This window comes from Juglans microcarpa x Juglans regia, chromosome 4D (assembly GCF_004785595.1).
Source record: "Juglans microcarpa x Juglans regia isolate MS1-56 chromosome 4D, Jm3101_v1.0, whole genome shotgun sequence".
NCBI lineage: Eukaryota > Viridiplantae > Streptophyta > Magnoliopsida > Fagales > Juglandaceae > Juglans > Juglans microcarpa x Juglans regia.
Window position 1 is genome coordinate 8,689,232 of NC_054600.1, and position 60,948 is coordinate 8,750,179.

At 35.7% G+C, this 60,948-nt stretch overlaps 4 protein-coding genes across 4 annotated transcripts in view; 2 read left to right on the top strand and 2 right to left on the bottom strand.

The window, feature by feature from the left end:
* Positions 1-740, top strand: part of LOC121260602 (thaumatin-like protein 1) — a 2,728-nt gene extending 1,988 nt beyond the window's left edge. Inside the window, exon 3 of the mRNA XM_041162543.1 lies at positions 251-740. Coding sequence (XP_041018477.1) covers positions 251-503 — 253 coding nt within the window. The 3' untranslated portion in view covers positions 504-740. The remainder of the gene's footprint in view (positions 1-250) is intronic.
* Positions 741-15,363: 14,623 nt separating this feature from the next.
* Positions 15,364-28,790, bottom strand: LOC121260698 (calmodulin-lysine N-methyltransferase). The gene is made up of 8 exons (XM_041162679.1): positions 28,711-28,790; positions 28,530-28,667; positions 28,246-28,456; positions 25,068-25,147; positions 18,419-18,479; positions 18,127-18,242; positions 17,079-17,211; positions 15,364-15,840 (listed from the first exon to the last, which is right to left on the bottom strand). The coding sequence occupies exons 1-8, from the start codon at positions 28,751-28,753 to the stop codon at positions 15,561-15,563; spliced, it is 1,062 nt and encodes a 353-aa protein (XP_041018613.1). The 5' UTR covers positions 28,754-28,790; the 3' UTR covers positions 15,364-15,560.
* Positions 28,791-42,437: 13,647 nt separating this feature from the next.
* Positions 42,438-44,665, bottom strand: LOC121260060. The gene is made up of 3 exons (XM_041161918.1): positions 44,530-44,665; positions 42,884-43,024; positions 42,438-42,751 (listed from the first exon to the last, which is right to left on the bottom strand). Exons 1-3 carry the CDS (start codon positions 44,661-44,663, stop codon positions 42,526-42,528), a joined length of 501 nt encoding a protein of 166 aa, XP_041017852.1. The 5' UTR covers positions 44,664-44,665; the 3' UTR covers positions 42,438-42,525.
* Positions 44,666-56,371: 11,706 nt separating this feature from the next.
* LOC121260059 (receptor homology region, transmembrane domain- and RING domain-containing protein 1) lies at positions 56,372-60,595 on the top strand. Its single transcript, XM_041161917.1, has 6 exons — positions 56,372-56,567; positions 56,945-57,175; positions 57,558-57,953; positions 58,518-58,615; positions 60,166-60,231; positions 60,408-60,595. Exons 1-5 carry the CDS (start codon positions 56,450-56,452, stop codon positions 60,181-60,183), a joined length of 861 nt encoding a protein of 286 aa, XP_041017851.1. The 5' UTR covers positions 56,372-56,449; the 3' UTR covers positions 60,184-60,231; positions 60,408-60,595.
* Positions 60,596-60,948: the final 353 nt, after the last annotated feature.

A 60,948-nucleotide genomic window follows, 5' to 3' on the forward strand; every position in this document is an offset into this window, starting at 1 on the left:
TTATATCCAATAATTGATTAGGACGAAAAAATTCCCATTTTTATTTTAACAAAATGAAAATAGTTACTGGTTTGCAACTGCACTATGATGGTTTTATTTTTTATTTTTTTATTTTTATTTTTTGAGTTTTTCTTATCTAGTATATAGATGGTATCTGTTATAATTTGTAATAGTTGGGGCATTGATTCATTTTGTTGATCTTGGAGTATTCTTGTAGTTGATATGTGATTTGAAATTTATTTTTGTGTAGGTTAAAATCTTCAAGAGATTCTCCTAAGACTACAGGAACAACGACAACAGATGAAGGGTCGGGATCAGAGTCAGAACCAGGTTCAGAACCGGAATCTAATTCAGAGTCAGCTGCAATTCAACAGGCTGAACTAGCCACTTCATGGCTAGCCAATTTGGCCGTAGGGGACTCAACCAGAACCCACCCTTCTTTAGCTTTTACATCCACATTGATTTTGGCAACCTCTTTAATTCTCTCATTCTTAAGCTTATAAATAAGAGTACTCTACCATCACCATTTGCTTGCTTTGTTCAACTCTCATCGTAATATGGCTAAAGTCTTCTTGACACACAAAGCAACAACACCAACGACCAAGATTATGGTGATTTCGGGTGTTAATTAATTAGCCTAGGGAAAGTTGAGGAAGTAAAGATTGTAAACCAGCCGCTTGCTTTCCAAATCCTTCAATGTTTAATGGTAAAATATCAATATGTATAGCAAAATAATTTCCATCATTTGTTCATTGTTGAGTTATATGGTTTTTGTGATTTCTAAAGGCAGATACAAGATTCGAGTGGCAAAAGAAATTACTCTTTAGGCCATTCTTTTTAAGAAAATGCTACTTAATCATTTTAATATTATCGTTTAAAGCTACTGCTCGAGTATTTTAATTTTTTTATTTTTAATTTTTACTTAATGATTAAAGAAATAATTATTAAAAAAATTGTATATATTTTCCCGGGATTACCTTCTTTCAATTTGAGTGGAAAGTAATTGCCTTTGAGGTGAACGTGTCAATGAAGGTCTTGAGAAAGAAAAAAAGAAAAGAAAAGAAAAGAAAAAGCCTTCACTTTGGGGGTATCCCAAGCTTGATATATTGTATGCCTTTCGCTTTAAGTTCTATGTATAGAACAAGTGGCAAATAATTAGTCACGTTTAGTAATATCTTCTAAGGAAATATGTGATCCTATGTATAAAAGAAAGCTGTTTATGGTTTTTTTATTAATTAAAAAAAAATAGTATGTGGGTTTTCATTGTTTCGTAAAAACTACCTAAAGTTTTTTCATCCATGGCTTTTTAGAAACTAATAAGTAATTTTTCTGCCTATTTGTCTCATTTATTTTTGTAAATAAGATAAAATAAATTAAAATAAAAATTAAAAGTTGAATAAAATATTATTAAATTATATTTTTTAATATTATTTTTATTTTAAAATTTAAAAAAAATTAAATTATTTATTTTATTTTGTATGAGAATTTAAAAATATTATAATAATTAAATGAAATGAAATAATATGAGTTGAGAGTAATTGTAAAAATAAACGAGTGATGTACCAAGTTGCAAAGAATATACATGTCAACTAATAAAAAATTAACACGTGTACGTTTCACTTCCACCCAAGTCATATTATTAAAATAAAATAAAAGCAAAAAAATTAAAAATATGATAAAAAAAAAAAGAGAAAAATATAGATATATATTACAAAAAAGTCGAAAATAATAAAATAAAATAAAATAAAATAAAATACTACCAGGTGCCCCTCGCGGGTCACTTCACACGTCTCACCTATTGGCATTTTTTCTTTTTAACTTTTGGAATTATATATTACATATAGATTGAAATTTCTAGGAATTTTTTGGATTAATATTTTTAAATTTTTGCAATAGGGTTTTTATTATTTGCTTGTTAATTATTATTATTATTTAAAGATTTCTTCTTAATTCATTTTCCCAAAATTTGACTTTATTTTTTTATTTTTTATTTTTGGATTGGTTTCTTAGAAATGTCCCGTTTTATTTTTACTTTTTTTAGATTTGTTTTTAATTTTGAATAATGATATACTTACAAAAAATTTACAACTCATTTTCAATCAATCAATGCAATCACAACACTTTATTAAAAATAAATCTCAATATTATAAATTACCCTTCATTATATGTAGAGTTACAAAATAGTTATAAAATAGTTGTGAAGTAGATCATTTTTCTTTGTTTTTTTTTTTTCTCATATTTTAAAAAATTGTGCTTTTTTAAAATTTTCTTTAAAAAATTATCATATTCTTTTATTACGTTTTAATAGAATGATTGACTGGAAAATCAGGCAGATATCAAGTGGCAATTAGAAATTTTAGAAATTTCTTCTGTTAAATACCAAATTGATTTTAAGATTTTATTTTATTATTTTATCATTAAAAAAAAACCCCTAAAAGATCTCAAATATCTTATCCATTGAGATTTAATTCAGTTAAAAATCATTGTGAGCTTGAGAGAAGCCGATTTAAAGAAGTCATGATTGAGCACTTGTTAATTAAGTAATGGTTCTTTCAAACCATTATCAAAATGTAATTATGAAAGGTAATGATGCTACCGTCCCACTCCCAATAACTTCTTAACTATCATATCAATATTTTTTTTTCCCTAATAACTAGTCAGGAAAAGATGACGTCTTTCCCACCTAAGAGCATCGGCAATCCATTGCCTAAATTTTAGCTAAAACTTTTAGGTATAGCATTAACTTTAGACTTGGTAAATTCATATTAAATTAATTATTTTAAAATTAAAATAATAATATAATATTATATATTTTAATAATTATTTTATAAAAAATTATAATATTTTATAAATACACTTTATATATTAACTAATAATTTAATTTTTATTTAAAATTATTATTTTCCTATTACCTGAGCCATAATTTATCCCTTTACTACTTGAGCTAATTTATTCATCACCTGTTGAGAATTTCTTTATAACGACATTGGCTAGTTGTAAGTTGGTTGCCAATTTGACCATAACAACGTGACTACAAATATATCATACAAAACATAAAGTTGATTGCAAATTTCTTACCTTTAATCACAAGGAAAAGCATTCCAGCTTAATTACCATTGGTTTATTACTCACAAATAAAATTACATTTCAGAATTATAAAATAATTTTTTTATAATACTGTTTTGTCCTTCTTTTCATTTTTTATTATTATTTATTAGTTAAGTTGTGAAGAGATTGTACACGAGTTGGTGGGCTATCATTATTCTAATCACAATACATCTGAAGGAGAGAAGCACACGCAGGAGAAGGGAGATCAAATAGGAATAAAAATATCTTTTGGTTGGTAATCAGTAACTCACCAAACTTGACTTGACTTTTCTATTTACTGTAGCTCACAATTTGAGTTAAAGTGGATTGACTAGTTCAATGCAACTAATTTTAAAAAAATTTAGTCAAAATTTAGACTTAACTAACATTTGATGAGTCCAATACTAATACTCTAATTAAATGGTAGTCACTAGTCTTTTATCGTCCTTGGCAAACTTTGCTACCATGGTTGGAAACCATGGAAACTGTTTAGTGTTGTATTCCATTCCTCGAACTCACCTAATGAAGAGACTAGCTTCTTCGTCTTTATGATAATTAATAATTATAAATATGTAGTCTTCAAAGTCTCTCTTTCCATCCTTTTCCATTCCCAATATCCATTTCTATTTTTTTTTTATACATTATATCAAAGAATACCCAATATTGGTATCTCTCATAGAATCGTTTGTCTTCATGCTCCATCTTTTTGCTAGCAGGTGTATTCCTTCAGTTTGCTATTTACATTGTCAGGTTTGTGAGCAGAGAAAACTTTAGATAAAGAGTTCGCTCGACAGTCGTGCAATAGGTCGCTCAAGTGAAGCTCAAGCAAAGAATTCGCTCGAATCTTGCGCGACCGGTCACTAAAGCAAAGCATAGGCAGGCAGAGAGTTCGCTCGAGTCTTACTCAATATTAGACAGAGAGTTTGTTTGTAACATGCTTAACACTCTGCTTGAGCGAATAAACCAAAATTTATTTTTTTTGGGTTTCCTCCACTTGCTATATATACGCATGTAATATATGTTTTGAATGGGATTGAATAGTGTGAAACAGAGAGAAAAAGAGTGAAGCAACCCTTGTGTGTGAGGAAGAGACATTTTATTACTCCACAATATTCCTACTTTTCTATTTATAAAATCCTCTACAACTTCCGAACCACGTAAATCTTGTATTGTATGATTGTTTATTTTCCTCGTTGCCTGTTACTTGAATGTAGCGTCATTGGTAAGAACTGGGGTGTTAATTTCAAAAACTGGTATCAAGAGCTAAGGTTCTGGTCTGAAGGGAGAACAATGGCATGCGATGAAGTGAAGTCTAGAATCTAGAAGTTTGATGGCACAGATTTTGAGTATTGGAGGATGCATATCGAGGATTATCTCTATGGGAAGAGACTCCACCTTCATTTGTTGGGAAAAAAGCTGGACAAAATGGAGGATGCTAATTAGAACATGGTAGATCGACAGGTCTTGGGTGTTATTTGGTTGACATTATTGAGATCAATTGCACATAATGTTATCAAGAAAAAGTCCACAACAAATCTTATGGCAGCTTTGTCAAGTATGTATGTAAAGCTGTCAGCGAATAATAATGTGCATCTTATAAAAATGTTGTCCAACCTAAAGATGGTAGAAGGTACATCGATTGCCTAACAGTTAAATGATTCCAACACTATCACAAATCAATTATAGGTCGAGGTTGAGTTTGATAATGAGATGTGGGGACTGATCCTATTAGCGTCATTGGCAAATAGTTGAGAGGCCATGAGAATTGCTATAGTAATTCTGCCGGAAAGATGAAATTAAAATATGACGACATCTGAGACCTGATTCTTGCTGAGGAGGTGTGCAGAAGAGATTTTGGCACAACCTCAGGTTCGGGTTCTGCTCTAAACATTGACACTTAGGGTAAGGGATATGACAGGTCAAAGTCCAAGAACAGGAGCAAGAGCAAGTCAGATCTGGGCAACATATCACTTATTGGAATTGTGGAAAGAGAGGCTACATCAAAAGAGACTGTCAAAATTCGAAGAAAACTAAGGATGACACTATGAAAGTAGTCACTAAAGAAATACAAGATGCTCTATTTCTTACAATACACAGTTCGGTTGACAATTGGGCGTTAGATTCAAGGACTTTGTTCCATACCACTTCACACTGAGAGATCATGCAAAACTATTTTACTGGTGATTTTGGTAAGGTGCATATGGCAGATGGAAATTGGATGTAGCTGGAGTAGGAGATGCTCCCATCATATACCCAAACAAGAATGTGTGGACTTTGTAGAAAGCCAGACATACTCCCAAGTTGAAGAAATACCTGATCTCTTTGGAACATTTTGACGATAGTGGTCATTTGGTAGTCTTTTCGGGAGGTACGAAGAAGGTCACGAAGGGTGTGATGGTCTTGGCTCGTAGTCAAATAATAGATACTTTGTATTTGACATCCGAATCCAATGACGTGCAGGGAAATACACAGTTGCAATAAAGCAGGCTTGGTCTCATGAATCAAAAGGATGAGGAAGCAAAAAAGAGTCAATTTTGCAATTCCTTATGAATATGTAAGTTTGGGAAAGGTTTTTGAGACCACAGTAAAGAGTAGAGATGTAAAAGACAAGGATAGAACGTCTGGTGATCCAAGGTCGTCTACACCTACAGATGATGCTCAAAGGGCTGCTAGGACAACCAGACCTCCGTAGTGGTATTCACTTAACTTGAACTATATCCTGTTGATTGAAGGTGGTGAACCACAGAGCTATAGTAAAATCTTGCGAGATGGAAGATCAAGCAAATGAGAGTTAGCTGGGAAGAAGCTAACTGGACTTCCAAGGAGGAAGTAGACACTACATAAAAGGTGGGTACGTCGGTTGAAGATTGAACAGAATGGCAGCAGAAGGAGGGATCAGTCACCCAAGTCAAAGAACAGGTTCTCTAATGTGTGCCAAAGTCAGTAAAAGACTAGGTATTCCAAATGCAGTGGGAGTTGTGAGTTGCCCTGCAGATGTATTGGCTGAAGGAACCACACGTGAGGAACTGAAGTCGTGAACGAGTTTAGTTCATCTTCTAGCTTGAAGACAAGAATTGTGAGCTACAGATTGTGAAGGGCTTGTACTAGAGACAGTAATTGACAGCTATGGTTGAACTAGTCTCCAAGTGGGAGATTGTTAGGTTTGTAAGTTTGGTTTGTGAGCTAAAAAAATGCTAGATAGAGAGTTCGCTTGACAATCGTGCAATTGGTCGCTCAAGCGAAGCTTAGACAGAAAGTTTGCAAGAGGCTCGCGCGACAAGTCACTCAAGTGAAGCACAAGTAGAGAGTTCCCTCGAGAGGCCACTCGAGTGAACATCAAATAGAAAGTTTGCTTGAAACGTGCTAACACTCCACTTGAACGAATAACCCAAAATCTATTTTTTTAAGGTTTCTGCCTATATAGATTCATGTTATATATGTTTTGAGTGGGACTAAGTAGCGTGAAACAGAGAGAAAAAGAGAGAGGCAACCCTTTTGTGTGAGGGAGAGAAAAAGTAAGGGAGAGACATTGTATTGCTCCAAAGTGTTCCTATTTTTCTTTAAATAAAATCATTTACAGCTCTGTGGGTGTAAGCACGTTGCTAAACCACATAAATCTTATGTCATGTGAGTGTTTATTTTTCTCGTTATTTATTACTTGTATGTAGCATCATTAACAAGAACTTGGGGTGTTAATTTCATAACATACACAGCACACCACATCCAATTTAACAGTCTTTTAGCACTTGAAAGGTACGGTTTTTTAGACCCCAATTACGTTCATTTCTTAATATGGTTTTTCTCATATTAAACGACCAATCGACTGTAAAAGTTGTCATTGACATTTTGGCATCAGAGCCACCGACTTCCTAGTGTCTCTGGCAGTATTTTTTTTCGTTCATGATAAGTCTCATATTTAATGTGTTCTTTTCCGTTCATCACGCGTCCTTCAAATGCTTCTTAACAAATCGTTGCCCTCCCTTTCATCATCAATCTCATACATTGGTTTGCCCACTCTGATTTTCTTGTGTCTCCCACAATATTTCTTTTCATTCGTGATAAGTCTCATATTAAACATATTTCATCACACGTTCTCTAGAAGCTTCCTACACACTTAACAGATCATTGCCCTCCCTTTCATCATCAAATCACATATATTGATTTGCCTACGTTGATTTTCTAGTGTCTCCCGCAACGCTTTTTTTTTTTCTTGTTATAATAAGTCTCATATTAAATGTGTTATATAGTGTTCTTTTCCGTTCACCAATAGTTGGGGGAGTTGCGTGGTGGGGCGCTAGTAGATAGTAGATCGGGTCTAACCATAGCAAGAAGAGAACAAAAGCTAAAGAATGACCTGCAAAAAAAAATTATAGACCCGATGGGGGAGAAAGAGGAACAAAGAGGAAGGGAAAACAACACAAGAAGACGAGTCTCCTCCCTACTCTCTGTTGAGGAAATGTAGGGGAGGGAGAGAGAGAGAGAGAGAGAGAGAGAGAGAGAGATGGGGTGAGGCATGTGGGAAGGTCTCAATTAGGAAGAAGACTTGAAGGTATGTGAAAAATGTTGTTGTGAGTATGAGGCCAATCGATATAAAGACTAGTCATTTTCATACCTAAGCAATTATATATTTATTGTATCTACATACTGTAACACCCCGTATTTCAGTGTATTTTTACTGAAGGATTATTTTTGATTGTTCAAAAATTTATCCTCTTATTTTAAAATTGGTTGGATTTTTAGTAAGTTTATTTCTATGATTTTAATTTGGTGAAAATTATTTTTATGTGCTTTCCAAATATTTATTTATTGTTATGCATTTAAATTGCTTTTAATATTTAAATTAATTACCGTGAGATTTAATTATTTCAAGTTGACTTTACCATTACGTTTAAATTATTTTATTTAACTTGTGGTTTTAAAATCATCTCCGTTGGATCATTTTTGTGACCCAAGTTATGAGGATTGGACCTCATTTCTTTTCCCTCCATTTTTCTTTCCTTCCTTTTTCTTTTCTTTCTTTTCTTTTTCTTCTTTATTTTCTCTCCTCTCCCGCGCGATCTCTCTCTCTCCTCTCCTCCGCCCGTTTCCATCGTCCCCTCCCAGCGCCGCCGTCCGCCGGCGGTGGTCGACACCGCCCAGCCGACCAGCTCCCCTCCCTCCGGCGACCTCACCTCCCAAATCTCAGCCCCTACCTCGCCGCCGGTAGCCCACATGCCCCCCACGAAGCCGCGGGCCACCTTCACGCCAGCGCCGCCGTGAGCCGGCGGTGGCCCTCACCGCCCAACCCGCTAGCTTCCCCAGCCGCCGGCGACCTCACCCCACCAACCTCACCTCCATCCGTGCCGCCGTTAACCACCAGTAGCTCTTCGAAGCCGCGGCACTCTTTCCGCCGTTGCGCCGCCGTCGCACCGCCATTGGCCACCATCTTCCTACCACTTCATCCCCGACCTCTTGGCAACCCATTGGACCCAACCCCACCTCCGATCCGTCACCGGTGAAGCTCCACCAACTACATTTCCGATCTGGGCATTTTGGTCTTCTACCGCCCATTTCGCCGCCACCCACGGCAAACCACCGCCACCATTGGCTTCACCGACCTCTCTAGGCCCTACCCTACCATTTTTGGGTCTTCGTTTGTTCTCGTTGAAAAGTGGGTATCTGTGACCCATGGCCACAGTGTATTTTACACTGTGGTGTTGCTCAGAAACCACCACTTGCAACTTCGAGATCCTCCGGAAATTATTATATTGCACTGTAAGTATTTTCCTTAAAGAACTTTCGTGATTTAAATATATTTTTGCACTAACACATATTATCTGTGAATTGGTTTGTTTTGCCGGACTGAGTCCGAGGAGTTTCGGGGGTCGGATGGATTGTGGACGGAGTTGTGTGTTTGTTTGCATTATGAATTGTGGTTGTTGGTTGTTGGTTATGACTTGTTCACGTACATCGCATATTGCATGCATGATCATGTTTGTAAAGAAAACTGGGTTTTCGCATGATTGCATACATGTTCATGTGTTTATTGGAATTGGATTTTCATGTGAGTAAAAGGAAAAGAGACTGTAGGGATGGTGGTAAGCAGGGATGGTGGTTGTGTCCCGCCTGTGATTCCCGCCTACAGTGCTCTGTTAAGTATTCATTGTGTGTAAAGGAACTGTAGGGATGGTGGTAAGCAGGGATGGTGGTAGAGTCCCGCCTGTGATTCCCGCCTACGGTGCACGCGATAGAGATGGTGGTAAGCAGGGATGGTGGTTGTGTCCCGCCTGTGATTCCCGCCTACGGTGCACGCGGTAGGGATGGTGGTAAGCAGGGACGGTGGTAGAGTCCCGCCTGCGATTCCCGCCTACAGTGTCCGATAAATGGATTGTTTGTGTGAATCATTTTATGAGAAAATGTTTTACGGTTATTTTGGGCCAAAATGGGATTTTTGGCGTGTGTTGGAAATAATCATTTTTCTGGGAAAAAATGATATTTTATGGCTAAATGTATTTTGCTATATTGTTGGTTGCATTAATGTATTTTTATCCCGAGGGTTGTTTGGTTATACTTACCTGTGGTACCATTTTATGGTATCGCAGATTTTGATGCAGATGAGGATGACGAGCCTTAGCTTGGCTCCGTTGGAGGAGTGATCTGGGATTGCTCCTGTTTAGTGAGTTATATGTTTTTATCAATTTATGTATTTACCTTTTGTATTATATTTGGGATGACTGTATATTTATTTTTTAAAGATAAATTGTGTTAAATATTTTTATTTAAATTCTGGTACTTATTTGACTATCCGCTGCGTTATTTTATTTGTACAATATTGCATGTACACACACTGGCACTTCGTTGGGATGTGTGACCGTGTTGTCACCATCCTGACGTCACGATTCCCTTGTTTTTTTTGTACGTGGGAGTCGGGGCGTCATACATACATTTATGCGTGAGTATATGTCTTATGTTTTTAACACCTTTACATTTTCATGCCAAATTTACGGGGGAAAAAAAAAAGTTATTTATCATTTTTTAATTATTCTTTAATCATTTAAGGTGATATAAAATAATAATAATAATAATAAATCATAAATAATATTATCCATTCATAAATAATGAAAGGAAGTGGATTATATTTCACATATATGCTCCAAAGATTGGTCGTTTTCATACCCGATTGATTGCATTGCATGATAAACCAATTATGAACCATATCATGCGACAAAAATATCAGTTTTCACCAATAGACAGCCTTGAGCATTATCCTCGCCAATTACCTTTAGATTCATTTTATTTTTTTCCTTTAACAAATATTTTATAAATAAAAGATTATGGGATGCATGAGTAGGGTGGTCGACAAAGCCTACAAATACCCTAATTATCAGTACAACACAAGAAATACAATTTAAAAGAAAAATGCAAACTAATAAACCCATCTTTAATAATCAAACAAATAATTAATCAAGGAACGAGCAATCTGGACAACAGATGGTAATTTTCTTTAAGGTTGATACCCGCATGTTGCAGTGCGGGGTGGGGGTACCCTCCCCCGCACCCCGCCCCGCACCATGCGGGGGTTGGGGTTTTTCCCCTGCCACGGTGCCGAGGGGCAAGGGAAAAAACTCCATCCACCCCACCCCCCTCCTAGGTCAACACATTGTGTTTAAAGATTGGCCTAGGAGGTTAAGGCAATCCAATAACTTGAATACAATTTGAAGTCTTTAATAAATTATATATATTTATATACAATATATTTATTTTTATATATAAATAAATAAAAATTATATATGTTGAGCGGAGGCGGGGAGCGGGGCGGGGCCCCACTGGGGTCATCCCGCCCCTACTAGTCCCTCTCCATGCTGGGCGGGGCTGGGCCCCGCTGTCCACCCCTAATTTTCTTTCAATAGAAAAAGCATGTACGTACGGCAGTACAAGGAGCACACGATCGTGTTACAAGAAAATTATTTATTGGTAACCAGTTATTTCTTTCAAAAATTACTATTTTATATTAAAATGAGTCTATTTTTATCGTGAATAATCATTTTTATCGTAAATAATCAGTCACAAATATTTATTTTTCTTGTGGTACATTAATAATAAGTACAGGATAAAATGAATATTCAATTTAGATGCGAATATAACATATTTATTTTATTTATTATTCGAACGGTACACTTGTCCTTAGATTTAATTTACTGTTTAAAAAACTTCAATATATAATAACTAGTGCTCGCCCAGAGTGAATATTGTTCCGAGCGAGCGGTGATCGATCGGCCCAGCATTTTTGCTTACTCCGAACAATAAACGAAGGAAAAAAGAGCATGGCGAGCTAGGGTGTTAAAAAAAATAATAATAAAATAAAATAAAATAAAATAAAATAAAATAAAATTATACTTGTAGTTGTGAGTGTACAAGTATCACGTAATCACTTTGAAAAAAATGAATAAATAATAGACCCACATAAAAAATAATAATAAAAAAAATATTTTTTTTAATAATAAATTTCATTCTTTTTCAAAACGATTGCACAGTGCTTGCACACTCCATAACTATATGTAGTATTACTAAAAAAAATCGAAAAATCGGTCAAACTGAATCAAACTAAATTGAATTGGTGGGTTTGGTCCAGTCCTAAACCGGTTCGCTACCTTGTTTTCATATTTTGGAAATCGGTTTGAACCAAATCGGACCAGTGTATATATATATATATATTAATTTTTTTATAATATATATAATTTTTTACATTAGATTTTATATATATTATGTATATGCTCAATTGCTAATTGATATAACATGACATTTTAATTTTATTATTTAAGTCTATTAATCTTATAATATAAAATTAATATAATATTTTATATAAGTTAGACACTATTTATACTATACTAGTATAATTTTACATTAATTATATTATTTAAATCTTATTATTCAAATCTATTAATATTAATAATAAGTTAGACACTACTTATACTATACCAATATAATTAGATACCAATGAATTAGTCACTTTTAATAATAAATATTAAGTTCTAACGATTAAGTTTAGTGCTGAAAAAATTATAATTCTAAGATTAGTTCTAACTATTTCTTGGAATTTTAAAATTATTTTTCTCTTTCTAAAATTATTTTTTTACTGTGTCCATCTTTCATGTTGTATGCCATGCTGGCATTTTTGTCACATTTTAAACGGGAACTTGGGAAAGGTGCTATTTAGGTTGCATTTGGTTCTCAAACTCAATTAAATTTAATCTAATTTTAAGCTGAGTCTAATATCTAAACACTCAACTTTCAAATTATTGAATTCATCCCAACTCAAAATCTTCTTACATGTGAAACTCACAACCTTTTTCAATTTAAAATATCTTTATACTTAGGACCCACAATCTTTTTTAATTTCCCATGAAAAGTAATAAACTCAAACTCATCTTAACATCCAAACATATTTTAAACTCAATTTAGATAGATCTCATATAACTCCATCCACTACTCAACTCATTACTATTTAGAACTCAACTTAGCTTAACTCAGCTCAACATCTAAACTCAGTCTTAAAGTATAAAACTGTTCATAATCACCTCTTAAAAGATATGAAAGCTCTCTCTCTCTCTACCAAAACTGCCCATTAGAAGGCCAGGGGAGGAGCATCCAATCTCTTCCCATCCTATCCAAGCTACCATACATGCCTTCAATCAATTTTGTGATAAAACATAATTTCCTAAATAATAATAATAAGAACAGCAACAACAAGAGAAAATTCAACTCAATCATCATGCCCTTGAGTCGGTGAACTCTCACATAGCTTAAAAGGAGTGGTGAGGTCATGTGACAATGTTTAAATGGATGCTGAAGTTTGGAAGCACCCAAAACACAATGTCTAGTTGAAGTCCTAGCGAAAAGCTAGCTGAAAAGAAAAGGGCATGCGATTGTCAAAGAGTTCTAGCATGCATGTTCTAATGTAGGAGAGAATTCAAGACATCATTGTTGTTAGAGAAGGAGATAAAGCTAAAAAAATAAAAAATAAAAATTGGTTACGATCCAAACTGTCGCCCTAATGCCTACGATTATGAGAGATTTGATTCTTCACCAATTTGTGTGGGGACTAGCGAACCACACAACACAAGCAATCCAACACATCAAAGATAGAAACAAAACTACTTTTCTTTGTTTAAGATAAGACCCAGACATGACTGCACTCCACTTTCAGTGGTGCTTTGCAATTCCAACTTTTTCAAAAGAATTTTAGAAATCTGTAGGGAAAATAAGAGAATATGTACAGAATGTGTATGACCTACAGATTTCCATCTAACAGTCTCAAATGAAAAAGATGAATCTGAACGAAAACTCAGCTGATTGCATTCAAAAGGAGAAAAAAAGGGTTACATTTAGGGCTTTTTTTTTTTTTTTTTTTAATTTGGTTTTCTTTAGGACATCTAGAGTGACTACCAAAACGAAATCTTGGCCTCACCATCTCAGGGAACACCCTACCATCATGCTCTGTGTGATATATAGGAAGCCAATAATCATCTATGCTGTTGCTTTGCATTTGATTTTGAGGCAACACAGCAACATAAAGGTCCGGAAAGTGCTTTTTTCATGGTAAAAATTGCTAAAAAAAAAAAAAAAAAACTAGAGTCCTTTGCACCGGTGGGAGTAGAGGTGTAACCGGTCCAGTTCCGTTCCGTTTTGGACATATTTTAGAACAGAACCGGTATATACTACTTTTGAGATTTGAAGAACTGATATCGCACCGGTTACACTCCTAAATCGGTACTTCCGGTTTTACCAGTTCTGGTTTGGTTCAATCTAATTTTTTCGATATATTATATAGTATATAATAATATAGTGATAATATATTGTAGTATATTATAATCGTATTATAGACTATAGTGATATATTATAATATATAATATAGTTATTTATTATGGTATATTATAATATATAGTGATATAGTATTAGTATAACTACTAATACAATAGATTATAGTGATAATATATAGTTATTTATATAGGATTTTGAAATTTAATATTATATTATTAGTAATTTATCATATAATACAAAATTATTTTATATATAAATTATATATATCAATTATATATAATATAAAAAATCATATAAAAATATTTTATACAATATAAAAAATTAGAATATATATAAACCGGTTCAGTCCGGTATAATCTAGTGTTAGAAAAAGAAAAATCGGAACCTGATCGATTTCAACCGGTTTTGAGAAAAATACAACTGATACCGAACCGGACCAAATTCACTAATTCGGTCTGGTCCGGTCTGATTTATCGATTCACCGATTTTTCTTTTTTTCATCCCTAGGTGGGAGAGACTATTCTGTTCGAATAGAATTCACTCACTTTCAGGGAAAAAGAAAAATTGTGGCAAAGGAAAACTCCGTGCCTTCAGAGTCAGCTAAAAATTACCACCCAAAACTTACCTTTTCATGAATATCCTGTTAATATTAATTAGGGAATCCTCGATTAAGCAATCTTTGTCGTATGTGTTGATCGTGGAACTTGGTCCAAAGGCCTAAAGAAAAAGGTAGTAACTTTCTTTCTTTTGGTAATCAGAACTTGTCACTTTAATGTCTTAGCATTCATACTTTGATTTCTTTAATGCTTTTTGCACGTAATTACCGCTTAAAACAAAACCCCAAAATTCCAACAAGCTGACTGAGCACTCGTTTGGTTATGCAGTTTAAATAAAATGAGATAAAATAAAATATTTTATTAAAAATTAAATAAAATATTATTATAATATTATTTTTTAATATTATTTTTTTTTTTTAGATTTGAAAAAGTTAAATTATTTATTATATTTTATATAAAAATTTGAAAAAATTATAATAATTATATAAAATGAGATGAGATAAGATAGTTTGATTTTATATTATAGCTTGTGCAATCAATGCTTAGAGTACGAGTCCACGAAAATTTTAGCATCGAACCTATCATGCACCACAAAGAGAATGTAAGTGTTCAACAAACAATCTGGCAAGGAAACATTCACTTCGTAATAGCAAAGGTTTCAAGCCAAGACCCGTTCATATTTTCGCGCCAACACGGATTGTTCGTTTTGGCAATACATATAGAAAAGAGTATAGTTTAATTTGATCCACGAAATATCTGTATCTGACAGCTTTTGACATTTTTGTGCATCATCTTTAGGTGGAGGGCTATATCTAAAAGCTTATGATTTGTAACTTTGATGCCAATGAGAAGATAAGGAATCTTCTCCTGTCAAAAGTACCCCTTTTACAGTAAAAAACAATCAGTAGTAAATTAGATCAATCAAAAACAGTATCTCTATGCTTTCCTTTCTAATTGGCAAGTGAGAACCTATAGAACATGTAGTAGCTAAAAATGGAGTATTTGGCAGGAATCTGTACAAAGAAGAAACCAAGCTTTACCACAACAATCAACCAAGAATGGCAAAAGTTCGCCAAAACTTGCACACTAGAATGTATTAAAATACCCTTCGGAAGTTCATATGGTAATTCTGACCATCAATGGATAGCATTGATCTTTTTCGTAGCTCGGCCAGGAATCTTTCCCTTCCATGAATGCCTGATGACGCTCCCAAACTTGTGTGTCATATATCTCTGTTACGCTGAAACAAAGGCCATTTTGTTTAATTGTCTCAAGAAACTTCTCCAATGAATTGCCTCTTTTAGGACTAAAAAATAAAGCTTCAGAGGACCCTGCTTTCTTCAGCAAAAGCTTGATGATCCGAGCAAGGCCATTGTGGAATTCCTTAAAAAAGGTGCTGTAAAAATGACATCAAATCAAGAAGTATTAGAAAAGATAAAGTTCAAATTAAGATGAGAAGAGATCATCCGCGTGTGGTTGCATGTGTAAAAGAGTTCATGCATTACATACTAGTGCCTTTTTTTGTCAACCAATGAAGAAAACTTAGCTATCTAGACTTCTCCAGATCATCAAAAAATGCAAGCAACCAAAAGCGGAAGGAAAGAGTCATCCACCAGATTGGTGCAAGGCTTTATAGTGTCATGTACTCATCAAAAGTGGGACCCACAAATGGCCATTACCGGCGCCAGAAATTCAAACCCCTTGTATAATCAATGGGCACAAAAAATTCAAACCCCTTGTATAGTCAATGGGCACTAGAAAGCACTTGGACACACTTTCCACCAATATATATAATCGATCACCTCATCTACATGCATGTTTGGGATTGCGGTGGGAAATATAGCTTATAGCGTTGGGACTTATAACTTACAGCTTAAGTAATAAATTCTACTATTAAAAATTTATTTAGGCCTCGTTTGTTTTCAAAAAACATCTCATCTCATCCCATCTCATCATTACAACTTTCTCAAATTCTCATATAAAATAAAATAAACAATTCAACTTTTACAAATTCCAAAACAAAAACAATACTAAAAAATATATTCTAACAATATTTTATTCAATCTTTTAACTTTAATCTTAACTCATCTCATCTCATCTCTGAAAACAAACGAGCCCTTAATGTTTGGTAACTATATGCTTAAAGCACTTTAAAACATGCTATATTTATTTGGAAACAAATTAAAAAAGTGTCTTCTAAGGTAAAAATGACGATCATTTGATTTTTTAAAGATTATGACCATATATTTAAAAGTTTTGTAATTATCTTAAAATTGTATAGGCATTTTTGCCCAGTGACAGTCTTTCTAAAATTTGAACTACATTCCAGATTATCCAAAAAGTGCGTTTGAGGAAAAATGATGTTTTTTCAGAAATGTACTTTTTAGCTTATTTGAGATTAAAAAGTACTTTAATATTTAACACCCAAACAAACTTATCAAAAAAGAAAAAAGTAACACCCAAACAACCTAATTTTTCCATTGAAGAGCTTTTAAGGCTATTTAATCACTTTTTAAGACTCCTAACGCAACCCCAAACAGGCCCTACATTTAATAATTATCCTCACTCTCTAAAATGATGGAGGTAAGAAATAATGCAAATCTAACTTAAATACTTAGCAGTATTAAACTTTACCAGTCACTTGCAATAATGACATCAAAAGCATTAGATATATCTGATATTTCTTCTTGATCCCAATGCAATGTCATAGAGTTCGTTCTCGTAGCACCAAATGCTCCAGAATTGGCATCTATGTTACGCTGAATATCTGGATGTCAAGGAACACGCAATCCGAATCCTAAAGAAAACAAGGAAAGGGGGGGGGGGGGGGGGGGGGGGGGGGGGGCAAGAGGGAGAGAGGGGTTGTTTGTTGCTACAAATATTGTTACACAATGCGGGTTGTCAAGTGAGAAGGGGGGAAAAAAAATACAAAAAAACCAGAAGAGGAAATGATGGTACCAACAACAGCTTGATAACAGAGTATAAAAGCACGGAGAATTTGGGGAAAATGCAAGGATTTAGTAATAACAACTAAAAATATATAGCACAAACTGAGTAGGAGTAGTTGTGGGTTGAAACGGCCTGTGCCCACCCACATACCAACTCTTGAGAAGGCCTCCAACTCTATTCTAGGTCTACTATTTAAAATTAGGCCCAAACAACTTAAGCTTAAGGGTTCACCATCCAAAAAATTCGTCAATCATATCTCTCCCAATAACCCACAGAATGAGGCACAACTAAGACAACACAATGTCTCACATATAAAAGTCTGTCATATCCCACCATCGAAAGTTTCCACATTTTATAGGACAAGAACCCTCCATGTGTCTCACCAAGTTTTTCGACCCCTAATTATCCTATCTGTCTAGGCAATTTGAATAAGTATTCCACAAATAAGATGAAAGAGGTGTCTCAAGAAAATTATTTAGATTGCGACAACAATGCATTCATGGATAAATAGAGAAATGATATTTGCAACTGTGGAGTGCGCAAGTGCCACGTAGTCCCTTTGAAAAAAATGAATAAATAAGGGACCCACATGAAATAGTAATAATAATAATAATAATAATAATAATAATAATAATAATAAACAGTAACAAGTACAGGACTAAAATTTGTAAAATCGACTAACCCATGGCAAGGATGCCCCCATCTCCAAGCAAAACAAATAAATAAAGGATACAATCAACTACCTGAGGATTTCCATCGGTTATAACAACTTCTGACGCCTCACTAACGGCTGCAATAACTAAACCAGCTAAGCCATAACCTGATCCAAGCTCAATAACTCTTTTATAGCTGGAAAAATTACAGAAAATCCAAATGAGGTATAAGGCAAATTCAGTAAATGTTCAAAAGAAGTGGAAGAAACAAATAGAAAATGTGTACAGATTCATCAGTCACGTACACGTCTTGTTATTGTCTGATGTGAAAACAACATTGATAAAAGATTGATGTCATATCGTTATACAAACCTGAACATGTCTGCGTGTGACAAGCAAAAATAAGCAAGGATATCCTCTGAAGGCCAATGACCTGTGCAAGAAATGTCGAAATATTAGTACGAACTAAAAATAACAGCAATAAAAATTCAATAAACCGAGTGTATTGGTGGAAACTATACAGCCAAAGTCTATGTTGGCAGATGAAGTACCCAAGGTTGTGGTGTTAAAAAAAAAAAAACCCTGGAAAGACAATAATTCAAAGCTAGGAAAGTTTTCAAGGTCAAAATTATGCCATGGTTCTATTTGCCTTGATGGAATGTCATGCCTTGAAAATCCCTCTGCAAAAAAATTATTGAGATCTTGAATTTTTTTTTTTTTTTTTTTTTTTTGTTTCACTTCCTTTTAATCTCAAATAGTAAAGAAAAGTAAGCACCTATCAGAACTCAACCAAACCTAATTGACTGGAAAACAGCATTATTGTGTTGATTTGAAATGTTCACTACAAATCAAGTTGGGTTCAACTTTCTATGATATACCAGTCTTGCACCCGTGCATCACAAGGGAAAGTTATTAATAACTATATTTGTTTATAACTTAATTGAGAAGTTTCCTAAACGTGACATTTAAATATTTAATATAAAGGAAGGAAGACGAAGTGTGGGAAAGAATACAAAGTGCTTCAGACTCTTAAAATTTTAAATTATTTAATATTTATTGATATGGCATTTCAAATTATTTAAAACTAAAATGGCTTATTTCATGGTCATTTAATACAAGACTGGATAACGTGGCTTAACAGGAGTAAAGCTACAGATTCAAAAATTATAAAGATTATAGATAGGTTCAAACTTCTTTGCAGTGACTTGCTTGCATGAAGCACTTCTCTCTATGCGTGTGTCTTCGTATTCTCTTTTTCGTTAATCATTTTTAGAGTCTTCTTGTTATTATTGGGTGTTGTGGTTATTGTTCGATGGGGTAGTGTCGGAGGCTACTCATTGATCAAAAGATATTTGAGTTGAAACGTGAAAATGATCAGTGGTGGAGAATCATGGAGAGCAATCGTCGGGTTGTTAAGTTTATTTCTATTGATGTAGTAGCTATGGAGTGGTGGCTTCGGAGGTGGGGCCGTGTGGTGCTTCAGTTGGTTCGTCTGAGTTCTTTAGAACCCGCAGGAAAGAGAATCAGGTTTTGGTTGGGCAGAGGTGCCATAATAGCTACGGTTGGTTTTTTTATGTTGTCTAAGTTTGGGCATGATAAGAGGCGCAGCCTAATTGTGGTACCATAAGGGTTTAAGGGTGAGAGATGGAGGAGGTTTGGAGTTGCGCTGAAGGAGGCAAACTCATATTCCTCTGTTTCGGGTGGGAAGAATAGAGTCCAGGAGAAGGTAGATTCCTCTTCTCTGGTGGAAGCGGGACAAAAGGGTTCTTACGTGGAGGTGCTGATGAAGCCACCGCCAAGATTGGAGGTTAGAAGGGAGGAGTGTGGGGGGGCTGGTGGGAAGTTGGTGCAGCCGTCTTCGATATTAAAGAAGCATACGTTTCATTGTTCCAAAGGAGAAGCACAATGTTCCAGGATGGAGCTATCTGGGAAAGGGGAGGGAAGAAGTTGTAGGCCATGCAGGAGATATTATTAGATATGAAGAATAATTTGGAATGTATGTTGAGGTGGGTTGAGTTGGGCCTGGGTCGGGGCTTATTAGGCCCAGAGTTTTTTAATAAATATGTGGATAAGTTGTATTATGATAAGGGAGATGTAGATCTGAAGGGAAAAAAGAAAGTGGTTGGGCCGGGTTTGGGTAAAAGCCCGAAATAGGTTTGGAAGGAAAACGGTCGCCGGCCTCCAATAGAAGTACTATCTGCAGTTTGTGGGGATGTTCTTTTGTGGGTTGGATTTATTTAGATTCTTTAAGAGCATTGGCATTGAATTAGGCAAATGCCTTTTCATCTTTAAATTTAGCAAATATCATCCATATTTGCTCCACATTGAATTAGCTAAATTGTTTTCATCCAAACTATAAGCTATAGTAAATCTTTTCTTCTTTTCAAATATGAAAAGAACTATAGCAAGTCCAAAAGTATTTTTTGAGATTATTATATTATAAATATGAGATTTTTATTCATATGAGATTTTATAATCTATATACATATGAGATTATTATATTATAGATTGTTAGATTGTGAAAATGAATATGAATACAATTGTTGGAGGTTATTGAAGATTATAAAAATAAAATATAAATAATAAAAAATAATAATATTTTATTATTATAGAGAGTGTAATGACTAATCCAATGTTGACTTTAAGTTTTGAATGATTAGCTAAAAGTGAAAAAGCTACATATTAGTCAAAATTTGAAGAATAGGATGACCAATCCAATGCTAATGCTCTAAGAGCTTCAGGAGGCGTTTTGTTTATGTGGGATAAGAGGAGTTAGTGGACGAATGTATTGGGAATTTCTTTGTGGCATGTTCCTTTAAAAATATTGAGGATGGGTGGAAGTGGGCATTTGCATGAGTGTATGTTCCAAATGTGGATAGGGACAGAAGCTTCTTATGGGAGGAATTGGCGGGATTATATTACTTGTGGGATTTTCCTTAGCGTATGTGTGGGGACTTCAATATAATTTGGTTTCCTAGCAAGAGGGCGGGTGCATCCTCTTTGTCTTCGGCCATGGAGGATTTTTGCAGCTGATCTTTGACCTGGATTTTTTGGATCTTCCCCAGGTAGGAGTGGGTTTACTTGGTATAATAATAGAGGGTGGTCAAGGCTGGACAGATTTCTAGTCTCTTCTTCTTGGGAGACTCATTACCCGGAATTATGTCAGAAGAGACTGTCGCAAGTCTGTTCTAATCTCTTTCCCATCTTGCTTGATAGTGGTGGAATACACGGGGGTAGGCGCTATTTCAAGTTGGAAAATATGTGGCTTGAAGCTTATGGTTTTGCTGATAAGGTGAGGAGTTGGTGGTCTTCTTATCAGTTCATGGGAACTCCTAACTTTACATTGGCAGGTAAACCCAAAGTTTTGAATGCTGATTTAAAGAAGCGGAATATAGAAGTTTTTGAGCATGCAGATTTGCAGAAAAAGTCTCTTTGGGAGGATCTGCAGGCTTTGGAGGTTGGGGAGGAAAATGAGGAGTTTATGTCAAGAAAGAAAGAAGTGGTGTATGAGCTTGAGAAGGTATTATTGATGGAAGAAATATCTTAAGAGGCAAAAATCAAGGGTCCTTTGGCTAAAAGAGGGGGACAAGTACACTAAGTTTTTTTCATAAAATGGGTAATTCTCATAGGCGTAATAATGTTATTGAGTTACTACATTCTGAAAATAGTGTGCTTTCTTCTATTGATGAGATACATGATCACATTGTGCAGTTTTATAAAGCTCTTCTAACCGAGATAGCGGGATGGAGACCCAAGCTTGATGGCTTGAATTTTAACTCTTTGGATTCCTATGCAACAAGATGTTTGGAGAGACTGTTCGAAGAGATTGATGTGTATCAGGTGGTATGCGGGATGAGTAAAGATAAAGCTCCTGGCCCGGATGGGTTTTCTATGGCTTTTTTTCAAGTGTCATGGGACATTGTAAAAGAAGATGTGATGCGAGTTCTCCAAGAATTTTTTTCTTTTCAACAATTTGAGAAGTCTCTTAATGCCACATTTATTGCCCTCATACCTAAGATATCTGGTGCCTCTGAATTGAAGGATTTCCGCCCCATCAGCTTTGTAAGTGGGTTTTATAAGATAATTTCTAAGGTGTTAGCAAAACGAATGAGCATGGTAATGGATAAGATTATTTCTAAGCCCCAAAAAGCTTTTGTTCGAGGTTGGCAAATTCTAGACTTAGTGTTGATTGCTAATGAATGTTTAGATAGTCAAATGAGGAAATGTGTACCGGGAGTTCTTTGTAAGCTAGACATGGAAAAGGCGTACGATCATGTGAATTGATATTTTCTTTTCTACATGCTTAGAAGATGTGGTTTCAGGGATACGTAGTGTGGATGGGTTAGACACTGTGTATCGACTGCTCGGTTCTCAGTGTTAGTAAATGGACAGTCTTGTGGCTTTTTGCAGATTCGAGGGATTTGAAACAAGGGGATCCGTTATCTCCTTTTCTCTTTGTTATCGTTATGGAGGCGTGAGCCGTATGGTGGAGGCTATTGTTGGGGGGGTTTTCTTTCCAATTTTTTGGTGGGAAATGCTAATAATGGAATTATTTTAATTGCTCATATACTCTTTGTTGATGACACTCTTATCTTTTGTGATGCTAATTGTGAGCAGATTCAAGCTTTGAGGGCTGTGTTGTTATGTTTTAAAGCTTTCTTAGGTCTTAAGGTGAACTTGAGAAAGTCGGAGATGGTTCCCGTGGGGGATGTGCATAATACCAACAGCTTGGAGGAACTTTTGGGGTGTAGAGTTGCTTCTCTTCCTATGAAATATGTTGGGCTTCCGTTGGGAGCGTCTTTCAAGGCTGAGAATATTTGGGATCGTAGAGAAGATTGAGAAAAGATTGGCGGGTTGGAAATGGCTATACTTATCAAAAGGGGGTAGAATCTCTTATCAAAAGTACCCTCTCAAATCTTCCCACTTATTTTCTTTTATTATTCCCATTACCGGTAGGTGTGGCAAATCGTATTGAAAAGCTATTTAGAGCATTTTTGTGAGGTGGTGTGGCAGAGGAGAAAAAGTTTCATCTTGTGAATTGGTATAGAGTTTGTTGTCCTATTGTTAATGGAGGATTGGGAGTTCGTAATTTGAGTTGTTTTCATAAGGCGTTGTTGGAAAAATGGTTATAGAGGTATCAAATGGAAGGGGAATCGATGTGGAGGGAGGTTATTGATCGAAAGTATGGAAGTGATTGGGGAGGTTGGTGTTCAAAGGAGAGTAAGGGAACTTACGGTGTGAATCGTTGGAAATAATTAGAAAGGGGTGGGACAATTTTGTGAAACAAATTAAGTTCGATGTTGGAGAGGGTTCAACAATTCGTTTCTAGTTTGATGTTTGGTGTGGGGAGTGTGCTCTTTTTAGAGCTTTTCCGGCTATTTTTCGAATGGTTGCAAATCAGCAGGCTTCCGTTTCAGATTTGTTGATTCGTTCTAATGGAGTTGTGCAATGGGATGTTAGTTTTATTAGAGCTGTTCAGGATTGGGAACTTGATGAGGTGGCAAATTTTTTCAGTTTGTTGTATTCTCCGAAAATTGGAGGATATGAAAGGGATCGAATGTTATGGAAGCATACGGGGAGTAAGAAGTTTTCGGCTCGGTCATATTATAAGGTGTTGATGGTTCAGCATCACACTTCTTTTCCATGGAAGAGAATTTGGAGAGTTCATGTGCCGTCCAAAGTGGCCTTTTTTACTTGGATGGCATCACTTAGGAATATTTTGATGATTGATAATTTGAGGAAGCGTGGCATGATTGTTATGAAGTGGTGCTTTATGTGCAAGAAAGATGGTGAATCGGTGGATCATTTACTTCTACATTGTGAGGTGTGGCTAAGGCGTTATGGGATGGTGTGTTTAGTAGAGTTGGGCTGGTTTGGGTAATGCCTAAGAAAGTGGTGGACTTACTTGCAAGTTGGAATAGGCCTCATAGTTGTTCTCAAGTGGCAGCTGCATGGAAGATGATTCCTTTGTGCATCATGTGGTGTATTTGGATGGAAATGAATGAGCGGTGTTTTAAAAATAAGGAGCATACAATAGAGAAAGTCTGGAAATTTTTTGTGTTCTCCTTGCTTCAGTGGTTTTCTGCTATTGTTCTTAATGGAGGGATTGTTCATGAGTTTTTGTTTTCTTTTTCATGATCCTAGAATGTAATTAGGTGTTTCTTTTGTATACTTCATGTGTACATGGGCTTCGCCTATTTCATTCGATGAATAAAATTTTCTTATAAAAAAAAAAACACTTATTTGCAGTTTCTGACTTCCTGCAAGCAAAGCATTTAAACAATCTGCAATTAATGCTTTAGCAATTGTATACTTCACTGGAACCTAACAACCATTTCTTAACAAGTCATAACAGAAAGGTGGTCACTTTACTTTTTTAACCAACAATCAAGCTCTTTTTTTCTTCTTAATGATCTTTAGAAGCCTCCGAATTCTTCTTGCATTATGAGAGAGAGGAGAGAGCTTTTTCCTCTTATGAGAACCATTCTGAACTGGCCCCAAATAAGGTTGGTAGGCTAACATTTCATTTCAGACAAGTCTCCCAAACTTCTCGTGTGTTTTCTAAAATTTGGACTGACGAAAAAACATTATTGAAAAAAAACAAAATGGTGCCGTCATTAGATCCATCTTCAGAGTTACAATTTTCTTGAATACTGAGAACAGACAACACCTATGCAAACACTCTTTTTTGTTTTTACAGGTTAACTTTTATTAAATAAATAATAATGATGATGATGATGACAGAAACAGAAAGCTGTTTTTTGAGAACCATTCCAATCTGGCTTCAAATAATATGTCAAGTCAGCTATTCCAAACCATGAAAGAGAGTCCAAACTTTCTTATAATTAACCAGAGAACCAGAGATATAATTCACCCCTTCGTGGTTGATACTATGAATATTGAAAACTGATAATGTCACTAAACAATCTATACAATAAAAATAAAAATTGTCCAAAAGGCCTTGCTTTAATGACAAAGCCTAGGCAAGGAACAAGCTCATGTCAAATGAAGAGAAACTTACATACAAGCCCAGTGTTGTCAACATTGTATTTATTACAAATCTCAAAATCACTGAGGTCAGCATATTCATCCACTCTCTGCCTGCATAAGGAACCATCTCAAAGTCAAAACATGAAAAGCACACTCACTGATAAGTTCCCAATCATTCTATTGATGGAAATTCAGGGAAAATTAAAAAAAAAATTAAAAAAAAAAAAAAGAAAAAGAGAAAACAGCAACAAAATAAATAAACAGGTTTCTTTGAAAGGATCAACATCCAAACGCCCTGGGCATTGTGTATTTTCTTCTCTAAATTTTTTATAAGCAATTTTCTTCTCTTAATGTATTAGCCACACAACATCTACATGCTTACATAGGAGAAAATGACACCCAATATCAAAATAATATGAAAATCTAAGTAAATGCTGAGCCCAATATTAAATAAAAATTTATGGGAACTAGCAGTAAATTGGGCTGCCAACATCCCACTGCCCTTTAAAACTTTTCCCTCAAGGTTGATTATCAACGAAATCTGGAAATCTATACTTCTTCCACAACCTATCGCAATTCCAAAATAAAAATGTTATAAATTTCCACGTAAAATAAGCATTCTTTTGCCCAAATGTGTTTATCGCAATTCTGTTGGTTGTTTTGCCTCAATGGATTAAACAGGCAATCTCTTTGAAATAACCTCAAGGGATTATGCATCCACCCTTTTTGAAAGAGAACCTTTTTTTTATAGGTAAAACTTTTATTGATAGGACTAGGCAAAAGCCCAAGAATGCAGGACGTATAAAAGAGGAAACACCTAGTTAGAAAGAAGGGGAAGAGGTATATACAAGGAACTAGTAAACATTAAGGCCCTGTTTGGTTTCACCAATGGTCTCAACCCATCTCAACATCCAAACATCATTCAAACACAAACACAAACACTTTTCAATTTCAAATTTTTAACTTTTCAACTTTTCAACTTTTTCATCTAATCATTACCTAATCATTACCTAATCATTATAACTTTCCCAAACTTCCAAACAAAATACAAAAAAAAATTCAACTTTTTCAAATCCCAAAACAAAAATAATATTAAAAAATAATATTCTAATAATATTTTTAACTTTATAATATTTTTATTCAAATGTTTCTCTCTCCTTTCCCAAAACCCCATAAAATATCTTAACTCAAACCATTTCACTACTATTCACAAACTATCTCACTATTATTCACATATTTCTCATCTCATCTGTGTAACCACATGAGGCCTAAGACCATTGAAATCTATAGTTTTTGTCCAGAGAAATAATGTCCTGAAATAAAGGCTTTCTAAGCTACTCCACCGAATGTTCTTTATCTTAGAATGTTCGGTCATTTCGTCCCTTCCAAACAAATACACTATAGAAGGCACATGGGGACCATCTTCCAAATTGATGCAATTTGCAAAACACCATAGCGACTCCTCCAGCTGTCGAGAAGATAAACCAGCATCCACAGCATTTCTCATGCTATCCCCACCTTGTTGAACAGATCATCCCGAAAGGCCCTAGAAACCTCACAATAAAAAAGCAAATGACTCACCGTTGTACCACTTTTCTTCCACATGAAACACTAATCAATTACAATAATTTGCCTTTTCATAGGTTGCCCATGGTCAAGATCTTCCCCAATGAGGCTATCCATACAAAGATGTCTCCTTTAGAGGGCCTACTCTTCCAAATGTTCCTCCAAGGGAAACAATTGCTTTCTTGATTGGTGATGGTCTTGTAGAAAGAAGGAACAGAAAATTTAGCTTTTCTAGAGAGGATCCATAGCGACTTATCAACCTCTTGATTTTTGAAAGTGAACTTGATACTACCATTCTTAGCATCCTCTAGTTGACCTCCATAATTGGGATCACAAACGTTGATAATACCATTCTTAAAAACAAACAACTTATCAACCAAATGCTTTTTAATCTAGAAAACAAACAAACTAGAACAGGTCACAAACCTTGATACTACTATTCTTACAACCACGCAATCCTTTTCCTCTTAACAAGAACTCACGTCACTGGCTGTTTCCCTTCTCCACCCATGTTACTCATTCACATCACCACTAAAGGATCACCAACCTGTGATAACCACCTCTGCAACAGCTACCACCGCTTTCCCTGACAGGTTACTTATAGGAAAACAGCTCTGTTTGTTCAACAAAAAACATATCCTTTCAGAGAGTTCGAGTATGGTGATTTTTGTTTTAATGGGTTCCAAACGTAAACAGAAAAAAAATAAAAAATAAAAAAAATCGGAAAGACTTGCTCTGATACCAAATCCAAGGGTTCTATTGACAAAAATCAGAGAAAGTAAAGAAAAAGGGGATAACGGATCCCTTTGAAGGGATCAACCTCCAGATGCCCTACGGCATCTACATGCTAGAAAGATAGATCCTACTGGTTTTTCATCATGTCACCTCTTCTCTATTATACAATGAGGTAATAAATTATGATAGAATTTGGAAGTAATTTATTCCAAAGCAAATTTCTTTGAAAAAAATGGATTGCAAAGAGGTGTTTGGGCAAAACTAAGTTCGCTTTCAAAAGGCATTGCTTATTTCATCCATTGCAAACAACCAACAGAATTATTGGTCATCTACAAGACCTTGCATAAATACATTCAGCAAAGGAAAAATTTTATTCTTTCCCATGAAGCAATTAGAATAAAAGGTTTTATTGCCTTATTTGGAAGAAATAAGGATTCTTCATTCGTTAATAATGAACCTTGAGGGAAAGATCCTTTTTAAGCTTGGTGGGATGTTAGGAGGCAAATTTATTGCGAACTAATTTCTTTCAATAACTTCTCTCCCTGTGGGTTTTGAGTTTTTCCTTTCAAGATTCTTGTATATAACAATATTTCCATACCACATGTAATTTTCTCCTATTTAAGCATTTAGACGTCGTTTGGACAAATCTTTCTAAGAAGAAAAACAAACACTTCCTAGAGCATTTGGAGGTTGATCCCCTCAAGGAGATATATTTACATTCTTTTTCTTTATTTTTGTTTTATGATTTTCAATTGACAGACCCGTGTTTGCCTATCATGCACCCAAAACAAATGCAACTCATTTTGGAGACGGAAAGTTTTCGTCAAAAAACATAGCACTTTCCTATATTAAAATTTACGAAGAGCAGAAAAGGATTGAGGAAACATGTAAAATTATAAAGCACTCACGTGAGAAAAAGTCTGGGAGCTCCGTCGACAGGCAACGTGTAGCATACGCGAGCCTCTCTGGCGTGACCGGAGCTCTTCAAAGAACCCGAAGCTGAAGCGCCGTCGTAGTCCTCCTCCACCACGTGATGGGCAATCAAGTTAAAGCCAGGCGAGGCCTTCCTTGAAATGCGCTTAATGTACGTTTCAGATCGATCTCCTTCTTCTTCCTTCTCTGCAAGCAACTAGATTAACTCATAAAAAGCAAGCAAATTAATAAATCAATCAATTGATTATCATGGACGTACCGGTGATTAATGGAGGAGGGTGACGGAGGAGGGCTTGGCGAAGAATTTGCCATCTCAGGGACGATGCCTTTACCGTGGTTCTAGAAGCCGCATCCATGATTTCAAAGCTCTTCCTCGTCTTTTTAAAGGTGATATCAAATTTATTTAAAAAAAAAAAAAAAAAAAAAAAAGGTGATATCAACTATTTGACGACGGAGGGAAGAGGTAGTTAACGGGAAGACCATACAGCTCCGTGGATTGATTGTCGCAGGAGTTGTCGTTTCGTCGTAATAAATCTGCAGACTACGGTTGGGATAAACAGAAATATTCTTTTACGGCGAAAGAGGAATTTCAAAAGGATTTACGCTATGTAAACATCGCTCAGTGACAAACGTTAACTAATTTTTAAAAGAAATAAATTTATAAATTGATTTGATTTGACATGATAAATCAGATTATAAAATTTTTTTATTATAAAATAAATCTAATAAATTTTATAAATTCACATTAATTTATAAATTTATTTTATATAATCGTAGCAGTTTTTATTTTTAAATTAATTCTAAAAATTATTAACTAGGATTGAACGTTATTTCAAATCTATAGTTTTGAGCTTGGTAACGTTGATATACAAAAAGGAAAAAGCTTTGTCCACCGCGACGCATACCGAAAAGGTGTATCAAATACTATTTATTTATTTTTTTAATATTTGTGTTTTTCTTTTTACTATTTTTTTTAAAAAAATACACATATACTTTAGAAAAAAAAAACATAATACACTATTCAGTACTTTTATCGGTGGCCCTAAGCTCCTAGCAGGAGTGGTGGGCAGCAGGGCCCTATACCCCACTGCCCCGCAAGGAAAAGGCCTAGCGAGGACGAGGGGTAAGATGACCCCAACAAGACAAGGAGAGAATTAAATCTCACATTCCTTAAACATGACTATTATATTGGTTTGGCTTCCTGTATAAAGATTGGTCTGGGAGGTCAAAACAATTCAAAATCTAACTCTAATGAGTTTAAGTTTTTTTTGTATTTATAAATTTTAATTTATCATTTAAATTATATTATAATTTGTGTCCAAAATAATATTTTGGACCAAAAAAAATTTTTTTAAACCTAATATGTTGGCTTAGACGGGGAGCAGGACGAATGGAGATTTTTTCCCAGTTAGTCACTTGAAAATTAATACGTGCCATTAGTATTTTTCATGAGCAATATTATTAAAAATTATTATACATATATCTATAAATGCTTTTTAAAATAATATTTTTTTCAACCACACCTAAAATGTTTCTAGAAAAAAATTAACACCCTCCAATGAAAGGGTGTGACACCTATGCCATCTTACATATTTATTGTAGAGTAGTGATAAACATACAACACTTTATACAATACTTTTTTACAATATATTATAAAAATAGGGATATTTTTGTAAAATGATGTTAGTTTTATAAGGTATTTTATAAAAATACTCCTCATTTTAAATATTATTGTATAAAATATTGTATAAAGTGTCGTGTGTTTATCATTTTCCTTTATTGTAAAATCGATTACCTCTTACAAAATTTCTTGGCATCTCTCTCTCCCTAAGTTCCTTTCTCTTTCTCCCCTTTGTCTCTATCATCTCTCTCTTTTCTCGAAACTCAAATTTTCTCTCTCCTTAGGCCCTATGAGATGGTGAAAGACCCTTTATAATAAGCAACCCACTTCGCTTTCTTCAATCCCAGGTGATTGGAAGAGATTTGTGGAAGTGGGTTTGCTTAAGCCACGATTGTGGATTAACTCAAGAAGGTTGAGAGGTTGAGGTACCTTCTATGCAATGGTTTTTTGTTAAGCTGAGTTGGTCTTGGTTGCACTCTGAGCTCCCACCCTCAAGATGTGAATGTTGATGGTCCATGGTCTCTGATTTGATCGGTGAATACAGCTCCACAATGTCAATGGTGATGCAACTCTTAAACTTAGGGAATGAATTTGGGTTTGCATCCCAGGACTTCCTAAGGTGCTGTAATCTCAATAGTGTCTAGAAACTAGGCCCCTTGATGGGCAAGAAACGCAGGGATCCTACGCTCTATAGCATCTCAAGAAAAGGCATTTTTTCCTCCAACATTGGGATGGAAAGGTATGGTTCTTGTTCCTCAAACACATCAAATTTCAAGCTTTCTATAGTGAAAAATTCTTGCTTCGTACGGGAGAGCTGAGGGGGGAGATATAGAGAGAGTGGCTTCAGGAGAAAGAGAGAGAAAGCGACTTCCTCAAATCGTTTCTACCATAGATAATCTACATCGCTTACATGTTCTCTTTCTATTGTAGGGTGTAAAATCAAACTTTTTATACGTTTATAAGTTTTTCTCAAAATATATTATAAAAGAATAATACCTAAAAACTAGAAAAATCTAAACGATCAAAATATAAAGCACGCAAATGAAAAGTAAAAAACCTAAAAAACTACGAATAAACTAAAAATGAAAAAATAAAACACCAAAATGAGAAAATTAATTAGGCTTAGTATTTTTTGGGATTGAGACTTCCTATTTCATGGGTTTGAGTAATAATCTCATGTAATCTTGCTTATTTTAAAATGTGTATATCCTTTAAGTTGCAACATGTGGTAGAAGGGTTTAAAACTTTTGCACCGCATCCTGACTAAAGATACTCCCAAAGAAAAACAACAATGAACAAAATGAATTAATTATGAAAAGAAAAATAGAGGATGGGTCGCCGAGTCCAAGTTGGCATAACGCCGCCTCCCACCTAGCATAACATCGCCTTCCACCTTGAGTCATGACGTTTTATAGTCACATGTGTGTAACTCTTAAGCATTAACAGTTACTAAGTTTATATATATATATATATATATATATATTTTAATTAAGAGAAGGTAGTCACATGTCCAATAGTGACCCTTGCCCAAGTTTATTAATGAGCCTTCACTTGTAGTAGAAGAAAACCGTGGTAACAATCACAATACTTGGCATTTACAAAAAAATGAAAAAAAAAAAAAAAAAAACAAAACCCCAAGTACTCAAAAAACCTATCGACTATCTCTAACCAAAGACAAGTCACACTTCCTGAATTAACCAGGTACATTCAACACTTTCAAATCTGAGGTAGACCACATAAATTTGTTCTGATGATTCCTTTCAGCAAATGAGGAAGCTTCGTCTGACCTAACCAATCATGGGAAACACCACTACTTCCTAGCCGGGCCAAAAAATTGGCAGCCTTATTTCCTTCCCGATATATATGACTAACATAAAAATTAATCTCTCCCAACATTTTAACTATGTCTTCCCAAAAGTCCTCTAGATACCAAAGAGTACATCTTCCATTCTTAATCCAATTCATTACTATTGAAGAATCCATCTCAATGATAAGGTTATTGAACCCCTATCGTTTACAATATTTAAGACCTGTCCAAAGAGCCATAACTTCAGCAAGATTGTTACTACCATGCCCATACAACTCGAAAAAAGCATATACCACATTCCCAAACTCATTCCTGACTACTACTTCTGCACTGAACATTCCTGAATTATTGAGGCTACTTCCATCCACATTCATTTTAAGCCACCCTCTATTTGGCTTTGCCCATCTGACTACCTTAAAGACTTCCTTCTTTCTTGCGATAATAAGAGATTCAAAGAGTTTAACACCTTAATATCATTATCCACTAAGCGAGAAGCCTTGCTAATCTTAATACCAACCCAATGAATTCAATACTTTACCAATCTCCATAAAACATGAACCTTTTCTTTCTTACCTTCCATCCTGGCTTTACATCTCCACCTCCATAAGTTCCAAGAAATGATCACTGGTACAAAACCAATTAGACTACCAAGTTGTGATGATTTTGATGCTCTCTGAAACCAAGCCTCCACTGTTGCTTTCTAAGACTGGATTGGTACAAACGGAATTCCCAACATGTTTGAGTTGAATTTCCAAATGGCCGCCGCTATGTTTCCACCATACAACACGTGATTAATCTCTTCTACGGCATCTTGTCGACAACACTCACACTTGGACACTAAAGGCACTCCCAATTTCCTTATACGATCATCCACACTCAGACTTGAATTCAGGGCCTTCCACATAAACACATAAATCTTTTTAGGAATTGCAACATTCCATATCCAATCCGACCATTCATATTTATGGTGGCTATCCCGAACAAGACTCCAGGCACACCTAGTCGTAAAAGAACCCTTCGAATTACCCAACCAAATAAGCTTATCTTCACCTATCCTTCGACCCTTAATTTCGTTGACAATTTCTTCAGCTTTTCCAGACCCTACTAACTGTTCCAGTTTATTCACATCCCAGCTATTATTCAACATAACCTGTTTCACTTTCAAATTCAAATCACCCACAATCGTGCAACTCTCGCTCAAAAGACCAGAACTCATCCACTTGTCCTTCCAAAAATACACATTCCCCTCATGAATTATCCACTTAGAATGCAAGAGAACAAAATGTAATTCATTAGCTACAGATTTCCAGAATTGGGTTCCTCTTGTAACGTTAATTTCCAGCGGATGCACACCATGCATATACTTTGCAGAAAAATAATTTTGCCAAATAGAATCAGAACATAGGAGGTTCCAGGCGAATTTTAGATGTAACGACCTCTAAACATCACATAAATTCCTCAACCCAAGCCCTCCCTCATCCACCGGATTACAAAGTTTCTTCCATTTAATCCACTTTTTCTTAGGATTCCCATTAACAGAGCCCCAAAAAAGGTACTCAAAATCTTGTTAATCCGAATATAAACAATTTTCAGAATATGCATCACCGAAAGGAGATGAATTGGCATACTTGACAATACCTGATTTACAAGAATCAATCTCGCCCCAGTGGAAAGGAAGTTTATTTTCCAACCTTCAATCCTAGTATGAATTCTATGAATAATATCCTGGAAATGTAATGACTTCAATCTTTCAAATACAATTGGAACCCCTTAGTACTTGAATGGGAACACCCCTTCCGAGAACTGAGTGATGGATAAAATGTGCCTCCGTCTAGCATTATTAATATGCTTAGAGAAAAAAAAATATGAGATTTGGCAGTGTTTACCTATTGCCCCGACCATGAAGCATAGTTGTTCAAAGTACCAACTATCTCCAAAATAGAAGATTTCCCTACATTGGAAAAAAATTATCATATCATCAGCGTATAATAAATCTGAGATTATAGGGTCATGTCTCTGGTGAGAGTAACACTTTTACTCATCTATCTTCAAACTTCTTAATTAATCGGGAAAGTACTTCCTCCACTAAAATGAATAAATACGAGGATAAATGATCACCTTGATGGAGACCCTTTCCACCCTTAAAGAACCCCTTTGTTGTGCCATTCATTACAATCGAATACCAAGGTGTAGTAACACATTGCCTCAGAAACTGTTGAGCTTTCAGGGAGAAACCAAAAGCTTCCAGTACACAAAATAAGAACTCCCAGTCAATCGTATCATAGGCTTTTGCAAAATCAATTTTCATCAATACATTGCCTCCTTGGATTTTTTTATTAATATCATGAATAAGCTCCTGAGTGAGACTAACATTTTCAAAAATACTTCTACCTAATAGAAAAGCTCATTGTTCCTTTGAAATTATTCTGCTAAAGAGCGCTAAAAAACGGTTCACTAGTATCTTAGAACATATTTTATAGACCATGGAACAAAGACTGATCGGCCTAAAATTCCCAAACGACGTTGGATTCTGTACTTTAGGAATTAGGACAATATAAGAGGCAGTGTAGAACCCTGGAAATTCAATCCTGCTAAAAAAATTAGTAATTGCCTCAAACAAATCATCTTTTACTAATGACCAACAATGTTGATAGAACCCCGAGCCAAAACCATCCAGACCAGGACTACTGTCCTTAGGAATAGAGAATAGGGCATTTTTTACTTCCTCCATCGAAGGAGAACTACCAAAAATATTATTCTCCTCATCCCACATTTTGCCCACAATTAACGCAGCCAAATTCTGCAAGGAACTCAACTGATTTGCCTTCAGAAAGTCCTCAAAGTAGACACAAGCCTCCTCATGAATGCCTTCCGACATGCTGAGTACACGGCCATCAGCCATTTTCATTTCCATTACCACATTATGTTTCCTGGACTGTAGTGCTTTAAAGAAAGATGATGACACTTCACCTTGCAAAATCCAATCTTGCTTAAACTGTTGAGCAAGACGAGCTTCCTCCCTTTTTAACCACACATCAAGCTCCATCTTATTTGCTAAAAGATCCATTTCAACATCTTCCGAAAACCTTTCTTGAAAGCTAGCTTCACCTTCTTCCACTTTTATCTCTAACTCTTTAATATGTTGCCCAGTCCAACCAAATATCTCCTTGTTCCAAGTTCTAAGTACCTGTTTGAGCCTCTTCAACTTTTCTGCTAACTTCCACAAACCATTTCCATAAACCTCTACCTTCCAGGAACTCGACATACATCTCCAAAAATCCTCATGAGTAGTCCACATATAATGAAATTTAAATGATGCAGGACCATACGTGGATGAAGTCTCCGAGAGACCCAAGAGCATTGGAGAATGGTCTGAGGACCTCTTGGGTAGATAATGATTCTGTACCGAAGGGAACATCTCTAGAAATTTCAGATTACATAAGACTCTATCAAGTCGTGCCCGTAAGCGAGCCATCCCAGATTGCCCATTACACCACGAGAATTTGTTCCCTAAAAAAGGAATCTCCACCAATCCGCCATTATCAATAAAAGAACAAAACTCATCCATCGTTGTAAGCAACCTCGGACTACCACCACGTCTTTCACTATCATTTCGCAATATATTAAAATCCCCCTAAAGCACATGAGACAACTGCAAATTATTGACAACAAGCAGATCAACCCACAAAGTCCGCTTGTCGAAATACCAGCATTTGTCATATATAGCTGAAATCAAAACACTGGAATTGATCATCAAAGAAAGATGCTGATTTGATCTGCCCATAACATCCACCTGCATCCTAGTATTCCAGAAACACCAAATTTTACCAGTATAGTCCGCATTAGATAGACATTCACTAAACGAAAAATAATTGCTCTAGTAACTCAGTTGGTGATCATCCTGGAACAGCTCCGCTAGAAAAAGAATAGAAGGCTTATGTACCCGAACCAATGTTCGTAATCGCTTTCTCGAGGTGCCAATTCCTCTTATATTCCAAAACACAATTTTGTTTATCATTGAGTATGTTGAGAGGGCCTGCTTGGAACCCTTGTAGAACTTCATAACATTCTTTTAGTAATTACCTTTTTCCTCGTTGATTCAGAGTCAAAGCTTCCATCCTTCTCCTTCGCAGGATGTGCCAAATCGGCCTCATCTTTAGACTTCGATTCCATCCCAATATGATCTTGGTTAAAAATCACCAGTTGCAAATCCTCCAATATAGAAAGCATGTGGACCTCCTAATTGCACCTCAGAATTATCTTTCAGCCCATCCATGGGAGACGTAACCACAGGCTGCGAAATCTATTCAGAACCCATCACCAAAACCAATTCGCTATCAATTTTGGCTCCACTTGGTTCTGCACACATTGTCACGTCTTTCTCATGCATTAAGGGCTCAGCTTCTTCCCTATCAAGCTTAGTCTCTAATGACACAACCCCTGCATCACTTTCGTCCTTTAACGGATGATCATTGGCCTCTAAGTTTTGAAGAACCAAGACAGGGGAAGACTCTATTGTCTTCCCTGGTGGATCATTCTTTGCATTGACCTCATCCTCATTCTCCTTAGGAGCCCAAACTCTATTCAACCTCATAGTCTCAAGTTCTTGGATTCTTTTCCTTCCTTCAGCTTAGTCCTACACATTTTCAAATTATGTCCTTGTACTTTACAGCAAGAACAAAATGTTGGCAAAGTTTCATACTCCACCTCTTGAAAAATACTTGTAGGGTACCTCAGCGTCCCAATCCAAATGGAAGAAATAGGATCTTGATCAATGTTCATAAGCACACAAACTCTCGCACCATCAGTTCTGGTTGCATACCGTGTTGCATTATCCCTTCGCAAAAAGATACCAATTGGAGCCACAATATTACGTAAATATGATTCTTGATATAGATTCGGAGGGAGGCCAGGTAGCATAACCTACACTGGCACCTGCGCCGGTTCCTCATCCTCTTTAAAATCTATCATCCATTGAAAGGCCCTGTATGCAACCCCTCAATGTCGCAACTCTCCCGTGAAAGGGCCTTCAAGAAGTCTTCTTCATTCGAGAACCTTACAAAAACATTTCGTGCCCTGCGCATCACAGAAACCACTGGCTGTGTTGAAAGGCCCCATCGGCTATGAATGAATCCTCTAATACGATCCAGAGAAGGCCTTTGCCGTAAGAACTTCAAAACCAAAGAGAAGCGAAACGGGACAGTAGAAGGATCCAGTTCTTCCTTCGTAAATAGCACAAAAACTTTGCCCTCCACATGCTTTGGCTGCCGAATTGGAATAGAAACCTCAAGGATCGCCTGAGGCGTATGTAGTAGTAACTCCACAAACATCCTCTGCCTGGCTGGGTTTCGTGGAGGGGGTTGGGAGCCCCCTGCATCAGCCATGTACGTAGCGTGTAAGCACTCCCTAGACAGGGAGCAAACGTTCCTCGAGCCTTAGTTCTTGGAGCGTCATCCGTTCGTGGAGCCTATACATACATAATAGATAAAAAGGTCAAACCGAAAGAGGATTCCTACCTCTACTAAGTTAATATATGAACAATTATGTAAAGCACTTATTTAAGTTATTTTATAGACAAAGTTTTCCTCCAAACTGAATTGGAGGAAGTTTTTTCCAATCCATTTAAAAACATTTCATATGCCCATTGATCATGTTAGAAGCACTTTTTTTTTTTTTCTTTTTTAATGAATACACACATGACAGCTTTAAAAGTCTGAATCTTTTAAAAAATATGTGCACGTTGCATTTTGATCAATAAACACTTACCATTTTTATAGAAAGTTTGGAGGAAGTTTTCTCAAATCTGTGAGGGCCCTACCTAGCATAAAAGGGGACAAACCATTAGGGCTTATACCCACATGGTGCAGGGCGAGGGGTACCCTTCCCTGCACCCTGCACCACACCATGAGGGGGTGGGATTTTTTCCCCCGCCCCCCGCCCAACCCCATCTGCCCTACCCCGTCTAGGCCAATACATTGGGTCTAAAAAAAAAATTTAGTCCAAAAATATTTTTTAGACCAAAATTATAATATAATTTAAATTTATAAATACAAAAAGAAGTTAAACTCATTAGAGTTAGATTTTGGATTACCTTGGCCTTCAAACCCAACCTTTATATAGCTAGCCAAGGCAATACAATAGTCATTCTTACATGGACCAGAGCGGAGGGCGGAGGGCGGGGCCCTGCTGGGGTCATCTCGCCCTTTGCCCCCTCTAGCCCTTCTACATGCGAGGAGGGGCGAACGGAGATGGGGTACAGGGCCCGCTGCCCACCCCTACAGACCATCTTTGGAGTGGAAGAGAATGCAAAGTGAGTAACACTCCAATGGTCTAAAGAATCAACAGCGGGAGACGCAGAGTACAGCTTGTGAGAGGTCGACTGATATGTCCCAAAGCGAAGTAGAAAAGAGCATCTCAGCCATAGTAGGCGAGTTAGAAAAGTCGTCTATTGTGAGGACAAGAACGAGGAGTTGAAGAGATTGGTCAGCTTGAGTGAGATATGAGCTACCCGCCCATGACGCCAAAGAGGAGCAACGGCCAAGGATTGACCCAAACTAGACATTGGAATTTTTCGAGATAACACGAAAAGGCTAAAAAATGTGTCAACACCGAATGGAGAAGCCCACACTCCATTCAAAAGGTCACATTCAAAGTGGCTCTATAATGAAAGGTGAAGGTGCAACAAGTCGTGTCGTCAAGACTCATAAGTATTGCCCGATGCCATATGGAGAACCCTCATTTAAGGAATGATTGAGGAGTTGACAGAATGTAGAGGTGTGTGGACCATACCTTGATCACTAGTCTCTATCATCCAACAGTATGACAAGACAAGGATGATGAACTCATATCCAAGCATACCTAGAGCTAGAGATACGTTAGAAAGGACATCCGACAATCCACTTTATTTAAAGGACCTAGATGTGAGACAATATCTCACTTTTGAAACTTTATTCGCTAAGGAGCTCAAGAAGACGACTGTTGCGGAAAATAAGGAGTAGAGAGGCAACGAAAGAGCTTCCGACATAGGAAAGTAGGTTAGCTTCTAAGACAATGCTAGGTAATGTGAGGTGAATGTTGTGTGTAAGAGACACTGCATTATTTTTGTAACTTCTTCCCTATTCTACAAGAATGAATAAATATTTCAAACATTATGATTTTATCCATATGTACCCATTGTTTTAAATGTTTTCTATATTTTTAATTGTTTTTTATATTTGATGCTAAGACCATGTGTGGGAACCATGGATATCGGTGTGTGTGTGTGTGTGTGAGAGAGAGAGTAGTCAGCATGAGTCTCTATTCATGGTACGGGACAAAGAATTCCCTAAGACCATTTTGCGAAACGTTACCATATACATCACATGAGAATGAGAATGCCTCATGGGGAGTGGAGTGGAACGACGTCATATTTGGCCTCACCTGATAATTGGGATGTGGGATCTCCCAACATATTACGTGTTGGTATCTTCGAGTTGGTTGGATGACTAGAGCAGCATCCCTGATGCAACAAGTTTCTATGCGTGTGTGTGTGTGTGTGTGTTTGTGTGGCGAGTGAATTTTTGTGAGCAAATATCTATATAATGAGCACATGTGTGGTGGAAGAATGTTACTTAGTTAAAATAGGTCGTATATTGGTTTTTATAGGTTTTCTACTTATATAGAGATGGGTAATTCCTCGTCATAATATTATTGATGTGTTTTTATCTATTTTTCATAAAGATTAAATAGAGAGCAATGTTCCGAGAGGGTGATTCATCGTCATGCCTACATATATATATATATATATATATATATGTTTTCACTGAAAGTGTGATTTCTTGCCAGGTTTTGAGGATGCACGTAGTTGTAAGAGTAAGGGTGGTTCCTCTCCACACATATACTTGTTTTTCCAATATTTACATGAAAATTTTCCATAGCATCTTCGGTAGCCTTATCTCTCATTAGCAGTCTTGTCATAGCCGTCTAACCTACCAATGATTTCATTCTAGGGACCATAGACTTTGATGTAGGTACAGACTCTGGCATGACCCCTAAGGAAATAGAGTCAATCTCGCCTGAGTCCTGAATATGGAGATTAGGGCTCGTCTTAGCCCCAGTACCCGCCATAGCTATTCTGTGTCTTTCGTAGGGTGTACATCACTAAGCCTAGCTTTTATTTGTAATCAGTTTGCCTCTTTATGGTGATTAACCTTATGTATTTTGGATAATGTAAGACTTTGAGGTTAATAAAGGGCAAAAAGTCCATTTTCCATGAAGTTAGTATTTTGGTACTTGACTGTTAACGTTGTCACTTCAACGTGTTCTTTTAAATTCCACTACGATATCATAAAACAAATATTTTACACGTATACTTCCCTCTGGATTATTACACGCCTAAATTTCCTCTGGGGTCCTAACTGACTGGCCAACATCCATGACACCATGGAACCTCACCTAGTCTTTCACAAGCGACAAGACGCCCCAAAAATAATTTGGTTCATGGTGGTGGAACCAAAAATAATTTGGTTCGGGTGCACATCATGGCAAGGGTGGCTCTCAGTTTCTCATGGTTGGGCTGGTGGTACAGAGAGCTTGATGGGGTGGCGGTTTGAGGAAGATCATGCTACGAAAATCCTAGGTTTAGTAGAGGCTGGGTGTAAGGGAGAGACTTGTTTTGGAGTGCGGCAACCTAGTTTTTGCAACAACTCTTCTAGGTACAAGCAAAGCTGCGTACCACTTGTGTACCGAAAGGTGGCATGGTAGAAGCAGGGTCATTTAAGTAATTATGAAAAGTAAAAAAGCAAAACCAATTAAAACAAAACAAATTGAGACTGAAAAAAGAAAATGAAATCCCACATCTCCTTCCCAGCCCACTTCCCTCCCTTCCCAATTCGTACAGTCGCTCCCCTCCGTCTCTCCAAATCTCTTCCTCAACGAAGCCTCCCCAAATCTCTTCCTCTATGCGCGACGGCGAGATTAATGTGAAGTAAGTGTACAAGAACACATTTATTTATTTATTCTATTTTTGCAACTAAAACTTCTAAGAGGGAAAAATGTGAACCATTTGAATGTACAAAAAGAAGCATGCTTCAGTGTTAAAACTCCCGTAAGAATGGGTTAAAATATCAGCCATGAGGAGTGAAAAAGAGAGGAGATTTTCCTCTAAAAGAGTCGCCCACTTTCTAGGATTAATTAGGATTTATGTTTTTTTTTTTCTCGTTTTCTGATGAAGGCAGTGGGCACTACTTTACTCTCTGTTCTCCTTAAAAGAGAGTGGATGCAATCATGTATGATGTAGTCTCTTCTCCTTAATTATCAAGTCAGCCATCTGTAGATATGAACTGCTCACCAATTCAGCATGATCCATTTCTTTTATCCATGCTTTTATCTCGTGGAATGAACTAGTATGTGTTAGATGAGCTGGTGAATTCATATTTTTCTATGTGATGCCACCTGTTATGCCCGCATGCTTATGGATGTCATGCCTTTTGCTTTTTTAAATAATGTTTCATAATTTCTCTGTCATGCTTCATGCTTCTTTGAATATCCTGTTTTGTTTCCCAGCTATGGGCGACTCACTGCGTGCAAAAATAGTGTTTCTTTTAGAGAGAAGATTACATCAAGCTTCAATTAGGTAAAGGATTTCCTTGAATGAGAGAATAATGCTTATTATTGCCCGTAATCTCACTTTGATATGCCTTTTAATTGTGCTATAGGCTATTGGGAAAATCACTTCTATAAGAGTCCTGATTCCTCAATACCTCATAACTAATGAATTTTCATTTCATTATGGATCTCATAATTGAGTTGGAAATGATATTATGCCAACGTTTTCTACAATATATCTTGATTGAAGGGTTAAAACGATTGAAGAACATAAGAACATCACATGACCGGTGGGAAAGGGGAAATAGAGTTGTTAATGAAAAATTAGTTGTGCAGTTCTATCTATGTTTAGCAGTTCTAGAATTTAGAATATCCACTTGTTATGAACTTAGTTTGAGATTTTTAAGAAGTTTCAAATATTTGAAGTTCTTTTTTGCATTGCTTGGATTTGGAATCCCAAGAATGTTAAAAATCAGTAAATGCGACAAATCTGGTTGTATGATTGTGTTGTTCCTTTGATATAACTTGTTTTTATTTGGTAATTTGTTCTTCATGATTAATGTTGGAAAGCTTCGCTTCAACTTTTATGCTTTTAAGTTTTGTCCTGTCCATTTAGTGATTGTATTGGATTAATTTTCAGTGTACACTCTTATTCTTGTGCAGGACATTCAAGCACTGATCAACAAAATTAATAAGTCTATAGTGGCTCCTCTTCCAACAAAGTATTCTGATGGAGAAAGGGAAATAGCACGCATCTCCTATCACACCTCCTACCACAAATGCATCAACAAATCCATCAAATCAGATGATACCAAGACCATTTTATACATATTTTTCAACACCTCCTAGCATAGATCCATCTATCAATCCTGCAACTCAGGGACTTGAAGTTATGTTGCTGAGTTGTAGAATTTTCCATGTAATTTGTGGATGGTTTCTTTTTACCAACCAATTTGGCATGATCTGTTTACATGTTTAAAGTACTTTCATGAGGACAAATAATGTCAAGTTTCATTATTCTTGAGTTTCTATATTTGCCATGGTTTCCATATTCTCGAGTTTCATTATTTTCCATGTCAGAATAATCAATTTATGACACCCATGACCAAAGGTATAAATAATAAATTCTCATAAAGATCACATTTCTAGCTTCATACAACTCAATTTCTCAACTAGTTGCTTAAGGTTATACACAACAAAGGCCACAAAAGTATATACAAATTTCCCTCAAGTAATATGGTTTCATTGTTTACAGATGCAATACAATGAAATTAATATAAAAATAATCCAAGAGATTTTAAGTAGTGTGCGTTCACGCCGGATCTTTGCTTGTTGCCTTTGAATATCAAGTTGGTCGTTATGGATTCCCAACTTATACTTCACAATCTCTTCATCTCTTCTTCGAAGCTCTTCCTCATTCTTTAACAACTCAATTTCTATCTTCATAAGATCTTTTTCTCTTTCCTCACTGTAATTTGCCCATTTGAAATAGCTGCAGTGTGGTAATCCTTGATTATAAAGAAACAAACGTAAAATATTAAACTTTTGTAGAAACCAAAATGCACGTCAAATTTAAAAATAAAAATAAAAAAATATTTACCTTCGTATTGTAGTTTGGACACCCACAAAATGATCGGCCCGGATTTCTTGGCGTATTCGATGTTCTAAGTTTTGCGGGCTTCCAACAAGTGCACATTGGGTTGTTCGCCGAAGTCCATGAAGAAGCTGACGATGACATCCTAACGAAGAAGCGGGCTTCCACAAACATGTTCCCAACTTTGAATATTACTTTGCAAAACTTTAAATATTAGCTCAGTTCTACATTACAAAAACTTTGCAAATTATCAAAACTTTGCAACAAAACAAAAATGGCGTAGTTCTATATACATCCGATGATGAGGTCTCCAAACAGCCTCTTAATGTGCGATGGGGATGGTTGTGAACCAACTGACCCAATGATGAGGTCTCCAACAACCTCTTAATGAGTCTAATTAAAATGCTAAAAATCCCAGAATTCATCCACTCACTGTCCACAGTCTGGATGGTACTTCAGCTGAAGAAGGTCAGCCTGATAGGAAGCGACCTGCTCTGGCTAGGTATTACTTGTCTCTTTCTCAAAACTTGAAAATATTCAATTTTACATCACACTTTGCTAAGTTGGTTCCCTTTCAACTGAAACACTGAGTTAGTTTGGAGTTATTAGTTTATTTTTATTTCTTTATTTTAGCTTTTGAGTGTTTATTGTTTCTCTGGTTCTAATTGAACAAGATGTTTGAAGTTGTTCGTAGAAATTGAACTGAGAAAACTTTATCAAGTTCCTTTGGATTCTCTGAGGAGTTCTAGCAAAACTTAAGTTAGCTCAGTGTTTGTTTCATACTAAGTTACCAAAACTTAGTTGGTATTGTGAACTGAGAAAATCCTTGTATGTTTCAAACTCATACAAGGATTTGTCTCAAACGCCCATAAATCTTGAGATCTAAACTATAATTGCTGCCACTTTAGACACAAAAGTCATTGTCTCAAAGTTATTGAGAATCTTAATAAATACACAATACTGCTTCATATTTCTTTTCTTCCTTTCTTTTTTTTTTTAGAAAAGGATTATTTATCCACAAGCACAACATATAATCAGTTCAAATTCATTGACAATTGCAGTCATGACAAATTTACTTAATTTAATCTCATCTAAACCACATTGACAGACAGGACAAAATATCGGGATGTCACCACTCTACTCAAATACTGAAATCACCAGCTTGCTCAACTTGAGATACAAAATGAACCTATATACTTTAAATGATCTAGATATTCAGACAAAAATGCATTATTTATAGGATGCGGAAGCATATAGATATCCATTAGTACTGGACATATTCAATGGCCTCGAACAAGATCAAGTTTCTATTCTATATTTCCCGCTGACATAAATGTACATCTAACAACCTTCAATGTATAACACGCACCTTGGATGCGAATGACCATGTTTCAAACCTAAATTCAAAACCTAACTTCAAAACCTAACTTCAAAAAACCACAAAATCAAAATAAAAACCACAACATCAAAATATATACACAACACAAAATTAATCAACTGCATTTGATTGTTACACAGAGAGAGAGAGAGAGAGAGAGAGAACCGGTGGCCACAGCTGTCTTCTTAGGGAAGAGGCGCAACGAAGGCAGGCCGACAAGATTAGGGCTCGGACCAAGATTTGGGGTTTAAACTAGAGAAGAGATTAGGCAAGAGAAATGGGAGCTTTCGATGGCTTGAAGAGAAGCAGACTGCGTGTGCTTCGGGGCAAAAGACAGAGAAGAGAGAAGCGGGCTCCAACCAGAGGTGAGAAGCAGCGCTGGGGCAAAACCAGAGAAGAAGAGGGCATCGTCTCCTCGGTTGTTTCAAAACTGTGCGTTTTGAACAATTGTTTTGATTATAACTTCAAATCCCGCCCAAATGAAGTCAGCCATGAAAATTGTATGTCTCCCTCTCAAACGGTTCGTTTCATTAAAACTGTTCCAGGTCAGCACTTCGGTGCGCATCGGTTCGCATCATTGCTTGCCTTCAGACTTTTCCTTTTTGCAAAGGGGAAGAGAAATAGTGCATACATGGCTAACGGATTGGAGCACAAATATTGATAAATGATAGTCAAGTCTTATAATTTTATTGTGAAAATGACTGTAGAATTGTAACGTAAGGTTAGGTTTGGATAATGAGTTGAGATGAGATGAGTTGAGTTGAAAGTTGAATAAAATATTGTTAGAATATTATTTTTAATATTATTATTCTTTTGAAATTTAAAAAAGTTGAATTATTTATTATATTATATGTGAAATTTTATGAAAGTTGTAATGATGAGATGATATAAGATAGATCGAGAATATTTCTCAATCCAAACTGAACCTTAGTGTGTTTGAAATTGAACAGTTTATGGGCTTAGACTTCGTAAATAAGTCAGGCCTTATTTAATACACCATTGGGTCTATTTAAAATTTCTGACCAACTTCAATAAATAATAGCTTGCTTTATCCTTATATAGAAGATTGGATTAGATGCAAGAGACAATGCTCCAAGGTTGTCACACCATAGCATAGGAGGCTTGGAAAGATGAACACCAAGGTCACAAAGTAGCATTTGTAACCAACAGAGTTATGTTGTGACTAAACCATTGCTCTATATTCTGACTTGGTACTTGAACACGACACCACTGATTGTTTATTGGCATTCCAAGAGACGAGGTAGGAACCAAAGAAGAATGCATATCTAGTAGTTGATCATCAATACTTCCAGCCCAATCTGAGTTACAAAAGGCACGTAAATCAAGGGTGCCTTTGCTGTAAAGTAAACCTCTATGTAGTAATCCTTTGAGATATTTGAGTACCCTTTTAGTTGTTGACCAATGTATTGATGTGGGAATATGCATGTATTGACACAATTGATTTTCAAGGAAGGCTATCTAAAGCCTGTGAGGGTGTAATAATATAGGCTTCCAACTATACTTCGATTTTTAGTAGGATCAAGGAGGGGATCACCTACATATTAGGTTAACTTCACACCAGAGGCAATAGGTGTGGCACACGGTTTGCCTCCAACCATTCTTGATCTATGTAGCAGGTCCACAATGTATTTACTTTGAGTTAGGTTCAGCTAGGTGTCAAGATGGTCAACTTTGATGCCTAAGAAATAACTTAGTAGTCCCAAGTCCTTCATGGCAAGTTCTTGTTGTACTTTTTAGAATATATGAACAAAGAGCAATCAACAATTGAGGCCATGAAATTGAGAGCCAAAAGAGGCTCCATGTTTAGTTGGCTTATAGTGCCTCATATTCAACCTTTATGGTAGCATGCCAATCTTTGAACTTAGCAACTTCAGAGTAAGAAGATAGTTCATTAGGAATAATGAAGGCATGCAAGTCACACAAAGGATGTTTAATGGTGTAATAAGCTGATAATCTGGAATTTTTTTGGGACAACGGACACTTGATTTTGCTCGGGTAGTCATAGGGTGAATACACTGTGTTTGGGGTTGTACATCTTGTGAAGGAGAGAAAGACTCATTATGGGATTCAAACTGTATAGTGGAGGAAATATTAGGATCAGGCCGTGCATATGGTTGTGATACATGCTCACGCAGTTTAGACTCAAGAGAAAATGTAAGAGAGCATTAAATAGTAGCAAGGTCAGTGACAAGAAGAATGAGAGTGTTTACCTGAACTTCACCTTGAGTATGATGAGAGATGTTTTCCTTTGAAGTAGCAACAGTCGCATAGGGTCCTAGTTAGGATGGAAGCAGTTCCTTTCTTGGAAATTATAGTTCATCAAACACGATATGACGACTCAAATAAACTCTATTGGAGTGAAGTTCAAGACATCGTTATCATTTGTAGTTTGAGCTATAACCGAGAAAGATGCATTTTTGTTACTTGAATGTTAGTTTGTGTTCTATCTATGGTTTGAGAAGGTGATAATAGGCACATCCAAAGGTTTTAAGAGTACTATACACTGTAATTAGGTATCTTTTTGAAGTAAGACTTCATACGGGGACATATTATTTAACACAAGACTAGATAATCTATTTATCAAATAAAGGGTTGTGTTGAAAGTTTCAACCCAGAATTGTTTAGGTAGAAATTAAAGAGTGTGAGTCATACTTCTGCAACATGCTTGTGCTTTTTTTTTTGCCACTCCATTTTGTTGTGGTGTGTGTGGACATGACACTTTGTACATTAGGCCATTGGTGGATAGAAAGTTGGTGAACTGATTGGAGAGGTATTATCCTCCTCCATCATATTGCAGACATTTAAGCCCCATTTGAATAAGTAGAATATCTCAATATATCTGTGAATGGTAGTATGGTTTTAGTTAAAATATTTTATTGAATTTTGAAAAAATGAGAAAGAAAATGTTAAATAAAAGTATTATAAAGTTAAAAGTTATTTGAATATTATTTTTTTTTAATTTGAAAAAGTAATATTATTTTTTGTGTTTTGTTTAGGAGTTGGAAAAGTTGTAATGATTAGGTAATGATTAGATAAAAAAGTAGAAGATTTGAAATTAAAAGTGTTTTATGTTTGAGTGATGTCTAGAAAGGAAATCTTTAGGAGTATTAGAGAATATTTGAGAATAGTTGTGTTTTCAAACAGACCTTTAAGCATTTGAACTTAAGAAAGGTTGTAAAAGAGTCAGATTTGTGTTTAATAGGAAATATCCAGGGTAATCTCGAAAAATTATCCAGAAATATGATATAATACTTTCAGCCACTTAGAGATGCAACAAGTGAACACCAAAGATCAAAGTGGGCAAGTTCAAGGGATTTTGTAACTTTTCACTTAATGGGTTTACTACTAAGCAAGGGCAAAATAGTAAAAATATGACCGACTCCGATTGGTCCTGAGATGGGGCATACATATGGTCATGGTAGTGTCATAGGAAGCCATTTTACTCAAATAGGGCGCCGACTCCCTTTCTTATCCCTCATTTTGAATCCCCTTGGATGATCTTCTTTCTTCCCCCTTAAGATAGCCTGACAAAGTGTATGTAGCTGGCTTTTAAAGTGTGCTATCCTTGATTTGATATGCAAACCTAGATGCAAGGAAGCTACAGACTTGTTGAGAAGTATTAAGTCTATATACAAAAGATATGACATTTTCAAAGATATACAAAAGATGGGAAATCCCACCACCTGACACTTTCAAATTGAATGTAGATGGAGCCTTTTCTCAAGATGGATCTGTGGCAGGTATAGGTGTTGTATTGAGAGATTCAAGGGAGTTACATCTGTGTCTTCATCTTGGTATCCATCATATGTCAATTGAATCAGATTCTCTCTTGGTTGTAAATGAGTTCAATTGAAATGGACAGTCTATGGCCACCATAGAGAACATTGTCAGTGAAGTCAGGAAGTTAATGCATCAATTTCAAACATATGTTCTAAAACATGCATACAGAAGTTGCAATACAGTAGCTCATACTCTTGCCAAGCTTGGTTTGAGTGTCTCAAAAATTAGTTTATGGTGGGGTTATTACCTCGATGTAATTGCTAATTTCCTTTGGATTGATTCTTCTTTGTAATCTATTTATTATATGAATGAAGATTGGTTTTCCCTATAAAAAAAAAATATATATATATATATATGACATTTTCAAACAAGCTGGCATTGATTTGACTTAACAAAAATCGGTCTTTCTTTTTCCAAACCAAAAATAAAGGGTTGGTTGTGGCAAGTGTATCATTCTTTGAAAGAGTGAGATACTGATTTGGACAGGACTCACTACCATCTACAATTTCCAACAGATCATTGCTGCAAAGTGCAAGGAGGAATTTTGAGACTCAAGGTAGATAGTTTTTTCCATCTAGCTTGGCAGGTATAAGTTGAGTGACATATTGGCTACTACAAAGGTTGTTGCAGCAGTGTGAGAGGTGACCATAGGACTTGAAAATGGTAGCTAACCTAGGCAAGCTCAAGTACCACGAAAGAAATAAGAAATTTATGGGAATTGTAGCACTCATTGTTATGCTGCTAAGTGTGTATATTTATAATAAGAAAATCTAAATACAAGTAAAATTCTATAAAGTGATAACACTTATTTAACTACACTTATCACTTATTACTTAGTTGAATACTCCTCAATATCTAATATTGCCTTACCACTAAGAGTCATTTATCGTTACCTAATATTGTGTGATGCCCGCGTGCTCCACTTGAGATTTGATAGAATTTGAAAGCGTTAGAACATACAACATAATGTCACATATCTCCATTCATGACAGTTAAAGATGTAGTGCACTTTGCATGCATCTAACAATATGCAATATTTACAGTGAATAATTTTTTTAGCAATACACAATGTACCAAAAATACTATATCCCAAAAACATAAATATGGTTCATATTTTCATAATAAACAAATATCCAAAATGTTACAACACCTGTCCAATATGTCTGTAACAAAATAAGTATTGGAGACAGTGCTCCATAAATACAGACTTGAAATAAAAACTATTGCACAAAATTGTTGAGCCGCTCACACTGCTCAGCTATGATATCTACAATCACATCCAAAAAATGGAGAATCGATGCTATTAGCTCTTCATCGTCACGCTATGGTCTGTTCGATCTCGTCTAGTCTGCCATGCATGGGTTCTCCAGATGCTGACACATCGTCTACCGTTCCTTTTGGAATGGTAATTGGGACTGTTACAGTAAGATTATGATATCTCAGCAAGCTCCCAACCTCCTAACAATATGAATATGCATACATGATAATAAATGACATGTATGCTTCATGAGATGGACATGAATATGCGTGACATGACTTGGCAAATAGCATGACATGTATTTGACTTGAAAATAACGTGACTTGACATAAATCATAACATAAGCTTGACTTGAACTTGACATGAACATGAGATCTTGTTTAACATATACATGTTTGATTAAATGTAAAACTGTAAATGCTCCACAACTCTCCAATGGTCATATGTTCCTGCTAGTATCACATCAAAACACAAACATCTGCGCCAACTGTGAGCACATCATTATAACTGAATTGATAAAACTGTTAAAACGTGCAGTTGGTACCACTGGTGTTGTGTGCCTGACTTCACTCTTCAACCGATTACTTAGATACTATTTGAAACATATTGACGGTACTTTATAAACCTAGGGGATTCTACAACTAGTTTAAACATTTCAGTATGGACAAAAGAGTTCCACTAGGATAACTCTTCATCATTTGGGGTCATAATAAAAATAAAAGACTCAAAATGACTTGAAAATATTTCATAACATACTCAATGCATATAACATGGCATGACATGTAACGAAATGACCATGTGACAAATGACATGGCATATAACAAATAAGCATGTACTGTAATAAATGACATGGCATAACATATTATAACAATTTATAATGAGCATAATAAACATGAAAATGATTTCTTACCAATGAGAATAATAAACATGAAAATGATTTCTTACCACCACACATATTTAATAATACTGAAAGTAAGTTAGAAGCTAACTTACAGTGATATAGAATAATGTAAAAAATACTTGAATTGAAACGAGATATTTTCTAAGGATAGAATATTTCACTAATTTCTTATAAACATAAGACTTGGTAACTTCAGGATAAATTTTCAAAGTTACCCCTCTATATGTGGAAAATTACAAACTTGCCCCTAAAATAAGGTTTTGCATACGAATTTCAAATATTACCAAAATTTATCTTAAATCCGAATATCAACTCAGAAAAATTTAAAACAAGACAAAACTAAGCAAAATATGCTTAGGCCAATTCAGGTATTAGCCCAAAAATCACATTTTGTTGCTACTTGACCTTATAAAATACTAACATGCTTAAACCAAATTTATTAACTATAAAAAATCGCATTTTTAGTTTTAAAATCATGCTAAAACACCAATTTATACATTTCGTGAAAACTCAAGCTCACTACATCAAGGAAAATGCCAAAACACCAAATTTAGGTTCTAACCCCTAATATTCTTGGCCTAGTACTTTCAAATCAACTCCAAGAACTCTGAAAGTGAATAAATAACTCTCCTAACATACTCATAATTCAAAACTAAGTGTTAGTATGCTTGATTAAACAACCGAAAATCATGAATCATTGCTTAATGCAATCGATTTGCACAACAACCATGAAACCGAGTATTGCATGCTTTGGACTCGAAACAAAATCACTAGATCCTTGATTTTCATGCAAAAATATTCAAGAAATACAACCATATACTACACATTCAAGTTCTTCCTTGATCTAAGCAATAAATCTATCATGACTTGACAAACATTTCATCAAAAACATATATCATACCCGAGAGCCTCTAGATTGAGTTTTATACAAACTCTTGCATGTATAACAACATTCCATCAAAGATCTAAACCACAACACATCAAAAATAAAACCTTAACACAAATATATATATAAGCCTTAAAAATAACACATATGAATATCAAAAACATTAGATCAAGTTTCTAGAACCAAAATCACAAAATACTCCAAAATAGAAACTATTTTGAGTCATTCAGATTCTATGACTTTGAAGATCATGCAAAACTATTTTATAAAAACGTATCATGCTTTTATTCACATCCTAACATGTATATAAATCAATTAAGTACTTCATCAAGTCGAGATCCACACATTATTTCATTAAAATAATATTGACATTCAAGGTTCATTAATGAACATTAGAAACTGTCAAAACAGAACCTTTGCATCTCCAAACTCAACTTTTATGAATTGAAACTCTACTAAAATTTCATCAACACACATGCACATAAACTAGACTCAATATAGAATAAAATACAAGAGGATTGAATAATAGAAAATACTCACAAAGAGCTGGAATGGAGCAACCAAAAAGTTGCCCAGAAACTGCCTCTCAACTCTCTCTCCGTTTCTCTCTAGAAAAAAAGGTGAAATGGGGCTAAGTAGGGGCTGAAATGGTGAGGGGCGTGGGGTATAAGGAAGGGCTGACATGGAGGTGGCAACCAAAATGATGGAGGAAAATGGGCTGCACAGCAGCTGATTTCCAGCTACTTGTATGGCCGAATTGATGGGCTGCTTTGTGTAGCCTTTTTTATTGCCATCAAGCCATTTTTTGAGACTAGCCATGAGGTGGCATGTCAGCCAAAGGGTGGCCTTGGATGGAGGAAGAATCTTGCTTAAGAAGCTTGGACTAGGTCGTGGTTTCAGGGGGCCAAAGATGGGCTTAACAGAGTTGGCTCAATTAGGGATTTCAACGGGATTTCATTTAAGGTTAAGGTTTGGGTTAAGTCCGAATCAAATTATTCTTGGTCATATATAATTACCAAGATTTAAGAGAGTGTACTTGAGTGGTTAATAGTATGTGCAAGTGATTTAACCAAGTATTTAAATACTTAAGACCTTGTTTGTTTTCGCAAATGAGATTAGATGAGTTGAGATGAAAGTTAAAAATTGAATAAAATATTGTTATAATAAATTTTTTTAATATTATTTTTGTTTTGAAATTTGAAAAAATTGAATTGTTTATTTTATTTTGTATGAGAATTTGATAAAGTTGCAATGATTAGATTAGATGAGATGAGTTGAAATGTTTTGTGAAAACAAACGAGACCTAATCAAAACCGGGTGGTTTAGGGTTTGGAAACCAAGTTTGGGATTTTGATTTTCTCCAATGATTTAGGGTTTTGGTTGACTCTCAAGGATTTGGAGTTTCATTAGGGTTGAAACCCTCTTTTTAGCTAATCAAATAATGTTTTGGTTGGATGGAATAGTATTTGGCATAGGTTGCATGATCACATGGCTTAATTTAGCCTTCATCTCCTTCATTTTTGTCCTCCATGTGACAAGTGTCTTAACACTATTCATATGAGTGGCTAGGGTTGTGTCATATGCCCAACCAAAAAGTAATTCTAGTGATTCTAAGTAAATTTGGACATCCTATGTGATAATTTGACAACTGTTTGAACTAGTTCCCACATGGCACTCTCTTAGGTGTTACTATTCACCTAAAAAATCTCGAGACTTCTTATTACACCATAAAATCTTAAATATTCCTACGAGTATAATGGTTCAATTCGTTTCATGAAATCTCACTCCTATGTACCTTAAATTAAATAAAAAGACATTATAAGCTATTATTAATCAAAAGAGATGGAGACATATTATTGTACCATAAAATCCGAACTTGTTAGTCAAATGTGGTGTTAGTAAAAAAGAGTAATGCAAAATAGAGAATGTGTGTGGACCTTATTGATCTAAACAATGCTCGTCCAAAGGATAACTCTACATTATCGTGAATCGACTTTATAATGAAATCTACATTTGGGCACAAGCTCCTCAACTTCATGGACTTTTTTCGGATATATCCAGATTAAGCTAAGCCAAATTGACCTATAAAAGATTATGTTCATAACTGACAAGGGGTTGTGATGCTACAACCTCATGTTATTTGGATTGAAGAAAAAGTCCATGAAGTAAGAAAAAGTCCATAAGCTAATGCAAGCAAGGTTCATTAGAGAAGTGTCCTACCAGAACTCGTTAGTCAAATGTGGTGTTGGTAAAAAAGAGTAATATAAAATAGAGAATGTGTGTGGACCTTATCGATCTAAACAAGACTTGTCCAAAGGATAACTCCACATTATCGTGAATCGACTTTATAGTGAAATCTACATTTGGGCACAAGCTCCTCAACTTCATGGACTTTTTTCGGATACAACCAGATTAAGCTAAGTCAAATTGACCAAGAAAAGATTATGTTCATAACTGACAAGGGGTTGTGATGCTACAACCTCATGTTATTTGGATTGAAGAAAAAGTCCATGAAGTAATAGTTGAAAAAGTCCATAAGCTAATGCAAGCAAGGTTCATTAGAGAAGTGTACTACCCGAACTCGTTAGTCAAATGTGGTGTTGGTAAAAAAAGTAATACAAAATAGAGAATGTGTGTGGACCTTATTGATCTAAACAAGACATGTCCAAAGGATAACTCCACATTATCGTGAATCGACTTTATAGTGAAATCTACATTTGGGCGCAAGCTCCTCAACTTCATGGACTTTTTTCGGATACAACCAGATTAAGCTAAGCCAAATTGACCAAGAAAAGATTATGTTCATAATTGACAAGGCGTTGTGATGCTACAACCTCATTTTATTTGGATTGAAGAAAAAGTCCATGAAGTAATAGTTGAAAAAGTCCATAAGCTAATGCAAGCAAGGTTCATTAGAGAAGTGTACTACCTGAACTCGTTAGTCAAATGTGGTGTTGGTAAAAAAAAGTAATACAAAATAGAGAATGTGTGTGGACCTTATCGATCTAAACAAGACCTATCCAAAGGATAACTCCACATTATCGTGAATCGACTTTATAGTGAAATCAACATTTGGGCACAAGCTCCTCAACTTCATGGACTTTTTTCGGATACAACCAGATTAAGCTAAGCCAAATTGACCAAGAAAAGATTATGTTCGTAACTAACAAGGGGTTGTGATGCTACAAACTCATGTTATTTGGATTGAAAAACGCAACAACGACTTATCAAAGGCTAATAAATAGGATGTTTTGTCGGCAAATAAGGCATATTGTGGAAGTGTATTTGGACAACTTTCTGGTAACTATGCCATGTTGAGGACTTGAGGGGAGCACTCCACATACTACTTCAGTGAAGCTCAACCTTTTAAATTGTGGCTTTTGGATATCATCTAGAATACCCCTTGGTTTCATGGTCTCAAAAAAGGGAATTGAGGTCAACCTGGAAAATATCAGTGTCATGAGATGGAGACCACACAAAAGCTCAACGATATCTAGCAGCTCATCAAGTAGGTCGTGACTCTTAGCTGATTTAGTTATTGCGCCATAGACAAGAGCCTTCCATTCTTGAAAGTGTTAAGGAAGATGCAAGTCTTGGTTGATGAATGCAAGGCCTCGTTCAACGAACTAAATGCCTACCTCATCAATTCTTCCTTATTCATTAAGAACAATGAGATTTCATATCTATACCTGTTGGTCTCGCCCCATATTGTTAGTGCACCCTTGGAGAGGATGACAGTGTAGCGACTCGTATACTATATCTTAAGGGGTGGATCCAACACTTCTCGCTGAATCTGCCATTCAGCAATTCCAAGCATCAAATACCGTCAGATTTGGCAATTTTGGTGTCGGAGGTGCCACCAAGAGCGGCTATACAAGTTATAACCAACATTATTTTAAAAATTAGATTTAATTAGTTTTGATTTTAGTGAATGTAAACTAATGTGTGTTTATTTTATCATTTGTCAAAAAAGCATAGGTGTCACGTTTAAACTAGAGGGTGTACACTAGCTCCTGTTTGAAGTTAAATCCATTCTATAATATTTGTTAATAGAAAAGTGACATTCATTATTTTAAATTATCATTCTCACGTCATTATGTAATATAAAATAAAATGATGGTAAAACTATTCTTACTTATTTTTTTAATCATTCGATGCAAGATAAAGCAACAGTTTACAGAGCATTATAATTGAGAAAACGTTAACAAAATTTTTCTTTGTTAACGTGATATTATAATTATTTTCCGGTATTAGTTATGAAAAACACTAGTATGCCATTCTAACTTGACCGTTCTTTTTTACCGTTTGGCAAATTTTTTTTTTTTTTTAACTTAGTGATTAAGAAAGTGTTTATTGGTGTATGTATTGGTGTATTTTTTTATTTTTTAAAATATTTAAATGTATTAAAAAAATATGAAAAGAAAAAAAAAAATTAACGCTGACTTACCAGCCAGTGTGGTAAGAGTGGGGCAGTATAGTAGCCCCACTCATTAGTTATTACTCATTAGTTATTGCACCGTCTGCAAGACAAGCAAACAGATAAAGGAAAATACTAGTATGCCATCCCAACTTGATCGTTGTTTTTGACTGCTTGGCAATTTTTTTTTTTTTTTACTTAATGATTAAGAAAGTGTTTTTAAGTGTATTGACATATATTTTTTTTATTTTTTAAAAATATTTAAATGTATTAAAAAAATGTGAAATGAAAAAAGTAAAAAAAAAAAAAAAAACAGACTGGGCGGCGCGCCCAATAATAAATACTGGGCGGCAGAGTAGCATTGCCCAAAAATAAATGATAACTTTGTCTAGTTTTTCTCCTAATAAATCACGCCTTAGCCCTCGTTTATTTTACAATTATTTTTATTTTATTTTATTTTTTATTATAATATTTTTAAATTTATATATAAAATAAAATAAATAATTTAATATTTTTAAATCTCAAAATAAAAATAATATTAAAGAAATATATTCTAATAATATTTTATTTAATTTTTAATTTTTATTTTAACTCATCTCATTTTATATTATCTGAAAAAATAAACGAGATTAATTAAATGAAAGTTAAAAGTTAATTAAAGTATTGTTAAAATATTTTTTTTGATATTATTATTATTTTAGAATTTGAAAAAATTAAATTATTTATTATATATATTGTATAAAAATTTAAAAAAATTGTAATAATGAGATGAAATAAGATGAGATTAGATGATATGAAATGATACCGTATCCAAACCGGCCTAATTTGCTAATACCATTTCCAGCTTTCAAAGTACTATTTTGGTCTGTAATTCTGAACTAGCAGACGTAGAGCCGTCAGCGAAAGGAAGAAACGGAGGGGAAGAGAAAAGATGGGGGAAGCCATATTTGGATTCTTAGCTTTCGTTTCATATGCCATCCCACTTACGTCTGCCACCGTTTTTCTCAATCCCTTGCACGCCTCTTTCCCCGACCTTCCTGCTAAATATGGTAACTACTTTTTTCCTCTCTCCCTCGTGCTTGTTTGGCTGCTGAGAAAACATGGGTAACTTGCCGAAAATAAATTGATGACTCTTACCTACAATGGGTTGCTGGGTGTTGTTATTACCAATTAGTCGGCAAGAAACAAAACTGACTTTACTCTAGCCTTTGCCCAAATTCCACTGTTCGCTTCAATTTAAGCCATTCAAGAATTTCCGCGAGAAAGCCGCTTCAGAAAAGAAGACGGAGGCTGCTATGGACGTATTTGATTGAGCGAGCTCTGTCCGAAATCACATGTCATATCTAACGTTACTTTGTTTAAGATTTATAAATTTATTTGTTTTCTTGGAAAATATAAAACATTAAGTGTTTTTTTTTTTTTTTAGCTGTTGCTATCAGTAGCTCTGGTGTATGTGGAGCATTGCACATAGCAGATCCTCCGAACGCTTGCTCTGCACTACAATTTGGTGTTCGATCCAATGAAACTGAAGAAACGAGATTGGCTTTGATAATTAGGGGTGGATGCGCGTTCGAGGAAAAGGTCCGAAACGCTCAAAATGCCGGCTTTCGTGCCGTAATTGTCTATGATGATCGAAACAAGGGAAATTTGGTATACAGTGAGTCTTATTGTCCCTTGAATCCTCTCTTTGTTGCATTTCATTTATAACGTACCGAATTGATGTACTACTGAATTGATTGGAATTTCCTTTTATCAATATATTACTTTCTTGTTTCTAAAATGCATAGGCATATGGTTTCATACAATTATTGTTTCTAGTCAAATGTTTCTTTTGAATATTAATCTCTAATGTTTAGACTTTTTTTGTTTTCTTCTTGGAGAAATGGATTGAATAGACACCATAAAGTCCCTCTTTTTTATTAGCAAATGATATAAATGGAGGCATAAAATCTTAGGAGTTATAGGCATGCAACTATTTCCACTGAAACGAATGGTGAAGTTTAAGCTATTTTGGATGTCGGGCTGTCTCTTGCTTGCAGTGATGATAAACCCTGGAAACATTACGGTGCATGCAGTTTTTGTTTCAAAGGCAACTGGTGAAATTCTAAATAAGTATGCTCAAAAGGAAAAAGGCGAGTGCTGCATCTTCTCATCGCATTATGAATCAGCATGGACGGTGTTGACAATATCTTTGATCTCTTTTACTGTCATATGTGCTATTGTGGTGTTAGTCTTCTATACACCCAGACGCTTATTATATTCACAAACAATGTATCTTCGCTCTCAAAGTGTGGATACTGAGACTGTGGAAGCTCTACCCTGCTTCACATTTGGCTCTGCACATCCCAGGGATTGCCATACTAATGAAACTTGTGCCATTTGCCTGGAGGATTACAAAGATGGGGAAATTCTTAAAGTTCTGCCCTGCCGACATGGTAGGACTCTAGCCACTTGATTTAGATTATGAGCAATTACGGTTGAGTTTTCTTGCCAGGCTTGCATCATACGGTGGCATACTTTTTCTATCTTTCTTTTTCTGGAAATCCATGGAGTTCGTAGTCTTGGGAATGCTACTATCCAAAACTAGATTACCAAGCATAATGTTGCATACTTTTTTACCTAATGATCTTGTATGTCATGAGCTGGAACTCTCAAGTCACTTCAATCATAAGAGTACCACATAGGTTTTGAGAAGAACTAGAAGAAGCTTTCTGATGGAAAAAGAATTGAACCATTCAGCTTGTCATTGAACCACCCTTTACAATACAGAATTTCATATAGTTAGAAATATTATGCACTTGCAAACGTTCAGATGTAAATATTTTCGGTTTATCATATGCTGCCACATTCTTTTGTTGGTTATGATTTTATGAAGCAGAGACAGTTCACATTTGGTACATCATTCCATCCAAACTGAGAAGTACATTTTGTATAAAGTCATCTTTCTAGACATCCAGAGTTTTTAGATGCGAGCTAATTAACTCGAACTCTTGTTACAGAATTTCATTCAAGCTGTGTGAATTCATGGTTGAGTAAGTCGGGGACATTCTGTCCAGTGTGCAAGCATGATTTAGGAACCAAAAGTGTATATTCTGAGGTAAGTTGTAGTTTTAGTTTTAATGGAGCAATGTTGATTTTCTTTATTGAATATTTCAGGCAGAATGAGCATCATACATTTTCTCTCTATTCGGATCATAATCTGTTGCTAATTTGACTGATCAAAAAACCATTTTGTTGTTAATTTGAATTGTTAATAGCACATTAAATTTATGGTGTGGATGGTCTGAGTCTGCCACCCAAAAAATTCTGTAATGCATTTCATTCAAATGATGCTGTGTTAATTTCAAGGCTTGGTTATCTATACTTGCATGCTGGTCACACTCCATTGTCTCATGCTGCGACTCTAGATCTCTTTGATGACTCACATACTGAATGCCATCTCGTAACTTGTATGGGAAAGTTTTGAGCATAGTTCTAACCTGGTAGATCACTTGCACTACTTGGCATGAAAAGATGGACACTATTCTATTGCCTTTGAGTTAAATCTGGTGAAAAATATCACTTAAAAAAATCTGGTGAAAAATAGTTATGGTGGGATAATGATAAACTAGTCAATCCAAGCCTTTAACTGAATTCTTAAAGGAGATTTGGGAGCCCTGTGATCAAGATTTCAAGACCAAACATATATTGTTAGATTGTGTTCACGTACTCCACTTTACATGGGAGTCTTTATGCTGCTATAGGAGCTATTAACTGCAGGTTGATATAAGTCAATGTATCAAGTGGCATTGGCCAGTGTTATCTTTAATCCGATAAATTAATGACAATCAATTTTCTACCAGCCATAAACTTAAAATGGGAACATTCTTGCTTCTGTGTCAAGATTTATTTTTTGATTTACTTTCTGTGTCAAGATTTATATAGTTATGTGAGGATCGTGTTTTTGTGCTTCCATTCCTAATATACCATCCATACTACCAAACAATTTTAATATTTGCTTCTTGCCCGCCAGACTTGGGAATAGATGTTTCAATCAATGATGGTAAACACTTGTTAAACATGAAATGGTAAGCAGCTTCTGTTTCCTTACAAGAGTAGGTGATACATGGAGTACCCAAGCAATGGTTTTTATACTGTAAGTTCTAGGCCTTGTGGATCTATTAGGATGGTAGGTCTTAGATAGTAAACAACGCTGGTAATACTTCTTAGCTTTTAGGCAGACAAAAGTAGTGTAATCTGTATATATATGTGTGTGTGTGTGTGTGTGTGTGTATTTTTATTGGCACTGAGTGTCCGGGAACAAAGTCTTCACTAATCCCAGAGGTGCACAGGCCCTCGGCAAGGTGTTTCCCGCAAGTGCACCTTGGGTAATTCAAATGAAAGTTCCCCCTGGTCGAATTGCCCCTAGAAATTGTAAACACCCAAGAGGATTTGAACCTTAGACCTGGAGGGAGCATCCCACCAAAACCAAGGCCTTTACTTCTTGAGCCAACCCCTAGGGGTTAGTGTAATCTGTCTATATTCCCTTACATATTACTAAACGAAAGGTGATTTGTTCCTAGGTTCTCTCTCCTGCTTTGGAACAAATTGGTATTTCATTGTACGTGATGCAAACCTTAGTGAAATTTAGCCGTTTGCTTCTCGCAGGTGAATAAAGGAGTTTGAATACCAAATCAACAAGGGAAATGAAGATTAGTCTAGTTTTGACATCAGGTACGTAGCTCGTCTCTTTCTCTTACGTTAAATTTAGGCCGTTTCTACTCTAAAAGATGGAAACGTGCAAGATTTTGGCCATTCACTTCAATTAGTAATGTCACTTCCCCAAGCCCATTTTTTTTCTTGTTTGTTTGCTTGTGTTTTCTTGAAATAATTTCTGTTTGCCTTTCCAGGGTGTTTGCTGTGCAGCAAGATGATCCTATGAACTCGATTGGAAGTTTCTTGAGAGAACTGTGGATGATTTCCTCGAGTACTTCGTTTTTTGATATGTGAATAACAACCAATATGTTATAATACGATGTTAACGACCAATATGTACATAAGTGTTTGTGATATATAAATAAAAGAACATAAGAGTGAAGTATCGACCATTGCATAGTCCCGATGACGGATACTAATATTGCTCAATAATGTAACAAAACCATTAGCGGTTAGTTAATCAGCTAATAATTGTCAATGTTAGCTGCCTAATCATGGTGGGTGATGAACTAATCATGGATGGTTTTATTATCAGCATAGCGGGGGATAGAGTTCCGAAAAATATGATCAATTCATTCCATCAGCTTCAGATTTGTTATATTGTATTGATATGGATGCCAGAAGCTTCCTACCTGCTTCAAGCTCAAATCCAGGTGTTTTTCTTGTCATTCTCAGAATTAGGAAACCTCAGTGCTTTTATTCTTTGGATGGTTGGCCTGCTCAGTCGCAATGATT

Bases quoted from the DNA above. Each gene is read 5' to 3' on its own strand.
- LOC121260059 (XM_041161917.1), top strand. From the start codon at position 56,450: ATGGGGGAAGCCATATTTGGATTCTTAGCTTTCGTTTCATATGCCATC. The intron at 57,176-57,557 runs GTGAGTCTTATT...TCTTGCTTGCAG, and splicing joins CAAGGGAAATTTGGTATACA to TGATGATAAACCCTGGAAAC. The intron at 57,954-58,517 runs GTAGGACTCTAG...CTCTTGTTACAG, and splicing joins AGTTCTGCCCTGCCGACATG to AATTTCATTCAAGCTGTGTG.
- LOC121260698 (XM_041162679.1), bottom strand. From the start codon at position 28,753: ATGGTCTTCCCGTTAACTACCTCTTCCCTCCGTCGTCAAATAG. The intron at 18,243-18,418 runs GTTTGTATAACG...TAATTTTTCCAG, and splicing joins TCACACGCAGACATGTTCAG to CTATAAAAGAGTTATTGAGC. The intron at 17,212-18,126 runs GTATCCTTTATT...CTTGACATCCAG, and splicing joins AAATCCTCAGGTAGTTGATT to ATATTCAGCGTAACATAGAT.
- LOC121260060 (XM_041161918.1), bottom strand. From the start codon at position 44,663: ATGCCCTCTTCTTCTCTGGTTTTGCCCCAGCGCTGCTTCTCACCTCTG. The intron at 43,025-44,529 runs TCTTGCCTAATC...CGCTTCTTCGTT, and splicing joins CCATCGAAAGCTCCCATTTC to AGGATGTCATCGTCAGCTTC. The intron at 42,752-42,883 runs GTAAATATTTTT...GGCAAATTACAG, and splicing joins GTCCAAACTACAATACGAAG to TGAGGAAAGAGAAAAAGATC.